This window comes from Physcomitrium patens, chromosome 3 (genome assembly GCF_059467195.1).
Source record: "Physcomitrium patens ecotype Gransden chromosome 3, ASM5946719v1, whole genome shotgun sequence".
NCBI classification, from domain to species: Eukaryota; Viridiplantae; Streptophyta; class Bryopsida; order Funariales; family Funariaceae; genus Physcomitrium; species Physcomitrium patens.
This window is the reverse complement of record NC_143412.1, coordinates 14,915,111-14,985,386: the sequence shown is the minus strand read 5'-3', so window position 1 is coordinate 14,985,386 and position 70,276 is coordinate 14,915,111. Positions and strand designations below refer to the sequence as shown.

The 70,276-nt window shown below is 38.7% G+C and overlaps 6 protein-coding genes across 12 annotated transcripts; 4 read left to right on the top strand and 2 right to left on the bottom strand.

Annotated features, from left to right (window-relative positions):
• Nucleotides 1-26,557: 26,557 nt before the first annotated feature.
• LOC112279324 (putative xyloglucan galactosyltransferase GT19) lies at nt 26,558-30,008 on the top strand. 2 transcript variants are annotated; one of them, XM_024513665.3, is made up of 2 exons: nt 26,558-26,990; nt 27,322-30,008. In XM_024513665.3, exon 2 carries the CDS (start codon nt 27,667-27,669, stop codon nt 29,350-29,352), a length of 1,686 nt encoding a protein of 561 aa, XP_024369433.1. In that variant the 5' UTR covers nt 26,558-26,990; nt 27,322-27,666; the 3' UTR covers nt 29,353-30,008. The 2 variants fall into 2 exon arrangements, with proteins under 2 accessions (XP_024369433.1, XP_024369432.1); XM_024513664.3 differs by having other exon boundaries at nt 27,292-30,008.
• Nucleotides 30,009-36,246: 6,238 nt separating this feature from the next.
• On the top strand, nt 36,247-37,862 carry LOC112279744 (peroxidase N1). Its single transcript, XM_024514417.3, has 3 exons — nt 36,247-36,666; nt 36,889-37,234; nt 37,335-37,862. The coding sequence occupies exons 1-3, from the start codon at nt 36,445-36,447 to the stop codon at nt 37,718-37,720; spliced, it is 954 nt and encodes a 317-aa protein (XP_024370185.1). The 5' UTR covers nt 36,247-36,444; the 3' UTR covers nt 37,721-37,862.
• A 2,318-nt stretch (nt 37,863-40,180) lies between these two features.
• LOC112280390 (large ribosomal subunit protein uL23) lies at nt 40,181-41,322 on the bottom strand. Its single transcript, XM_024515839.3, has 2 exons — nt 40,894-41,322; nt 40,181-40,521 (listed from the first exon to the last, which is right to left on the bottom strand). Exons 1-2 carry the CDS (start codon nt 41,265-41,267, stop codon nt 40,437-40,439), a joined length of 459 nt encoding a protein of 152 aa, XP_024371607.1. The 5' UTR covers nt 41,268-41,322; the 3' UTR covers nt 40,181-40,436.
• A 202-nt stretch (nt 41,323-41,524) lies between these two features.
• LOC112280387 (protein DETOXIFICATION 46, chloroplastic) lies at nt 41,525-49,983 on the top strand. Of its 2 annotated transcripts, none has more exons than XM_024515836.3 (16): nt 41,525-42,867; nt 43,261-43,480; nt 44,240-45,334; nt 45,530-45,624; nt 45,787-45,895; nt 46,141-46,196; nt 46,493-46,548; nt 46,809-46,947; nt 47,274-47,411; nt 47,651-47,719; nt 47,866-47,976; nt 48,224-48,352; nt 48,647-48,724; nt 48,970-49,041; nt 49,260-49,322; nt 49,622-49,983. In XM_024515836.3, the coding sequence occupies exons 3-16, from the start codon at nt 44,284-44,286 to the stop codon at nt 49,715-49,717; spliced, it is 2,262 nt and encodes a 753-aa protein (XP_024371604.1). In that variant the 5' UTR covers nt 41,525-42,867; nt 43,261-43,480; nt 44,240-44,283; the 3' UTR covers nt 49,718-49,983. The 2 variants fall into 2 exon arrangements, with proteins under 2 accessions (XP_024371604.1, XP_024371602.1); XM_024515834.3 differs by lacking the exon at nt 41,525-42,867 and adding an exon at nt 43,896-44,048 and having other exon boundaries at nt 42,955-43,480.
• A 569-nt stretch (nt 49,984-50,552) lies between these two features.
• Nucleotides 50,553-52,410, bottom strand: LOC112280389 (large ribosomal subunit protein eL13y). The gene is made up of 5 exons (XM_024515838.3): nt 52,367-52,410; nt 52,051-52,169; nt 51,531-51,664; nt 51,190-51,348; nt 50,553-50,881 (listed from the first exon to the last, which is right to left on the bottom strand). The coding sequence occupies exons 2-5, from the start codon at nt 52,157-52,159 to the stop codon at nt 50,660-50,662; spliced, it is 624 nt and encodes a 207-aa protein (XP_024371606.2). The 5' UTR covers nt 52,160-52,169; nt 52,367-52,410; the 3' UTR covers nt 50,553-50,659.
• Nucleotides 52,411-55,388: 2,978 nt separating this feature from the next.
• Nucleotides 55,389-67,613, top strand: LOC112280637 (exocyst complex component SEC8). Of its 5 annotated transcripts, none has more exons than XM_024516328.3 (29): nt 55,389-55,737; nt 56,142-56,185; nt 56,689-56,737; nt 57,266-57,478; nt 57,752-57,925; nt 58,317-58,421; nt 59,053-59,162; nt 59,632-59,799; nt 59,937-60,105; nt 60,257-60,363; nt 60,647-60,909; nt 61,181-61,326; nt 61,482-61,597; nt 61,749-61,781; nt 61,937-62,004; nt 62,357-62,505; nt 62,778-62,827; nt 62,980-63,080; nt 63,197-63,309; nt 63,706-63,813; nt 64,180-64,323; nt 64,581-64,666; nt 65,025-65,235; nt 65,470-65,547; nt 66,002-66,103; nt 66,385-66,459; nt 66,609-66,704; nt 66,889-66,938; nt 67,149-67,613. In XM_024516328.3, the coding sequence occupies exons 3-29, from the start codon at nt 56,702-56,704 to the stop codon at nt 67,240-67,242; spliced, it is 3,165 nt and encodes a 1,054-aa protein (XP_024372096.1). In that variant the 5' UTR covers nt 55,389-55,737; nt 56,142-56,185; nt 56,689-56,701; the 3' UTR covers nt 67,243-67,613. The 5 variants fall into 5 exon arrangements, with proteins under 5 accessions (XP_024372096.1, XP_024372093.1, XP_024372095.1 ...); XM_024516325.3 differs by having other exon boundaries at nt 64,117-64,323; XM_024516327.3 differs by having other exon boundaries at nt 55,443-55,737; nt 61,181-61,272; nt 64,117-64,323.
• The last annotated feature ends 2,663 nt before the right edge of the window (nt 67,614-70,276 follow it).

Below are 70,276 nucleotides of genomic sequence, written 5' to 3'. Positions count from 1 at the left end.
CAAATCTTTTGCAGTAGGATTATCAACTTTTGAAAAGTCAAAAGTATCAAATCATGGGTGATAATCATAATTGACAAAGAAAGGTGTTTGTTTTGTATAAAAATGTATTGTATTATTATAAGCAAACTCTGCCAATGGCAAAAGAGCTATCCAATCATCTCATTGGTAATTAATGGTACATCTTAAATACTGCTCCAAAACTTGATTAACACACTCCATTTGTCCATCAGTTTGAGGATGGAATGTCAAAGGTAGTTTTATATCCACTTTTAGAATCTTGAAAAGAGTCCGCCAAAAACTTGATACAAATTGAGTTTTCCTATCTGATATATTATCCTTGGATAATCCATGATAGTAATAGATATTGTCAAGAAAGAGATTAGCTGTTTCTTCACCTATAATAGGTTTTGTACATAGTACAAAATGTACCATCTTGGTAAAACGATCTACTATCACGAATATAGAGTCATAAGAACCTGAGATAAGAAGATCCATGATGAAATCCATGTAAACAGAAGACCATGGTTGTTGTAGAATGGGTAATGGCTGAAGAAGTTGGTAAGGTTGATGACGAGGAGTTTTTGATCTTGAGCAAATATCACAAGATTGTACAAAAACTTTGACTGCTTTCAACATTTGAGGCCACTAAAAGTCTCTGGATATTAATTCTAAAGTTTTATTGTACCCAAAATATCCTACTGCTGGAAAGTCATGACGAACTTGAAGAATACATAATCGAGCTTCACCTTCTAGAACATGTAGGCATCCCTCAAAATATAATAGATTCTTCTTGAATTCAAACTTAGAAGTATCATGAGACTTTGAAGGATTTTCCTTAATATCACAAATAAAAGGATCAGAAGACATACTTGACTGAACTTGCTTAATGAAAGTTGAATCAGCAGTTAGTATTTATTTCATTGCTCAAAGATGAAGATGCTTTGGCTTCAAGAGAATTATTCGTTGTTGATCAAAAGTAGCATCTCTTTCCTTTGGTGCAAGGTAAGTTCGTTTAGAGAGTGCATCTGAAAAACCTTGTTGTTTTCTTGGTCAATAAGTGATCTTGAATTTGAATCTTAACAAAGACATACTTCAACGGATTTGGCGACGATTCAAAATACGTGCTGACATAAAATATTCAAGGTTCTTATGATCCGTATATATTGTGACTGGGCTAGAAGCTCCTTCTAGATAATGGTACCATTCTTAAAACAAATCCATGATTGCAAGAAGTTCTTTGTCGTGGATCTTGTAGTTGATCTCGGATGCTAAAAATTTTCTGGAATAAGAAGCTATTGGATGAAGTTTATCATTTGTTTCTATTTGTGATAATACGACATCCAAAGCAAAGTTTGATGCGTCTGTTTCCATAAAAAATGGCTTAAAAAAATCAACACAATATAAGATTGGTGCACAAATAAAGATTGTCTTTAAAGCTTCAAATGCTACTTCTGCTTCTTGATTCTATTGGAGTTTGTCTTTACAAGTCAAACTTGTAAATAGAGTTGTAACTTGAGAAAAGTCTTTGATGAAGATCCGATAGTAGTTCGCAAATCTCAAAAAGCATTGGACATCTCTTACCGTTTTTGGGATCTTCCAATCTATAATAGTTTGAACTTTCTTAGGATCCATCATAAGTCCATCATTTGAAATGATGTATCCTAAGAAGTCGACTTGAGTAGTGTGAAATACACACTTTTCTATCTTGGCATAGAGTCCTACATCTTTTAGTTTTTGTAATACATGTTGAACATGAACTTCATGTTCTTCTGAGTTCTTAGCATAGATTAAGATGTTGTCTATATAACATACAACAAAATCATCTAAAAACTCCTAAAAGACATCATTCATTAGATGTTGGAATGTTGTTGGTGCATTTATAAGTCCAAAAGGCATGACGTTGTATTCAAAATGTCCATACCTTATTCAAAACGTAGTCTTTTATTCATCTCCTTCTTTGATGCATACTAGATTGTATGCTCTTCGTAGATCTATTTTTGTATAGATCTTAGCTTGATTCAACTGATCAAGGAGTCTAGATATCAAAGGTAGCGGATACTTGTTTTTGATAGTGATTTTGTTGAGTCTTCGATAATTGACACACACATGCAATGATTCCTCTTTTTTCTTCACAAATAAAATTAGAGCTCCTACTAGGAATTTAGAATGGCATATGAACTTCTTGGCCAAATTTTCTTCAATATACTCCTTGAGTTCAGCTAACTCATTTTAAGATAAATTGTAGATTGGTCCAAATGGTGATTATGTTCCTTCTTGAAGGTTAATTGAGGAGTTATAGGAACGATGTTCTGGAAGAGTATCCACATTCTTCTTCTCAAATACATCTTAAAAATCTTGATTTTGGCTTAGAATGCCACTTGAAGTCTTTCCACCAATAGAAACAGGTGTGGCATAAATGACACAAGATGATCCTTTTTTTGTAGCATGCAAGAAAGCACTTGCACCAACAAATATAAGTTTAATTATACTAGACTTATAACTTTCTACTTAATTAACTACGCTCTTAGTTATACTTTCAGAAAAGTCAAGACTACGAGAAGTTCAACCTATTTCAAGGTTACATTTTTCTAGCCATAATAAACCTAAAATAACTAGATTAGAGGGATATCTAATGATATTAAATATTACAAAGCTACTATGACCATTAGTTGTTATTTCTATAGGAAGGATTTTATGAGTAACATCTCTTCAGGACAACGGATGACCATCTATGACTTCTACATGAATAGGTTTAATTTTCTTTACTAAAAGTATGCTATGTCTTTTAGCAAATTCTTCATCTAAGAAACATGTTGAAGATCCTGAACCTAGCAAAGCAAAGGCTTTGTGATGTTTAGGTCCTAGAATAATATTTATCGTAAAATATAGAAAGGATTCTGAAGAGAGGATAGGACATTCATTAGGCATTGTACAAGGTTCTAGCCACACAATGTCATATTGTAACATGACTATATGGTAAAAATATAGATAAAAAGGATTTTATTAATATTTAGTCATCTTGGATGTTAGAAACATTGGCCAATTCTAGGGCCAATATTTAGGAGCCAGTTAATGTCACTCCATTGCAAGCTATTCCACCGTACATGACATCAGCAATATGCTCCGCCAGCATCATCGAATCAAGTACCCTCCGTACCAATGGGACAACCAGGATCATTTTCTAAGCCTACATGGAATAAGCCTAGTAGGTATATATCGGTGGAGACACCCAATATGCCTGATGGGGGTGCAAGAAGACCACTTCGTTGTTTTTGTTGTAGACAGATTGATCATTATGCTGGTGAATGTCCCAATCTCAGAGTTAGTGATAATTATGCTCTAGTATGTGGAAATAGTAAGCAGTCGGGGCATACTTATCAACAATTTAATGCTCCATTCAATTTCAATAATCAGCATCAGCAGATTGAAAGCCAAGGAAAAATTGAGGAAATAAATTGAGGTCTTCAAGATTCTCTGGTAAATTTGGTAGGATATTTGTTCTTACTAGGAGTCGACAAAAGGAGAAAGGACCAATTTAACATTCGGTTAAGCCTGATGTGAAGGGCCAATTTGATCCAATTATGGGGACATCCAATCCAGGTCTTATTACGGGCTTCTTATCCAGTATAAGACTTGACTTGGTTGGCCAACCCAACGAGGTCTTGAATACGGAGGCTTTGATTCCATTTCAAGTTGTTATGTTCTCTATGCCATTTTAGAAAAAATATCTTTTTCGTGGAAAGATTGTCTTATAGGTAGAAATTCCATGGAAGCACAGTCTGTTGTTCGAATTTCGAGTCTAGGGCAGAAGAATAGGAGACTTCATGGAGTTAAAGAAAAGGAAGAAAAAAGAAGAGTGCATTAGGAGATTTTTGTGGTCGGAGAGCTAGCTTCAAGCTCCTTCGAAAGGTGTAAGACTAAGTTTCATAGGATTTGGGAGGATTTTGCAATTATTGCTCAAAGTTAGTGTTTGTATTGGTGAATTGGATTTTTTTTTGTAATAAAGTTTAGGCTAGTACTCTTGACTATTTTGTGAAATTGAAGAAATATATGTGGTTGAAAATTTAGAGGTGTCTAGATGGTTGAGTATGCCAAGTGCTTGCAAAAATTTGTATTAATCTAATAGTATGGATAGAGGATATTTGATCATTAGTGAAAAGAGGTATCAGAAGTCGGCATATTGGGGTCGTTTAGGATTTCTATAATATCTGGAGATCTATTAGTTGGGATAAGGTGAATTTTGATGCGGTAAGTCGAGGACTTAAAAGCGGAGCTGCACACAAAGTTTGAATGAGAACTAACAATTAGAGAAGGAAAAATTATAAGTTACAGTTCGTCATCAATTTCTAGGCAGCGGTCAAGGGACATCAGTGTGGATTTAGGACATTTTCTTGTAATCTGTAAGTTGGATTGGATTGAACTTCTTGAACATTTAGAAGACTTGTAAAGATACTAGTGGTAGAAGTTTTATAAGAATCAGATAGTCAGATTGAAAATTATAACTTGTCGAAGCTTGTTGTCTAGGGTTAGGATTTAAAAAATAAATAAATAAATAAATAAATAAATAAATAAATAAAATAAAACTAACAAATAATAGAAAAAATTATGCTTATAATATCTCGAAGTTATTAAAAATAGTATTTCTAAGGACTTTATATTGGGAGTAAGCTTTTACATTGAAATCTGAAATAGTTTGTATTTAGATGGTTGAAACCCACTAGACTACTTGGATACTTGCAAAACATTATTTTATCTTCTACAGCCAGATGCTCAATGCGTTCTTAAGCTAGATAGCATGTAATATGATATAAGTGGTGAATCCGACGTGAAACGCTTGAGGTGGGAGGTATTGGAATTTATTTATTTTTATTTTTATTTTATGGAGAATGAAAATAAAAATTTTAAATGAGCTTTGGGGGGAGCTTCAAGTAGAGCTTCTGGTGGAGTTTCTTCTAAAGGACAAGGTATGTGCATGGATCCATCTGTTGCTAGTATGTTTCATGCCTTATCATTATCTATACAACAACAATAAAGCAATGATTGCAAAGAAGCTTTAGTAACCAAAGCTTTGCAAGCGGTGGTCAATAAAATTGATCAATTTGATGGAAGGAATATTTCAAAGTATTTAAGATGTTATGTTTGAGAAATGGAATTAAATCAGATTTTTGAGAAGAAGATGGTTGAATTATTTGGACTTGCTATGATACCAAAAATAAGAGAGTATATTACATCAATTATGGAGCATTATGGAAATTCATAGGAGATTTTTTCACATGCATTAAAAGACAAATATTTCTTGGAAGACAATGATCGTTGTACTAAGAAACTATTTCTAGAATGGATTGAGTGGCCTAATAAGAATTTGCAAGCAACAAAGCTACTAAAGAAATTTGAGAGGCAGTATTCTCAATTAAGGTAGAAAAATTGACATTAGAGCCGAATAAGGTCGAATTATTTCTTCAAGCTACTGATGGAGAATTCCAAGGGAAATTGGAGTTGCTTCTTGAAGACAAAGAAGAAGATGAAGGATTGACAACAAAGTAGAAAAATGTTGAAAATGCGGTAGGTCTGCTTGTAAAAAGAGAAAGGAGGAAGGATAGGAGTAATATTCCAAAAGTAGTACAAGCACCTAAAATTCTAGTACATACAACATGACCAACAATGCCTACTGTTTAACCTTCAACATCATCATGGAAGAAAGGAGATATGGATATTGAAGAAATTATACGTGGAATGCGAGATCTTCAAATAAAATAGGCAAGACTTGAAAAAAATATCAAATAAACTTTGTGGTAATTTATTGGTTGATTATTGATAAACTTGAGAATTAGACTGATGATTGGGCAGTTTAGTTGGTAACAATAGGTTGTTAGAGGAATAAATAGTTAAGAATTCAAAGAGTCATAACCTTTGGAATCTGTTGGCCGACAGTCCATCTTTTGGTAGGATAAAGAAGTTTAGGAAAGGGAGATCGAGGCCAAACTGTGATAGTCATAAGTCGGGGCAAGCTTGTTGCTACTTCTTTTTTGTTTCTTTATTGTTGACGAGTAATGGATAGTTTTTGAATACTGAGAAGTTAGTCTGGAGAGCCAAACTGTGAGAGTCGTAAGCCAAGATATTGAATTCTGTGTGATGAATTAAAAAATTGAATACAATAGGTAAGCTGGAGATCAGTAATTGAATATATATGAACCACAAAGTAAGTAAGTGGCACATGAACGGATAAGAATATGGAAGTATAGTTGAATTGATAGTTATAGAATGGATTATGGTTTGAATTAAGATGGAAGTAATAAGCCTTCGTGTTTTGTAGTTTGATAATTGATTTCAAATAGCTAGAGTACAGTCAATTGTGATACTAACAGACCCAATTCATATAACCAATCTTTTCTTGTGTTCAAAGCCACTTCTATTAGTTCAATTGCTTTGGTATATTGAAGCTTGAATACAACGAAAATAATAATACTTCTATAAATAATTTGAAGAATGTTTCAAAACAAGGGTATGTACAAAAATGTATTTAGTATGATGATGCTTCACATACTAGGAAGGATTGCAATGAATTTAATAATATGGTATAGTAAGGAGTTATTTGCTGGAAAGATGGAAAGATTGCATTAAAGGATACATAGGATCTACTTCAAACCAACTTTGGCAAAGAAAGTATGCGAGCATTGGTTCAAGATTACTTAACAGAACATGGAGTAGCATCACGAGAGAGTACAAGTTATAGTGCTAGAGTAGATGATGACTTTGGTGGAAATATAGAAACTAGTAAATTTTGAGCTTCGGCCATTTTTAAAATGTAAAAAAGAAAAATACCTTGAAAAGCGTTATAGAAGACTGCAGCTATTAGGAACAAAGTCTTTAGAACCTTCTAGAGACAAGTTTCTAGAACCTTCTAGAAGCAAGTCTCTGAAACCTTCTAGAAGCTTTCTAATTAATAGAAGTTGCTTGAGAAGCTTCCTAGTTGCTGGAAGTTGCTTGAGAAGCTTCTTAATTGGTGAAAGTTATTTAAGAAGCTTTCTAGTAGGTGGAAGTCACTTGAGAAGCTTCTTAGTTGGTAGAAGTTGTTTGAGAAGCTTCCTAAATAGGAGTATATATTGGAATCAAAGCTGAAGACTTCTTCAGTCTCGACAATACATCTCTTGGAGCTCTAGCTCACCTCTCTGGTGTTGTTCTTGTATTCATCTAATTAATCCAGTTCTTGTCAGTTCTTCTTGAACTTCTTGTTAGATCTCGAGCTTGTATTTCTATATCCGTGACAGTTTGTCGAAACTGCACTCACCTCAGATATCAGAGCTAGTTTCTTCCTCGTTAGAGTGTGGATTATCCCTCTGCTTGGAGGTGTACTAGCATTTTAGAGGTTGCGGATTACCCTCCTCTAAACTGATACTTCTTTTGTTACAATATTGGAGTCTTATTCTTCTTGGAGAGAGTAGATTATCCCTTTTCTTAAAGCTCTTAAGGCATTTTAGAGGTTGCAGAGTATCCTCCTCTAAACCAATATCGTCTTATTGTAGAGTCATTTCTGTCCTTCTCTTAGAATGGCTGGAGGCCAAGACATTAATATGATGAAAAGTTCGGAGTCCAAGTTGGATGCTATCATGAATGCCCTCGCTACGTTATTGCAAAGAACTGCAAAGATTGAAAGAGTCGTGGCAAGACTTCATAATGATGGAGCATCAAAGATGGCACAATCTAGGTTGCACCAGCCTCAAACTTCTACACTTGGAGAAGCAACTTTGTCTCAGGTTCGACAAGCACCACTGGTTCTACAACATAAGGAGCCTCGAGTTAGCATTCTAGACAAGTTTGATGGTACGCATTTCAAGTTTCGAGGATTCGTCAATCAAATTAGGTTGATAACAATTTTATAGCACGAACGCTATCCAATGGAAGAGTCACATATTGGGCTTGTTGGAACCTTACTTACAGGGCAAGCTCTATCATGGTTTGTTCCTTTGTTTGAGAAACGATCATCCATACTAAACAACTTTGAAACCTTTTTGGAGGCGTTTGTGGAAGCATTTGGTGAACACGACAAGGTTCGATGGGCTACAACAAAGATCTGCTCACTACGACAAAGAATGCGCTCTATATCAGTCTATGCATCAGATTTCAAGCAATTAGCATGCGACATCAATTGGGACGAAGAAGCATTGATGAGTCAATTCTATTGGAGTTTAAGGGATGATGTGAAGGATTTGTTGTTAACTCTTCTTGATCCACAAACACTCAACAAAGCTATTAGCCAAGCTATGAAGTGCAATAACTGCCTATTCCAACATTGCCAAGACCAACGCTCAAGACAACATACGATTTGCCACACCTCAACTATATTGGTTAGTAGTATGAATTCACATTCAGAGATAGAAGACATACAAATTGATGCGGTGTCATGTTGTAACACGAGTATATAGTGAAAATAAAAAGAAAGGGGAATTTTATTAATATTCAGTTACCTCGAATATTGGGAGCAATGACCAACTCCTGTACAAATACTGAGTGGCCAGGTTCAGTCACCCCGTTACAGTCAGTTGGGGCATACTGAAATGCTCCGTTCAATTCCAATAATAGGAGTCAGTAGGAAGAGAAGGACCAATTCACACGACGGGTTCGAAGAGCCAATTGGATCCAATTTCGAGAATCCAATCCGGATCCTCTTACCCAATATGAGACCTGAATTGGCCGGGCAACCCAATGCAGACCCAATTATGGGAACATCCAGGTTACTACTGGACTCTTATCCAATATAAGACCTGAATTGACGTGAGGACCAATTTGACCCAATTGTGCGAACATCCAGGTTACTACAGGCATCTTTCCCAATATGGGACCTGAATTGGTCGGGCGACTCAATGTGGACCCAAGTACGGAGTTTCAATTTTGTTTCAGGCTGTCCTGTTCTCTGTGCCGTTTTAGGGAACGTTGTATGCGATAAATAGATCTCTTAAAGGTAAGAACGGAGGAGAAGGCCTTGATGACGTGAGCCAATTTCAGATCTAAGCTCTGACGGCGAGAGTCAATTTTGGATCCAAGCAAAAGATTGAAGGAATTCAAGAGGATAAGGTTAGGGGGAGAATAAGTTTGAAGGAGAATCGGAAGAGCGGGAGAAAGCTTTTGCAAGGTTACTAGTTCGGTTTTCATTGGAGGTTTTTGAAGATCAAGGGGATTAGAGAGAGGAGCTTCATGCTTCGGGTTGGGGAAGGAAAGACATAGAATTTGGATTTTTCTTCTTTGTAGAGTTTTGGGAAGACTGAGGCAATCGCTGCTAAAGTCAGTATAGTAATGGTGAATCGAGATTTTTAATGAAGTGGATTTGAATACACTTGACTGTTTTGTAAAATCGAGTTACGTCTGTGATTGAAGGATTAAAAGGGTGTCTATAGGATTGAGTATGCGGAATGAATGAAATTTATTGGGTTAATCTAACAAGACAGTCAGTGGATACAAGATCGTAAGTACAAAGCGGTATTGAAGATTAACAGTTTGGGTTGTTCGGGGTTCTCTGTAACATCTAGAGACCTACCGACTGGGGCAAAAAGGACTTCGACAAGCAGTCGAAGAGCATCCATATAGATTTACAGTACATTGTTGCAGTCGTTTATATTCCAGTAGTCAAAACTGATAGACTGCTTGACTATCGGTGAATCTCCATACTACCTTCTACAGTCAGACGCCTGGCACGTTCTCGAGCAGGAAGGCACGTAATACGACAAAAAGTGGTGAATCCGACGTGAAAGCTTGAGGTGGAAGGTATTGGATTTTGGTTGATTTTATCTTTATTTTTATGGAAAATGAAAATAAAAATTTTGAAGGATTTTTGGGAGGAGTTTCTGGTGGGGAGTCTCCTAAAGGACAAGGTATGTACATGGATCCATCTATTGCTAGTTTGTTTCAAGCCTTTTCATTGTCAATGCAGCAACAGCAAAGCAATGATCGAAAGGAAGCTTTGGCAACCAAAGCATTGCAAGCAGTGGTCAATAAAATTAATCAATTTGATGGGAGGAATATTTCAAGGTATTTAAGATGTTATGTTCGTGAAATGGAATTAAATCGGGTTTTCGAGAAGAAAATGGTTGCACTATTTGGACTTGCTACAATACCGGAGATAAGGGACCACATTACATCGATTATGGATCGTTGTGGGAATTCATGGGAGGATTTTTCACATGCATTGAAAGACGAATATTTCTTGGAAGATGCTGATCGCGTTACTAAGAAGCTGTTTCTGGGATGGATTGAACGGCCCAATAAGAATTTGCAAGCAACAGAGCTACTAAGGGAATTTGAGAGGCAGTACTCTCAATTATCGAAGGTAGAAAAATTGACATTGGAGCCGAACAAAGTTGATCTATTTCTTCAAGCTGCTGATGGAGAATTGCAAGAGAAATTAGAACCCCTTCTTGAAGACAAAGAAGAAGATGAAGGATTGACAACGAAGTGGAAGAACATTGAAGATGCGGTGGGGTTGCTTACAAAAAAAGAAAGGGAGAAGGATAGGAGCAATATTCCGAAAACAGTACAAGCACCCAAAGCTCCAGTACGTACAACACCACCAACAATGCCTACAGTTCAACCTTCGACATCCTTGTCAAAGAAAGCAGATATGGGTATGGAAGAAATTATACGAGGAATGCGAGATCTTCAAATCAAATTGGCAAGACTTGAAGAGAATACTTCTATAAATAATTCGAAGAATGTTTCAAAACAAGGATATGTACAAAGATGCATTTGGTGTGATGATGCTTCACACACTAGAAAAGATTGTAATGAATTTAATAATATGATACGGCAGTGAATTATTTGCTGGAAAGATGGGAAGATAGCATTGAAAGATAGGGAGGATCTTCTTCAAACCAATTTTAGCAAGGGATGAATGAGAGCATTGGTTCAAGATTACTTAAAAGAGCATGAAACAGTAGCACGAGAAAGTGCAAGTTATGGTGCTAGAGTAGATGATGAAATTGGTGGACGTACGGAAACTAGTGAGTTTTAGGCTTCTGCCGTTTCTACAACGCAAGAAGGAAAATTACCTCGAGAAGCGTTATTGAGAACTGCAGCTATAATACGAGGTAGAACAGGTTGGGAGGATCCTGTTGAGTCTCTTTCAGTTCATGCATATATTGCTAAGAGCCAACATGAAGCTTTGATGGAAGAAAAAAGACGAGGAAATTTTGATGATACTAGAGAAGGAAATTCTTTTAAGAGGCAAACTCGAGGAGACAAGGCTTGGGAGGCAGCTTCACAAGAATTGCCTGTTAAGGATACCTCAGCATCATTGGGAGAAAAAACAACGGAGACAAAAGATAAGGGCAAATCAATTGCTTATAAGCTACTTTCTAACATTGAAGCGGCAACAAATTTGAAAGGGGTGTTGGAAGAACGTATATTAAACGCTAAGGTGGAATTCACATTGAAAGAAGTCTTGGAAATTGCAAAGAAGGAGTTTCATGATGTTATCATTGACAGCATTAAGCGAAAGAGGCAAATAATGGGCGAAACTGGAATGAGTCATGCTATTGATGCAAGAATATGTAGAGATGAAGAAGAGGTTGATATTGGTTACAAGCAACCAACAAATGAAAAGAATGGGTATAATCAGCGAGTACGTTTCGAAGATTCTAGTGACAAGGAAATGGAAACTTTGAGCCATTATACTCGAAAGCATTGGGCAAGGGCAACTACTGAGGTATTGGTGAAGGTAGGAGATATAGAAGAACCAATAGTTGCCTTGGTGGACCATGGTTCTCAAATAAATCTCATGTCTAAAGATCTTTATAAGAAGCAAAAATGGCCAATTGATATGGAACATGGATGGGCAATACGAGCAGCTAATAACACACGAGGCGAATTATATGGAGCTTGTCCAGATGTCAAAATTCGGATTGGGGATGTTGCTACGGAGCAACATTTCTTTGTTCAAGATACAACGTCTTATCCGTTGATTTTAGGACAACCTTATATCACGGCAACACGGATGGAAACAAAGGTACTTGACGATGGTTCTGCTTATGCAAGGGTACGGAGCGAAGATGGGAGGAAAGCTGTACAATTTCTAACAGTACCTCCTAACCATGAACGGAATCGAGATAGGTTGAGGGAGAAACCATTGCCAAAGATTGTTGAAGGATTTAAGGATTTTGGGGAGGTACCACTGTAAAGCGAGATTATGGAGGTACAAAAGAGGAGGTACTCTCGCGAGATGAAGGTGCCTTTGATGCGAGTTTTATTGGTATATTGGAGAATGGAAATATTATGTATAAGAAAGTTGATGATTTTAAAAGAAAAGAAAGAAAAATATTATATAATATTGAAGGACAATTACGCAAGATAGGTACATTGCAAGATGATGAGAGGATTTTGGGTGTTTATGAAGAAAATGGACTGGAAGATTCATTGGAATTGATTACATCTATTAGATTAGGGGATAATGATAAGATTGTTGAGATTCATTCGAGAGAGATTTATACCATGCTTGAATCTTTTCAAGCACCAGAAGTCACAGTAGAGACGAGATATAAAACGGCAGATAAGAAGGTAAAGCCTATTGCCGGACCATTACCAGAGGATTCTAAAGAACAAATGGGAGAAGCATCAAAAGAAGCAAGTTTAAGAGATCCAATGAGTATTGGACATCAATTTACTGAAGAGACTTTTGAAGAATTGAAGATTGGTTCTGATGGTTCTTAATTGCCGGAGGAAATTACTTGCTTCAAAAAGATGTTGGCTAAACAAGGTAGATCGTTTGCCTTCGAATCTCATGAAATTGGGTGTGTGGATCCAAATATTATAACACCTATGGTTATCTTCACTGTACCACATGTACCTTGGAATCTAAGACCGATTCCAGTACCGAGGGCACATTCACCTAAATTGGTGGAACTATTGAAAGAAAAGATAAAGATGAAAATATTGGAACCTTCAATTGTGCCGTATTCTAGTCAATGGTTTACGGTACCTAAGAAGAATGGGTCACTACGGTTTATTCAAGATATGCAGCCGGTGAATGCTGTAACTGTCAGGAATGCAGGAATTGGACCTATTGTGGATGAATTTGCTGAGGCGTTTGCTGGAAGGGCGATCTATTCAATGGGTGATTTGTATTCAGGTTATGATCAATTTCAACTTGCCGAAGGAAGTAGAGATATGACAACGATGAGGACACCGCTAGGATTGGTTAGAATGTGCACTCTTCCTCAAGGCGCGACCAACTCAGTTGCGCATATGATGAATGGAATGAATAAGGTATTGAGAGATTTTATTCCGGAAAAGACTATGCCTTTTCTGGATGATGTTCCTATAAAAGGGTGCAGATAAGGAGACAAGGATGAAAATTTAGATACGAGGGGGTGTCGCAGATATGTTGTTGATCATATACAAGATTGTGAAAAGATTTTAACTCGGCTTGGAGAAGTTCATCTTACATTATCGGGTATGAAGTCCGTATTTGGAGTACGAGAGGTTGTAATTTTTGGACATTTATGTGGATCCTACGGAAGAAAATCAGATCCGACTAAAGTTGATGCAATTGAAAGGATGAAAGAGGATTTTGATTCTTTAACAAAGGTTCGCAGGTTTTTGGGTGCATGTGTATTTTATCGAATCTGGATCCCTCATTTTGCTCACATAGCGGATCCATTATATGAACTGTTACGCAAGGGTTACCGATTTGAATGGAAAGAAAGGCATATGCAGGCAATGCAAAGATTGAAGAAATTATTAATGTCACCTCCAATATTGAGGAAGGTTGATTATAAGTGCAATAGACCAGTGATTCTTACTGTGGACGCTAGTCCAATTGCCATTGGATGGGCGGTGGGTCAAGATGATTCAAATGGGAGTAGATTTGCAGTTCAATTTGGGGCTAAAGTTTTAAGTATTCGTCAGCGTGCATATTCGCAAGTCAAAAGAGAACTTTGGGGAGTCGTTTCGGCTATGAAAGCTGAAAAGGACTATTTGATTGGGGCAGTAGTAGTAATTGAAACAGATTGCTTGCCATTGCTTGGATTGATTATTAACTGTTCAACGCCAGATATTGCAATGTTGAGATAGATTGCTTATATTAAGTCACTAAATCCAGAATTTAAGCATATCACTGGAAAGGACAATTTAGTAGCAGACATGCTATCTCGAGCAAGATACGAGAGGGAGGACAAAATGGTTGAAGACATTGATGATGTCGGATTAAAATTCTATTCAATATCAAATCTCAACAAAGAAGACAAGCTATTTCTTGAAGAATCTTATGAAGGAGAATTATTGGATATTGGTCATTATTTGAATACCTTGACTAAGCAGGGGAATTGGTCTACAGAAAAATTCAAACAAATAAGAATAAAAGCATATGGATTTTTACTTCGAGATGGATTCTTATGGAAGAGATCAAAGAAAAGAATTGGGATGCCACAACGAGTGATAGGCAAAAGGGAAGAAAAAGTAAAATTATTAAATGAGTTTCATGATAGTTTATGGGCAGGGCATAGAGGAATCTGGGCTACTTTTGCTAAACTCAAGGAACGATATTGGTGGAAAAATATGTATCGAGATGTGCTCTCATTTGTAGAGTCATGTGAAATCTGTCAATCGTATTCTAATATCCGACATCGAGATGGTCTTCATCCTACGTATCCTCTGGCTATTCATTTTAAATGGGTTGTTGATTTGGTTATTATGCCGGTTGGGTTATGGCAGATGAGATATTTGGTTTTAGCTCGTGAAGATTTATCAAATCAAGTAGAAGGAAGAGCATTGAGGACAAAATCTACAGAGGAGATTTGTAGGTTTTTGCTTGAAGATGTCATTTACCGTTACGGGTGCGTAGGAAAAATCACTGCAGATCGTGGAGAATTAAATGCACAAAAAGCTCGTAAGTTCTTTGAAAGATGTGGAGTTCAACTATCACTGACTACTGCTTATAATTCGGAAGGGAATGCAAAAAGCGAACGCGGTCACCCGCCGATTGTGAAAGCATTGGTTAAAGCTTGTAATGGAAAAGTTAAAGAGTGGCCATGGCTTTTGTCATTTGCATTATGGGCTGATCGAACAACACATAGCTCGGTGACAGGATATATGCCAGTAGAACTTATGACAGGTCAAAAACCAATTATGCCGATTGAAGAAAAGGTACTTACTTGGAGTATGCTACTATGGGAAGATGGATTGACAAGAGAAGAACTTCTGGCTATTAGGATTCGACAATTGGAGCAAAGAACGGAAGATGTCCAGATAGCATTGGAAAGGTTAAAAAGAGCAAGGTTACAAAATAAGGCGCGATTTGATAAGCAACATCGATTGAGACCAAAAGCAATCGAGGAAGGTGACTGGGTACTTGTTTATGACAATAGTCTAAATAATCAACATAGTACTTTGCGGAAATTTTCAAAACGTTGGTTTGGACCATATGTTGTAACAACTGTTCATGATAATGCGACTTACTCATTACGGGAGTTAGATGGTACAAAATTGAAAATACCAATTGCAGAGAAGCAAGTAAAAATATTTAAACGAAGACACGCAGAGATGAATATGGAAGACCTTAATGAAGGTATAGAGATTCCGCAGCAAGAAGATGAAAGTGATTTGGATAATGAAGGTGACGAAGACGAACTGAACAAAGACGTAGGGGATATATTCTGAATCAAATAGCAATTGGGTAAATTGGTGCATACCGGAGGATGCACAGGTTCAGAGGGGGTGGATGTCGTGTTGTAACACGAGTATACAGTGAAAATAAAAAAAAAGGGGAATTTTATTAATATTCAGTTACCTCGAATATTGGGAGCAACGATCAACTCCTATACAAATACTGAGTGGCCAGGTTCAGTCACCCCGTTACAGTCAGCCGGGGCATACTGAAATGCTCTATTCAATTCCAATAACAGGAGTCAGTAGGAAGAGAAGGACCAATTCACACGACGGGTTCGAAGAGCCAATTGGATCCAATTTCCAGAATCCAATCCGGATCCTCTTACCCAATATGAGACCTGAATTGGCCGGGCAACCCAATGCAGACCCAACTATGGGAACATCCAGGTTACTACTGGACTCTTATCCAATATGAGACCTGAATTGGCTGGTCAACCCAATGCAATCTAATTACGGGAAATCCAGGTCTTACTACGGGTCTTAGCCAATCTGACGTGAGGACCAATTTGACCCAATTATGCGAACATCCAGGTTACTACGGGCATCTTTCCCAATATGGGACCTGAATTGGTCGGGCAACTCAATGTGGACCCAAGTACGGGGTTTCGATTCTGTTTCAGGCTGTTCTGTTCTCTGTGCCGTTTCAGGGAACGTTGTTTGCGGTAAATGGATCTCTTAAAGGTAAGAACGGAGGAGAAGGCCTTGATGACGTGAGCCAATTTTGGATCTAAGCTCTGACGGCGAGAGTCAATTTTGGATCCAAGACGGAAGATTGAAGGAATTCAAGAGGATAAGGTTAGGGGGAGAATAAGTTTGAAGGAAAATCGGAGGAGCGGGAGAAAGCTTTTGCAAGGTTACTAGTTCGGTTTTCATTGGAGGTTTTTGAAGATCAAGGGGATTAGAGAGAGGAGCTTCATGCTTCGGGTTGGGGAAGGAAAGACATAGAATTTGGATTTTTCTTCTTCGTAGAGTTTTGGGAAGACTGAGGCAATCGCTGCTAAAGTCAGTATTGTAATGGTGAATCGAGATTTTTAATGAAGTGGATTTGAATACTCTTGACTATTTTGTAAAATTGAGTTACGTCTGTGATTGAAGGATTAAAAGGGTGTCTATAGGATTGAGTATGCGGAATGAATGAAATTTATTGGGTTAATCTAATAAGACAGTCAGTGGATACAAGATCGTAAGTACAAAGCGGTATTGAAGATTAACAGTTTGGGTTGTTCGGGGTTCTCTGTAACATCTAGAGACCTACCGACTGGGGCAAAAAGGACTTCGACAAGCAGTCGAAGAGCATCCGTATAGATTTACAGTACATTGTTGCAGTCGTTTATATTCCAGTAGTCAAAACTAATAGACTGCTTGACTATCGGCGAATCTCCATACTACCTTCTACAGTCAGATGCCCGACGCGTTCTCGAGCAGGAAAGCACGTAATACGACAGTGGTACGTGTCAAATCCCATACTCTAGAAGAAAAAAAATGGCATATGGAGGAAGGTCTATGCTTGTATTGCGGTGAAGAAGGCCACAAAGTTGGAAACTGCATCAAGAAGCAAAATCGATGCACTATCAAGATCAAGGGCGCGTTTGTTCAGGAAAATGAGGATGCCCAGCCACAATAGGAACCGTGTGGCTAGACAGTGAAATATTGCAACAACAACCAAGTTCCTTTCTTTCTTTTCAACTTGTCCTTTGATTTACAATCCCTTCGTTTGTTGGCCCTCAAAAACTGAGAAACTTAGTATTATTAGATTCAGGAGCATCTGCTTGTTTTTTAGATGAAGAATTTGTGAAGCATCATAAGATCTCTTTAGTACAAAAATCCAAACCTGTTCACATTGAGGTCATAGATGGGCGACCTTTATTATCTGGTAGTGTCACCCATGAATCAGAACCTATAGAAGTGACGTTTAAGGGCCATAGTAGTCATATTATTTTCAATATTATTAGAATCCCATCAAATCCTATTATTCTTGGTCTTTCTTAATTGAAAAAGCATAACCCATCCATAGATTGGAGGTTACAAAAGATAACCTTTCCTACAAAACCACCCAAAAGCAAGCCTAGTAGAAAACCTCGAATAGATAAATCCTTATTCATTGGAGCAAGAGCGTTTGTAAGATCGTCCAAGGAAGGCACACCGTTTTTCATTTATGTGGCTCCAACTACCAAAGAAAAAATCTTGACAGCAAGTATACCCGAGCAATATAAGGATTTTAAAAACGTGTTTCAAAAGAAGAATACCAACATGCTACTGGAATACCAACCATATGATTGTGCCATAGACTTACAGGAAGGAGCACAACCGCCTTTTGGCCTAATCTATAATCTATCACAAATAGAGTTGGCGGAGTTGCGGAAGTACATCGACGAGAATCTAGCCAAGAACTTCATCCGTCATTCAAAATCGTCAATTGGAGCACCCATCTTATTTGTGAAGAAGAAAGATGGCTCGTTGCGGATGTGCGTGGACTATCGAGGCCTCAATAAGATAACAAAGAAGAATCATTACTCGTTACCCTTGATTTTTGGTCTCTTAGAATAACTTGGACGTGCAAGGATCTTTACAAAAATTGATCTAAGGGGAGCTTACAACCTCGTACGAATCAAGGAAGGAGATGAGTAGAAGATAGCATTCCGTACAAGATATGGCCATTTTGAGTATAATGTCATGCCCTTTGGTCTTACCAATGCTCTAGCGGTCTTCCAACATATGATGAATGACATTTTTTGGGAGCATCTTGACGATTTTGTTGTCATCTACTTGGATGATATTCTGATATTCTCCAAAAATAAAGAAGAGCATGAAAAGCACGTTCGTTTGGTCTTAGAGAAACTACACGAGCGAGGACTATATGTCAAGTTAGAGAAGTGTTTATTTCACCAAATAGAGATGAAATTTTTGGATTTTGTTGTGACTACGGAGGGCTTGAAGATGGACCCTAAGAAGGTAGAAACAATCGTGTCCTGGGAGGTTCCAAAGACGGTTAAAGACGTACAATGCTTTCTTGGTTTTGCTAACTTCTATCAGATTTTCATCAAGAATTACTCTCAAGTTGCTGCTCTTCTCACTCAGTTGACCTGAACGATAAGCTAGAATGGAGATCTCTAGCAGAGAAGGCGTTTCAAGACCTGAAGACGACATTTACTACGGCTCTAATCTTAGTATATCCAGACTTTACAAAGGCCTTCTATTTAGAAACTGATACTTCGGATTTTGCTTTGGGAGCTGGACTTTCAGAAATGGGAGAAGACAAGAAGCTCCATCTGGTTGCATTCTATTCTCGAAAGTTCTCTATTGCAAAAATCAATTATGAGATCCACGATAAGGAACTTCTTGCTATAGTGGATTCTTTCCAAGAATGGCGTCACTTTCTTGAAGGAGCTGCACACCCATTGACCATATACATGGATGACAAGAATTTAGAATATTTCATGTCGGCTCGAGTTCTAAATGGACGTCAAGCTCGGTGGAATATGTCGCTATCTAGGTTCGATTTTGTTATCACTTATCGACCTAGAAAGCAGCAAGGACTATCCGATGCCTTATCAAAGAGATCATATCTTGTACCAAAGGTTGGAGAAGCAGCGTTTGATCAACAATATATGACATTGTTGAAGCCAATGCAATTTCTGCTATGCGCTACTATTAAACCATTTGATGCTGACTTCTTGAAGTAGATACGTGCCATGACCATTGAAGATTCAATAGCCATTGATATCAAGCAGCGTGCCAATGATGACAAATTCAAGGTGGAGGGAGATTTTTTATACTTTGAGGAGCAGTTGTATATTCCAAAAGGACTAGCACGACTCTAAGTTCTTCAATCTTGCCATGATTTTTCAGCTGCGAGATATTTTGGATTCAACAAGACCTTGGAGCTTATTTCTCGAGATTTTTGGTGCCCCAAATCTGGAAGGATGTGAAAGATTTTGTCTTCTCCTGTGACATCTATTCAAGATTGAAGAATCCTCGGCATCACCCTTATGGACTTCTACAGCCATTGCCGATTCCACGTTGACCTGGGTCTTTAGTTTCCATGGACTTCATCATGGATTTGCCATCATTGAACTCATTTGACAACATCTTTGTCGTGATAGATCGGCTTACAAAGATAGTACACTTTGTCCCTTGCAAGAAGACATCATCCAGTGAAGTCTTAGCAAGGCTCTTTCTTGATAATATATATCGATATCATGGACTACCAGATGATATCATATTAGATCGAGGAACCCAGTTTGTGTCAAAGTTTTGGAGATCTCTCTTTGAGATACTGAAGGTGGATATCAAACTTTCTTCGGCTTTTCATCTTCAAACTAACGGCCAAATAGAACGAGTGAACCATGTCTTGGAACAATACTTACGATGCAGCATCAACTATCAGCAAAATAATTGGACCGCATATCTGCCGCTAGCCGAGTTTACATATAACAACATCCTCCATGCGTCGACTCAATACACACCATTCTTTTCCAACTATAGATATCATCCGAAGCTTGATTTATTGAGTCCGTCAACAAATAACAATCCAGCAGCTGAAGGATTTGTAAAGCAACTATGAGAGCTTCAAACTACATTGAAGTTTCAATTACAATTTGCTCAAGAATCCTACAAGGTGTCTGCACATAGATTTTGGAATCAAGCACCTACTTTCAAAATTGGAGATAAAGCATGGCTTCTTTGACGGAATATTAAGACTAAGCGACCATGTGATAAGTTGGACTATCAAAGATTGGGACCATTTATCATCCAGAAGCAAATCAATCCAATGGCATACCGTCTGGAATTATCGGCTTCTATGAAGGTACATCCAGTCTTTCATGTTTCTTTGTTGGAGCCTTATCGAGAGTCGTCTTTTCCTGGAAGAGTGCAATATCCACCACCTACTATTGAGATCGAGAACTACGAAGAATACGAGGTTGAAAAGGTGCTGGATTCACAACGAACGTAGGATAAATTGGAGTATCTTCTTCATTGGTGCAACTACGATATTAATGAGCGAACATGGGAGCCTTCTAAAAATCTCGCCAATCCGTTGCAAAAGGTACAGGAGTTTCATCAATAACATTCTCATAAATCTAAGCCGGTTCGACGATAGCTTCTTTCTAAAGCTTGCTTACTCAAGAATATAAGAAAGGGGGAGAGCACCACCAAAATTCGTAGTTGATGTAGTTATTTTCTCCAAGTTAAAGTAGAATTTTTTCAGTAGCCATAGTTTGGTCTTCTGATATGAATAGCCAAGAGATAGATAGTAAGCCAATCAGATCATCTCAACCGACTAGCTCACGAAGGCGACCCCGAGCTAAAGAACCGCCTACACCACGATGACGACGGAGGATATCAAGTAACCGATCACTGGTGATTGTATTTGAATTCGAGCCTGCTTACAATGGTGAGCCGGAAGGCGTGTTTGCAAGAAAATTTTACAATGAGGACACGAAAGTCTATACTTAGTCAGAAGTCAAAGGCGTGGGCCACTACTGTTGGCTTCAAGGATCGATGAACCACTTGCCTCGTGAACAACAATTGGAGTTCATAGCAGACGTTATGCAATAGATCTTTCTTTTCTTGCGTTGGTACTGATTAACAATAACATTGCTTCTCAGAGACCTCAAAGCTAAAAGAGGAGGTGATGTTAGGGACATAGTCCTTAGAACCTTCTAGGTACAAGTTTCTAGAACCTTCTAGAAGCAAGTCTGTAGAACCTTCTAGAAGCTTCTTAGTTAATGGAAGTTGCTTGAGAAGCTTCCTAGTTGGTATAAGTTACTTGAGAAGCTTCCTAGTTGGTGGAAGTCGCTTGAAAAGCTTTTTAGTTGGTAGAAGTTGCTTGTGAAGCTTCTTAAATAGGAGTATATATTGGAATCGAGGCTGAAGAGTTCTTCAGTCTCGACAACACATCTCTTGGAGCTCTATTTCACCTCTCTGGTGTTGTTCTTGTATTCATCTCATTAATCTAGTTCTTGTCAATTCTTCTTGAACTTCTTGTTAGATCTTGAGCCTATATTTCTTTGTCCGTGACACCATGATAACATTTAGAAAAGAAAAGATGTCTAATATCACTTAAGAAAAATAGAAAAGAGGACTTGAGTACAAAGAAAATACTAAGGATAATATCACTTTAGAAGAGGATAATCTGCAACTTCTAATATACTTATGTCTTATCAAGAGAAAGGGATAATCCACTCTTAATCAAGATTAGACAAAGCTTTGATATTATAAACGCACTCTTGTCAATTTATCAAGGACAGGAATATGATAAAAAAAAATAAACAAGTGAAACTTCTCTCAAAGAAAGATGACAAAATAGAAATAACTTGATATGTATATAGAGAAAGAAACTAGAATGGCTATTGCCAAAAGCCAAGAAAACTAGAGAACCTTGAAACTAGACTAGAAGCAAGAAAGGAGTTGACAAGAGTGAAGAAGGCTTCACTCGTGTCTCTATATATACTATCTAACTAGGAGCTACGTGGCAATGTTCTACAAGACCTGCAATATGTGTTGACTTTGTAGGACACATGCCTTGACTTACAAGGTAAGTTTTTCTACGTGTAGGCTACATAGTTAGCTTGGTCTTCAAGCTAACAACATGTATGGCACATGGCCAACTTGTTGACCATGTTTCTAATCCAAAAAGTCAATTAAAGATACCTATAAAGTCAAAACAAGGTCTATGAAGCTTCTAAGAAGCTTCTATAGTAAATATTATAGAATTTACTTTTACCTATTTTTACTTATTTCTACATATTTATACATGTAATTACTGGCTTACATGCATATGTCCGTGACACATCTTCCTTCTCTAATCTGGATATTAATCATCCAATAGCAATTATTCTTTAATAAATCATTCAATTTCTTTTCACATTGGTAAAATTATAGAAATCTAAGTCTACTATACTCTTATAAATATATATATATATATATATATATATATATATGTAATGTAGTGGATTTTTCAATATTATATAAAATTAGATCCTAAAAATTAAAATATTCAAGACCCTAATCCAATCAAATTCCTAAATCCTTCAATTTAATTTTTTGATTGATTTTAAATTTATAAAATATATTTAAGATAAGAATATTAACAAATCCACAAAATTTCACTTGTATATATACTACAATATTCACAAATTTCTCAAATATATAAGCCACTTTTTATTTCTCAAAATCCAAAGTCATTGAAAACATCTCTCACTTTGAAAAGCTCTTAGAATCTTGATATCTTTCTAAATTATTTAAAATCAATGTCAAAACAACCTTCCATAGGTCTTCTCCCTAACATTGCTATCCAATTAGCAAAAACACTTCCAAAATGCCATAGGTACACAATTTTGTACCTTGCGGACTGTTTTTGACCTTAGTTAAAAATTGGTCTTCTTTGGGTATCATTTCTTGGTTTCTTAAGGTAATTTTTGTTACAAACTACTCTTAATTCCTTCCTAAAGATGCCTATATTATTTATTTTTTTATAATATATATTTTTTTATCTTATTTATGGCGGTACAAAGTAAGTAGAAGTCTTTTTTATAAAAAGATGGCATTAACACTAAAAGTTTTACTATTGTCATATCTTTCATCCCTATTTTTTTCTTTTGTTTTTCAATTAAGCTCTTCTATAATAGGACTCATATTTTTATCTTTTATCATATATCCTTTTATAACACAACACTTCTAGATAGACATTGTCTTTTTTACTACATGGACACTTCCTTACAATTTTTTTAAATAGCTCAAAATTATTTGTAAAAAAATAACTTTTTTTAGACTGATATTCATTTCTGCAAGTTGAGATCATAATTTTGTAGTTTAATTTCTTTATCATTGAACATATATCTAAATTTTAATTTGTGATATCAATCATTTAGTCACAAAAACAAGACATCAATATATTTATATTTCATAATATTTTTTATAATCTTTTTCATTAGTAACAATATAATCATAAAAAAATATACAAATAGAAATAATATTATTATGTGTATGGAAGGGGTGTCCATGTAGTAAAAGATAGATGTCTATCTAGTGGTTTTCTTAAAATAAAAATAAAAGTAAATCTGAATTTTAGAATGAAAATTCTTTTTAATATATTAGCATACAATGTAAAAAGTATTTCATATTTTTATTTTATGAAAAATATTTTACATTTTTATGAAATGATATTATTTCATCAATACTAATGAAAAAATATTATATAAGCAAAAAAAAAATCATTTTATTAACACGAATTAAGATGCTAACTAATATTTTCAGTATGCAAGATCATATTGAAAAGTGCCTAAAATCCTCAAAACCAAATACATTCAACCTTTAAAACTACAAATCTTACATAAACTTAGATTTTTTTTTTAATTTAAATAATCCTTTTAAAATAAGAGTGGACTATAAAGTCTCAATAATAAAGTGCCAATATCAGTTTTAAAAGTTTCATTTACCAAATTATGATCTTAAACCTGGATGCATGCCTAATCATTTTATTTAAGTATAATTAGTTACTATTATTATTCCTCAAATGTTTTAAAAATCTAAAGAACCTTTTAAGGCATTGACGGACTATATAAAACCTCTAAATTCAACATGTAATACTAAAAAGAAATTCAGATAAATAATTAAAATTACCCCAATTTAACTTCAAAACATGAACACATAAATAAATATAAAATATTTTTTCTTTTTTTCTTTTATTCTTTTTTCTTTTTTTTTACTGTAAAGCATTGCCAATTGCTGAAGAAGTCAAATCCAAAGCCAAATATCTTTGTTCCACTTGAGGAATGTTCTAAATCGTAGCCTCCTTTCCAGCTGATTTCACTAAAAAAAAATAAAAATAAAATAAAATAAAATAATTAAGGTCAACGTTGACCAAAACTCTGGTGGGGTGGAAATGACAAATCCATACCATTTATATATATATATATATATATATATGTGTGGGGGGGGGATTTTGAAGTCATCCTTGTAGACTTCTAATCCTTCCTCCCACTTGTGTGGTTTTTAGCATTTGAAAGGTTATTTTAATCTAATGCAAATTTGTGTCTATTTTGTTGAATAAGGAAAAGAATTATAATAATAATTTTAATATTTATAATTATTATTTATATAAAAATTATAAATCTATATAGTGTTGCTTCATAATTTATTACATATCTTTCTTTAATTGAATTTGATGGAATATGTAGTGTTGCTTCATAATTTATTACATATCTTTCTTTAATTGAATTTGATGGAATTGTTTTTGAGTTTGGCTAGAACATCATCTACTTTTGAGTTTGAAATTCTAGCCGGCATCCTTGAACAGACCAGTTCAAAAAAATTGTTGTTCAATAAAGCTTGTTGACTTCATGACTAGATGCATATGATAAAAAATTACCGGATGAACAAAAACATGCAAACACTCATGATCTATTTGTAAACAATTCAAGACCATTGCCTATTTTGAGGAATACTTTTTGGGGTACAAAGCCTCTTTATCATTCATCATTGCATGTTTTTTCAAATTAGTTCCATAATTGAATCCCAGACACATGCAATTAGATTTCTCAATAAAAAAAAATAAACCACAAGAAGAATCAAAACAAAAAATAAAAATAAAAAATAAAAATCATCGTGATACACAAATGAACAAGGTAGTCATTGAGTTTGATACAGTGCTGTAAACATGCCACAGTCAACCTCTCGTTTTTTTATAATCCGAAGACAATTATTGAAGGAGAATCCAATCAAAAGTAACGTAACTTGACTCAAACAAAAAGAAACAAAACAACACAAAATCATCAAAGGTCGAGAGCCAATGCAGAGCAGCCGTATTGTGTGTGTGTGTGTGTGTGTTTTATTTTTGCACAGGTATCAAATAAAAGAGCACATTCTTGGAGACTGGGAAAGCCAGGGGCATTGACTCGGCATTGACCTGGCGTTGACTACATAAGTCTTAATTTTCTTCCTTAACTGGGGTCTCATAATGTGGCTCTGGGACTGTGGAATAACCCCACGTGGAAATCACTCTCTACCGACAGTCACAACAGGCATGGCAAAGCTTGGGACCCACTTCGATGTGTTGGGCTTTTGCTAAGCCAGAGGTTGCATCGATGTGTGCTTGCGTCGCTAGGGAGACCTGTAAGCTCATGAACGCAGTTGCATTGACATGGCAAAAAAACCAAAGAAAAGATATGTGAAGAAAGTGAAGCATGAAGCAAGCGAGAGAGAGGGAGCAAGCGGGAACAGGGATAGTTTCTGTAGGGTGTTATTCTTTGCACCGTTGCAGGCATGGCACCCCTCCTTCCCACCCTCGGGAAGGAAGCCTGCCATCCACTGCTCACAAAATAGCTCCTCACGCATCTCATGCTCCAGGCTGTGAGACCTTCTGCATGTCCTCCACCTAACACCGTGACCAGACAATGGTCTTGGTGAATTCTCCCTTCTCTAACCACTCACTCACTTTCTTATCCATCGGGACGAAAATCATACAATAGTGATATTAGGGGCTCGAGTATCGAGCTAGCGGTGTGATGATTGTAAGGGAAGAATATGCGCCGGTGGAAGGGGAATGATTGAGCATCGCCTCCCCGCTCTAGCAGCAGGTCGCATGTTGGATTACATTCTGCAGATGTAAGTGGGCAGGAAAAGTCCACTGAATCAGCGGGAGAAAGTGGGTTAAAGTTCGTACTTTGTAGCAAAATTCGTACCTTTATGTGCCGAATTGGCTGCACAGTACAGTGTTTTGCAAAGTGTAAAGTTGGGCATTGTCGGGAAAGCGAGCATTGGAGATTCGATGAGCTGCTGCAACATAGGCCGCGACATGGCCCCGCGTGGTTGTCAGGTCCTGGTTAGTGCTGTTGCACCAGAGAAATATAGGCTGTTGAATTTGTCGTCCTCGCTACTACTGTTTCTTGGGGATATTGTAGGGGCGAGGAAGCATGACCGGTTGGCTTGGAGGCGTGCAAGTAGGCTGCCTCCTCCTGGCTGCACTGGGTCCCTCCGTCTAGGCTCTGCTGGGAACTGCTGGCAGATCATGGGGATTACAATCATCAATCATCAGGAGGAATTCCGCCCAGAGCAATGAAGAGACTCGTGAGAAACGGGTGTGGCATAGACAGCCACTACAAAGGGTGGACAAGCGGTGGAATCCAGTTATAGACGAGTTGTGTGCGAGTTGAGTTTCTGCCGCAGATGTAGTATATATTTCATCTTTGCCAATGCTTCCAAAAACTTCAACTGCCGAATCATCGTCTTGTTCTGGATCTCCATCCCTTCCCCTCATAAGAGACTTGCTGTACCATTAATACTCCCTGCAGATGCAACGTCTCAGAGCCTGTTAACCTGCGATCCCACACTTGCCGGTATTGCTCTTCTCATCATTCCCTTACGCCCTCCTTTCATATTCTGCCGCATGATGCACGACGCTAGGGTGTTTTGACTCTTCGCTTCGGTCAGTTCTCTCAAGCAGCATTTTTCTTCCCTTCTCATTTGCTGCCTGGGTCGTTCACGTCTCGTGCCTTCTCTATTCCCCCTCTCTTCTCGTGTTCCCCTCCCCCCCGCGTAAGGGAAGCTGCTTTCCTTTTCTTTCTATGTGGTGGATGCGTCTAAAGGCAGCAAATCCACGCAGCCTTGATTTTCTTCGATGTTCCTTTGTTCACTCAGGGATGTGCCGGATGGGTTGCTCAATCTCAGCTTGCCTTGACGGCCAATGAAGAAGGTTGGCCAGGTGCTAATATGCGGAGCCGCCCGAGAAGACTCTGTTTCTGAGTGCATGCTTTTCTGTCAAACGGTGCATATGTGTTCAGAAGACAAGTCAGTTTTATTATGCTGATGCTGCTTGAAGCGCAACAAGCGGGCACTCAGGGTTGCGATGTGATCCCGTACTTGAAGAGTGAAGTACACTAGCGGAATACACTACGATCGCCACTGAGCACACGAGCTGTGAACGGAGCGCCAATTCAGGAGACGATTGAGATCAGAACTTCGGGATTTGGCTGAATTTTTTCATTGCATGCATCTTCTTTGAGTTTTGGGCAAATGAAAATGTTTGCCCGCAAGTTTTCGAAACAGTATCACTTGAGAAAGCCAAGAGCAAAATATATCTACGTGTGCTGTTCCTTGAGTTTCCTCTTAATCCTGATTACGGGATGGTCTCGACCGCTGCCCACTACTCCTACTTCCGCTGCCTCGATGGCCGTCGAAGAATCTATCCAGCCGGAACCGAAATTCCTTTCTGTGTCAAAGGAAACCCTGCTAGCGGAATCCCAGCCTCTTCAATCCGAGCTAGCAGAAGCGGAAGGGGAACATCTTGAGGAACCGGGATCAGACGCTGTTCGATCTGAGAAACTGGAAGCGAAACAGGAACGAGAAGCTCGTCGATCTGAGCATATGCAAATGGAACGGGAGAGAGAAGCACAACAATCCAAGCACGTGGAAGTGTACCAGGAACAGAAAGTGGAACCAGAATCGCTAGTAAAAAACGTTAGGGCGCTTGAGAACCCATGCGATGGTCGCCGTGTTTACATGTACGATTTACCATCTACAATGAATACCGACATTCTCAAGAACTGTAGCGGGAATCTTGTGAAATGGTTAAACTTCTGCCCACATCACAAGAACCACGGATTCGGCGCGGTGGTGAACGCTACTGTTGAGGTATTTCGCCAGGATTGGTATGGGACAGATGCATACATGCTAGAAGTGATTTTTTATGAGCGAATGCAGACATACTCGTGCAGGACGTCGGATCCGGCAGAAGCAGATTTGTTCTTCATCCCCTACTTCGCTGGCCTGGACGCCCTGCCCTACCTCTACACTGACAGCAAGAGGGAGCTGCAGCAAGGCAGGGAGGTCGTGGAATGGCTGGAGGAAAATGCCCCGAAGACGTGGAGGCGGCACGGGGGCCACGACCATTTCTACATCGCTGGGCGGACCGCGTGGGATTTCTGTAGACCGTTGACGAAAGTGAACTGGTGGGGCACTTCCCTGTTCAACAACCCAGAGATGGAAAATACAACGGCGATGGTGCTTGAGCGGCGGCCGTGGAGGGACGATGAGGTGGCCATCCCATACCCAGTTGGCTTTCACCCGTCCACGAGCGCTACATTGCATTCGTGGATTGAAGTGGTGCGATCATCGCCTCGGAAGCATTTGTTCTCCTTTTCAGGTGCATTGCGACCGCATCTGACCATTAGTATTCGAGAGATCCTTTCGCGGCAATGCTCTGAGGCCGGCAATGCGTGCTCCCGACTGGATTGTGGTAAGATAAAGTGTAGTCACGAACCTGAGCCGATTTACACAAGTCTGTTGCAAGCTACATTCTGTTTGCAACCGCGCGGGGACACGTCCACTCGGCGATCTGTGATCGACTCCATCGTGTCTGGCTGCATCCCTGTGTTCTTCCACGAGGACACAGCCTACACGCAGTACCACTGGTTCTTGCCTAAAGACTATGAGAACTTCTCCGTCTTCATCGACGAGAAGGACATGAAAGACGGTAATGCCGACGTGAGCAAAATTCTGGGTGCATACACGGCGAAGCAGGTGGAACAAATTAGAGAGCGCTTGATCAAAATTATCCCCAATGTGCTGTACAGGCATCCAGAGAGCACGGATCTGGCGGAGTCCATGCGGGACGCGTTCGATTTGACACTGGAGGGAATGGCACGCAAAGTGGCACAATTCAAATTATCCACTGGACGCGGCATCGCCACGCTTTCATAAGATTGTTATGCATTCATTATCTCATTGCTGATGCCCCTCTCATCTCTAAGTGATACAAAAACTGTGATTGTTGTGTGTCGGCAATGGTCCGAGATGATCTTTATGAGGTGTCATCTTTTTGGGGAGGTAAGAGACCTGAGAGGATCAACGGCAAGCATACTTGAAAATATGAGAATTCCTTAAGCTGGGGCCCGATTCTGTGTTCTGCACGTTGAAGAGGAGTTAGATTACAACCTAGTACAACAGAAAAGTTCAAATAATTTGTGCATGGGTCAACATTGATCAGTATATATGCGGGAGTGTTTGAAGGGTAGTGATTTTCACGTTTACACAGAACCGATGGCTAATTTCGCCGTTCAGAAGAAGATTACGAGGTTTTCAAAGGTAGTTGGCATTCAACAAGCCCGTTCCACGTAGGCAATACAGCGTATCTAATTCCCGGAAAAGGATATCTGGCTGTGGAGAGGGTCGTTATGCTGCTTAGAGGCTTAAGAAGTTCGTTTTACCTGGAGTTTTGGTCGCAGTTAAGTAGCGTGTAAGCAGCCCGAGAGATACTGTACTAAGAGTTCTGTACATGGTTCTATGGCTGTACAAATCTTTGTAAGTACTGTAAGATCGAGAAGTTAACATCATTGTGAACTCTCCTTTTTAATGAATTTATTGCAGTGTTCAACACAAATTCAAGAGAAATGTGAACTGGGAACAGAAGCAGAATTAGCGAGTGAAACAGATGTACCCGTAAGTATTAGATTGTTCTCCACCAGAGACTTCATAAAAATTGTTTTAGCCAACAGCGGGAACAGATTCAGTCTCTCCTATGCTATTCTCTTCACTAGATCTGCTAGGGTTTTGACCCATATGCTACCCAGCATTGTAAATGCTTCTATGCTCATTACGTACACAATTGCGATGCAAGAAACACATGAACAGATTAAAATTACCAACTTCGTGCATTAACATCTGAAAGAAATCGCGAAGAAAGTGAGTTTCGCCACGAAATTGAGTTTCGCAACGAATTCTGATCAATGATGAGAAGCTCTACAAACTACCAAGTTATGCTGTGACGCCTTCTCATGCAGTAGAGATAGAGTTGTGCCTACATAGCCCTTGGATGGACAACAATGACCCGGCCAAAAAACCGTGACATATCCCGGTAAGGAAAACCCTGGAACGCCTCAGAATAGCGTTCAAAAACAACCGCGTAGAGTAGGAAAATGCATCATTTCTGAACACCAAAGTGGTGTGAAAGACCACAGATTGAGTTCGAACACTGGTAAATCTGTAGGATACGACGAGTCATTGACTTATGCTTTAACGTTGGGCCTCAACCTAACACACTACCTGCACAAATATGAGCAACAATTTATCTTTCCTCATCGTCATGTGAAGACATCGACGAACAGAAAATAAATAAATGAAATTTCTACCCTCCTCGTAGCCTCTAAGTACCCAAGGAACAGCAACAACAACATCCAATCTGTTGGGTGAATCTGGTGCAAACAGATCTCAACATTCCAAGAGCATGCTAGTTCACAAAAAAGTAAATTCAACTCCAACTTTTCATTCCTTACATCGCATAGGTACCCTGGTTGAAACACATTCACTAACTGACGAACTCTCAACATTCAGATCAAGTCGGCCCCTGTCTAGTGACGTTGGCATTCTGACAACAAAAACTTCACGTCTTGCACTCGAGCATTATATGCGACATGGGAATTAGCAATCCATGTCGCATGTGTCGTAGAGAGTGAAGCCGCTAAACACGACATCCAATTCGCCTCCTCAACCACATAATTTGAATCACACTCTGCTCAGACATTGCATCCTAAGAATTGAAGCAACTAGCAAATTTCAGCGACAGTAAAAGAATTTGAAGCAGTTGTAGTTTACTATTGCAAAAATTGCACACATTTTGCCTGAGAATCTCAAACCAATATGCAATAATAGAATTAGTCATTATATAAGGAATTAATTAACATTAAACCAAGTTCAATAACATCCGCTTTTACTTTCGTATTAATACATGAGCTGCAATTAGCAAGAATAGTTGTAATCATTATATAGTTAATATCTAAATTTTAAAACTTTTCAACTTTTAGTTCTATGTATTAATTGGGCACTTTGAAGAAAGAGGAGTACTTTTAAACTTCAACCAGCCAAAACATCCTTTACTTCAAGAATAATATGATAAAGCAAATTATTGGTGTGTAATATTATTTTTATATTAAAATTAATTTTTATTATTAAAATAAAATATTAAAATATACATTTGGATCTATGTTACCTACCAAAACAATGAATCCAATGGCATAAGGTTAGTAATGATAGGGAGTAGTTAAGAAAGTCATTCATAATGCTACTACTAAAAATGGAGACATAGCTTGACTTCAAGCAAGGAAGGTAAACTATTTAAAGTTCAAGTAGTCACCGCATTAGGCAATTGTGAACAAGTGTAAAGAGTATGATGGTAGTGGACACAACCAAACTCAAGATAGAATAGCACTAGGCCAAAGGACATGTATTTTCAAAGTGTGAAATAAACAAAGTTTATTACTGAAGTGGTGTGCATACTTCTAATTCTTGACATTTTATAGAATTTTGTCTTATGCTTGTTTATAACCTCAAAAGCTTAAGTAACCATCTCATGATAAGAATTTATCTTAAATAAATTAGTTGAATGCTTCTAAAGTTTAAAATTTAAAAATATTCACTCATTTTATTCTATCTTTATTCTATTTTTATTCTATTTTTGGTTTAAAAAGAATTACTTGTGTGTATTTTATTATTATTATTTTAATTATTCATATGTGATATTTAAAATATATGTATTTTTGTGAATTTTGACTATGTTATTTGTATCAAGATTAATTATTGTTGTCAATGACAATATAATTAAAAATAACAGCAATATGCATTAATTGGTGACACTAGCTATATAGTTTGTAATTATATATTGACTTCTAATAAGAAACTACCTTGCATGCATGCATGCATACACTTCTAAATTTAACATGTAAAATAATAAATAAATCATAACATCCAACAAATTTTAATTGAGATTGTTGCAAGGGACACTCTTTTTTAAATAAAATTCTAATTAGAAATAAAACTTGTAATGCAATATATGATAACATGATAATTTACTTTTCTCAACCTAGATGAGATGTGACAGCAACTTTATATGCAATCAACACATTTCATATATACAAATAAGCATATAAGTACATCTCAATTTAATAAAAATATTTAACTATATATATGCAATAGTAGACAAATAAACATTACATAAAATTATTATTATTTTGATCTATTATGCAACTCAAATTAGTAAAGCTATAATCCTAATATATATATATTCTTAAAATAATATGATTTGCTAAACAAAGTTTCATTGTATGATTGTTGACACAAATAATGTTAATCTTATTTGATATAAAATATTTATTGAATACTATTTCTATATTTTATAGGAGTATTATAAAATCAAATCATACTATCTTTATTTTTATTTATAACTAATACACAATCAATATAAAAATAGTAATTATTTTATATATAATAATATTATAAAAAATTAATATTAAATAAATAAATATAAATAATAAATTAATTTAATAAATTATTAAATATAAATAACATCTAGATTATTTTATCAATTATAAAATATAATAATTAAGTAGGAATTTACAAGGGCAATAGAAATAGTCAAAACACCTGAATATTGTGAGATATAAAACAAATAATTTTTCTCACATAATTTGTTGATAGAATAAAGTAAAAAATACTTTAAGAATATTGTAATTGTTGCTACAAAGTAGAATTATACAACTAATGCACATTCAAAAGTTGTATTACTTATTTTTTAAAACAAATTATAAAATTTAATAAATAAATGAAATAAAAACTATTAGATGAGCATTTATTTTTTATTAAGTGAATGTGTCTTCTTATGCAATACCTACAATACACTAATGCCACAAGTTTTTCAACAAGCTAGACTCCAATGAAGATAAAAGGCATGAAAATAAATAAATAAATATATTCATCAAAAAGCTAAACAAAAGCAAACAAATAAACAAAGGTGTATACATAACAGTTTTGCTAGATGGACATCTCCCTTTTATTATTTGTTTTGTTTGTTTTGGTTAACATATGTGTTGCTAATATTCTTATGATTAGATTGATTTATTATTATTATTATTTTATATATCTTTCAACTTTATTAATGTACAGCTTGTTAAAAAAACATGTAGAAATAACAGATTGTTGATGTGACACTAGAAGGTGTCCATGTATTAGAAGAGGGATGTCCACTTAACAACTCCTAAAAAAATAATAAAGCTGTGAAAGTTCCCAAAAAAAATAACTTAAAAATAATAATAATAATAATAATAGCTACAAAAATTTAACTAAAGGGTGTACGTTTTTGTATTGAGTTTGTGTCAGTAGTTCACAGAAAACAAAGATCTTACTTTGAAACACGACGAAAATTTGAAAAATTTACCTAAATTAGAACATAAACAGTATTCAAAAAATATTTTCTAATGTTTGCATTTAAATATTATTCCAAATCTTGAGATTCAGAAGGAGGCAATGCACAGACACCAAGGTAGGCGCGACACTCCAGCGCAATGTAAATTTAAACCAGTCAAGTATGAACAACAACCATGTTAAATATATGCATGTGTATATTTACATATGCTCACACATGCAAAACTATCCAGGGGGTGCAACAATCCCAGGTCGTTACCGTGAAACCCGAACTTGTTAAACCATTAAAAATTAAATAGTGCAGCGTTGACCTCACACAGACCCCCAATCATGACTATGAATTGCCAAGTCAGACCTATGTGAGACACTGCATCAACTACGATAATAGACAACACTTAATCCAGTAACTAAATTTGTTTTTACTAGCTCGTTACGGTTCGAATCCCTCCAGCGACACACTCTGCGGAAGGGAGTAGGTGGCCATGTGCACTGGAATCCCTTACAGAACGTTACCGCGTTGCTGCAACAGTTCTGGTATCGAACTCGGCGCGATGAAAGTGAGGGTGATTGCTTCAGCGGAACCAGAAGTTGATGCCGTGCACACAACAGTGCGATCAAGCCTCTGCTCAGAGTTGGCCATCGCTAGCAGGTGCAGATGGAGATCTGAAGAATTTCTAGACGGACCCCACAAAGGGTGGATCGTGCACCCCATATGCGACATGGCAATCACTGTCTGGGAAACTCGGCAGTGTGATGGTGAGAGCGCATTTGGGGGTTCAGGGGGTGTTTGTGGGGAGACATTGGGGGCCAAAACTTTTCACCTGGGACGAGCTTGTATCTGAATAAGTTCCGATGCTGCACTGTTTGGAATAAATATGCCTGGTTGGTGGCACATTAGGTGATATGGAGTCGAACTGTTACACAGGTGAGAGAAGTATGACTGGTATCGAACTCGGCGCGATGAAAGTGAGGGTGATTGCTTCAGCGGAACCAGAAGTTGATGCCGTGCACACAACAGTGCGATCAAGCCTCTGCTCAGAGTTGGCCATCGCTAGCAGGTGCAGATGGAGATCTGAAGAATTTCTAGACGGACCCCACAAAGGGTGGATCGTGCACCCCATATGCGACATGGCAATCACTGTCTGGGAAACTCGGCAGTGTGATGGTGAGAGCGCATTTGGGGGTTCAGGGGGTGTTTGTGGGGAGACATTGGGGGCCAAAACTTTTCACCTGGGACGAGCTTGTATCTGAATAAGTTCCGATGCTGCACTGTTTGGAATAAATATGCCTGGTTGGTGGCACATTAGGTGATATGGAGTCGAACTGTTACACAGGTGAGAGAAGTATGAAAAATCTACAACTGCGGCACGCCACTGTGTCGACCTGGACAAGAAGCGCAGTGAAATATAGCCTCATGTCATTTCAGAAGCAACCTGTGATTTCAGTTTTTTTCTTTTGGTAGGTAAAAATTTGTCCTTCGACAACTTCGGTGGGCCTCTGACTGAGAACCCTTTCTCACATGGGTGGATTAGTAGTAATTCTGCCAACCTTGTGGTATATTCATGTATCGCATTTGCTCGAGCGCATGAAGTCTATGACAGCAATAAACACGTATTTTATTTAGTTATTTTTAGCCAGCATGTGACATGGTTCCAGTAGAGCAAAAGTCCCTCCACGTGTTGCTCTCCAAACTTTTATTAAGAGAAAAGATCGCTGGAAACTTGTGGGGACTTGTACGCCTGTGAAAATCTATTTGAAATAACTTTGAAGATGGATGCTGGAATGAAACTATCCACCTAAAATAATTTGATTGCTTAGTGCAAACTCATACCGTTCATGTATTTATATTTCACGGACATACTATTGTTATTTTCAAAATAGTCTGAAGCATCTGCATATCATAAACTTGCACATTGCACTTCAGGTACCAGCCTTTATAACCATACTCAAAGCAATTATCACGATAATTTGTTTTGAAGGATGTTGTATTCAACAAACAACTATCAGCGTAGCTCATCCAGCTACCGTAAGTCTGCGGTCTTCTCAAATATATTGAAATGCTAGCAAGCGAACTAGATCTTGTAAGGGCTTCCACATGCATCGATAAAGAAGCCACATGAACTGCATCAATCAAAACCATGTCAGGAGGATTTCTCTGGATAGGTCTTAAGAGTATCGCTTGACAGAGATATCGAATAAGGGTCGATCACAACCTCGCAGTAACTCCGACATGCAAGTTCGGTGAAAATAGAGTTTGGCAAGAAGGGGAAAAGTACTTCGTCGAAGCGTGTCCAGGGGGTTCGGCTTCGTGGCCTCCAGAGTCACAGGAAGCAACGGCTGTCAAATAGTATGAAGAGTACCGTAGTCGTCAAGTCAGTAGCTATTGTCACGGTCGTTCTCGTCCCTCCCATCCAACCACCTGCTGTTTGAGAGTGTCCGGGTCGCTTGGACTCGCGGGGCTCGATCAGTAGAGTGGAGGATCCCTTGGCACTTGTGTCTTGCTTTCACCTGACCTAAACCGAGGGGATTTGTTTCAGTTTTATTTATTTTTTATTTTTTATATCTTTCGTCAGTCGCTGGTTTGTCAGCACTCCTGTAAAAATGGATCACCCTCACAGAGCTTCATTGTTGGCTTTGTTGATAGTGGTGGTGTTAGCCGTGAGCGTTAGCTCAGCCGAAGGACAGTTGGTATATAGGTATTACAAGCAGTCATGCCCGAACGTGGAGAAGATCATTCACAAGGAGGTCCTGAAACAATTCAAGAAGGACCCAACAATCGCTCCAGGAATCCTGCGTTTGATTTTCCACGATTGTTTCGTTCGAGTAAGTAATCACATATTCTCAGCCACTATAGTCACCATGCTCTCCAAGCAGGGGTTCAACTCTCCCATTTTGAATACAAGGGTGCTACTTGCTTTCCGGTGGCATTCACGTTCGATGGTTGGAAATATCACTCATCTGCAATCGTATCCACACGTAGATTTCTACTGGAATATTGTCATGAATGGCAATGTCATGATCCCTGGGATTATCTTTTAATTGCAGGGTTGCGATGCATCCGTGCTCTTGGCTGGAAAGGACACTGAAAGAACCTCCTTAACCAACGCTAATTTGCATGGATTTGAAGCCATCGACGCTATCAAGGCTGCAGTGGAGAAGGCTTGCCCCAACACCGTCTCTTGTGCAGATATTCTGGCTTACGCTTCTCGCGACACGGTGAGAATCACCGGGGGATCAAGCTGGAAAGTATACGGTGGACGGAGGGACGGGTTGATCTCTAACGCTGTCGAGGTCGCGCAAAACTTGCCTCCCTCCACGGCCAAGGTTCCCGAGCTCGTTGCCACATTCGCACAGAAGGGGCTCACTCCGCAACAGATGGTCGACTTATCTGGTACCTACTAGAACTCATTCTCCAGCGTTCAATTCTCCCAAACATATCGATCTATACTGAGATCCGCTTCGAACACATTTCTGAATCCGGAAAAATGCAGGTTCCCACACGCTCGGGGTCACACACTGCGTCCACCTCCGAGACAGGATCTTTACACCCATCGATCCAACCATGCCCAAGTCACTCTTGAAGCAGCTGCAACGGGTGTGTCCGAAGATCACCAGCCCAACTCCTCTTGTCATCGATCGTCTAACCCCACACAAGTTCGACACTCAGTATTATCAGAACATTGCGAGTGGCCAGGGTCTGATGACTTCGGACCAAGATCTGTTCAACGACGACAGTACCCGTCGCTTTGTGGTGAAGAACTTGAAGCACGGCAACTTCATCCACAGGTTCGGAAAGGCGATGATTGCCATGACCAACATCGAGCCCACCATCGCTCCTGATGGTGAAATCCGGAGGAGATGTCAGTTCCTGAACTAGAAAACTGATCATACACCGAAACATTCTTTCCTACAAATCGATTCTATTCTTCGTGCCAGTTAGTGTGTAAGGTGTCCTGGTACACTTCCATTTTCTTCGTTGATCTTGTGACCCATCTTTAATGCTACATACTTTCTCATTCTTTCTGTAGTTTGGATTTCCTGGATCCGATAATTTGCCCACTAAAGGTGGCATCAGAAGCTTTGGAATTTCATTAAGGTCATACACAATCTCTTTCTCTTACTAAAGGTCTGGTCTTCAAAACATGTGCTGTAACTACACAGATTTTGATCATTTGCAGCTCAAGTTTATATAAACTATATGTCCATGGGTTGTGTATTAGTGCACAATTGATAGAATGTCGACAGGACACGCCCCTTTCGTGTATCCTGCTTTGTATGTAAGTAATATTAATATGCACACCCTAGATATTATAATGTAGTGCAAATATGTCTCGTTCTTGTCTGATTCTAGAATGAAACAATTCGATGAATAACTATCGTCCAATACATGAATTTTGTACTGAAAAGTAAATATACTAAAGAAAATGTAGATTGTAATTTCATATATTTATCTAAGAATAACAATGAATTTTAAAATAAATGCATTCATGTTCCAAAATTTGATAGCTTTTGTTTTAGAATCTAAGAATATAGACTTATTTTAATTATTACCAAAATTTTAGTATAAAATATCAATATATGTCTTGTATTTTGTTATTATAAGTTTCTCATGATATATTTGAATTTGATTAAATTAATTAAACTAATTAAATTTAATGGTATTCATATTTTATATATAATTTAAATTTAAAATCAAAAGAAATATACATAAAGAACTTTAAAAGATATTCAGAACAATAGTTTTAAACAACTAACAAATTTAAATAAAAGGCTAATTTTTATTTTCACAAAAAAAATCTTTAAAGTTTTTTAAAATTTATCAATTTTTATACAAGACAAAAAGAAATAAAAATAAAAATAAAGAATTCAAAAAGAAATACGAAAGAAAATTTATATTTAGATCTTAACAGTAATAATATATCTGTACTATGTATATAATTAATTAGAATTAGAATAGAAAATATGTGAACATATATAATTTTCACTTTATTTATTTTAAGTATGTTTAAAATTGATTCTAATGTCCATAATTGTCGAACAAAGATCTATTAAGTTTTACATATTAAACAACATTCATTCAAGTACTTTTAACAAGTTTAACTTAACCTAAAGAACATAAAGATAAACAATAAATAACGTCAACAAAAATTCACTTTTATACATTAATACAAATTGAAGCAAATTTAAGTATTGCCAAAACATCAACAATAAATGTTACTATATGATAGACAAATCTAAATTCAATGTCAAATATAAACTGAACAATAAATTTAAACAACAAAATATAACAGAAATGGCGAACAAGTGCAACAATTAAAACTTGCAATATGAATAACATTATTAAAAAAACAATGAACATCACAAGCAATAATTACACACATATATGTACTAAAATGTACAAACATAGAAATATGTAGCAAAACTTTAACTTTTATAAAAAGTAATATTAGAAGATTTCATAATAGATTTGGATTGGTTCCAAAAAGTTTTCATATGTGCTTGAGATTATAATTTGTTGGATATTTGTACCACATTCTACCACTAATTATGCATCAATGCTTGTGAATTAAGTAATTTCTATATGTTTCATTTCATGTAAGTGACCAGCTTTCAAACTATGCTCAAAAGTGAATTAAGCACGTTTTCATAAGGAATGATTTCTTAAGTACCTACCTTACATTAGTCATATTGAGTAATGCATGTGCAGGCATCTGAGGAAGAGGTCATACGATTTAATTGAAGCTTCATTGGGTGAAGAAATGAGAGAGAGCATCCAAGAGTCATGTGAAGTGTAGCACAGTGATCACTAGCACTGCTAACCTGATCTGTTACAACTTACATTTTGGGATAGTTTCGACAGGGAAATGATTCCGTGTTAGTGATGTGAGCTGGCGTAAATCTGAATACGAACCAATTAGTTTTTTTAAATTCTTCGCTAAAGAATAGAGTACGTGACAGGGAAACACATTTCATCGTAAGTGACAAGTTCTGGAGCAAGAAACGCATCGACTGGAATTCCTTTCAATACACACTAGTCAATATCATCATTACATTGTTATCTCTCCAGCAAAAAATACGAACACGTGTGTTCAATCATAAACGTACTTAGTAAAGAATGAACATGCCTCATTTAGGGATACAACATGCAGCTTTACGCAACTGATTCCATTCGAGACGACACATACCTAACCAGTAATTCTCGGTAGATAAACATTTTTAATCACACTTGAACAAGGATATATGTAATCAACATACCAGATTTTTAGAATTGCTCCTAGTGACAGTTAACCCAGGAGCTCTCATCCAGTCCATCATACAAGAATTAAGGGACAATCCATTCTTGAAGATTCCACAAACTTTCTTTAGAGCTTAAAGCATTCAAACAGGCTTTTAAGATAAAACATAATAAGTTCAACCCAGTTCCTGAATAACGTAAACTTAGTTTTCGCAAACTCTACGAATAAAGCAAGCTCCAGAGACATCTGTGGGCAGGTAAAAAATGCAAATTTGGCGCAGAAGGACGAAACTGCACTGGGCAGGTAAACCAAAGCCACGTCTTTCAATTCAGATGTTTACCAAATTGAACAGAAAATTTAGATGATACCAATCTTGTTGGCCACATCAAGCGCATCGTAATCAGCTGTCAATCTCACATACGCCTTCTTAGCTCCATCAGGCCTAGAAAAACATGTTGAGACACATAGGAAATCAGGGATGGAGTTTCACCTCCGGAACAAGTAAATTGGACTCTGATTAACTCAATCATTGCCGTGATTTCGATTAAGGACCGTATCTCTCGAATGACCTAAAAATTCTCAAAAAGTTAGAAACATAATTGCAAAGGTATCGCGTAAACTCATCGCCACGGCAAGAAACGCCGCGAAAAAAAAAGTCGCAAACTTAGCTGACCAACAATTATCATTTGGAGAACATATGGAAAGTAGGAGACTCCGGGACTGAAACAGGCACCCGACGTAATTACAAGGAGACAACAGTTCGAAAACCCTAAGGCACTTCGAAGGAAATCCCAACAGAGAGGAGGACAATCACCTGATCAATGTGTTGACCTTCTTGGTCTGGATGTCGTACATTTTCTTCACAGCCTGCTTGATCTTCTTCTTGTCCGCACGCACGTCCACGATGAACACCAAGGTGTTGTTGTCCTCAATCTTCTTCATGGCGGACTCGGTGGTGAGCGGGTACTTGAGTACCTCATAGTGGTCAAGCTTGTTGCGGTTGGGAGCGCTGAGGCGAGGGTACTTGGGGGCCCTAGCGCGCTTGAGGGTCTTGGGGCGATGGAATGTCACCGAAGTGCGCACCTTCCTCCACAATTTCTTGACCGGCTTGGTGGTGGTTTTGAGAGCTTTGGCAGCCTTCGTTGCCTTGGCCGCCGGCGGGTTCGCAACCTTGGATGAGGGAGCCATTGCGAGCTACGAAGAGGTCGACGATGCGAGGAGGAGCTCAACGAGGCGGGGTCTCGAAGCTAAAGAGGCAGAGCACTAGCAGGGTTAGGGCTTTACACCCTCACAATTCCTCCTCCTCCGTTTCTCATCCCACTCTTCATTCATCCATGTATCTTCATGCATCCGATTCCTCCTCCTCCCTAACCCTAAAACCTTGCCTGAGTGCCGGTTCTATTTGCACACTGGGGTGAGTTTATCATGGATACCAAAAAAAGGATTCAATCCGCAGGCACGAACACTGAAAGAAAACATCTGAATGAAAATAAAATGTAGAGTGAAATAGTAGCTGTGTTGTTAAAAATCTACTAACACTTTCTGGTGTTGCTTGTGAAAGTGAGATTTTGTTGTATGAAGTGGTAGCTAATGTAGATAACTGTGGTTATTTTATAATATCGTAAAATTTTGGTATGGACAGTGATCATGTAATTCTGCGACGATGGCGAAACACAATTGTTGTGTGTGCGTTCACGATGTGTCGATTCCTGGGGCATGGACCGACGAACTGATGAACTGGTGATGGAGGGCATGAGTGTTGTGAAGAAGCTAGATACTTCCGTCGCAATTGTGGAAACCGCTGATTTACTTGCACGGGATTTCGTTTATAAAGTGAGTTGAGTCTATGCTGCTGTGTAAACGTCTGGATTTTAGAAGCCTAGACGTCGCGGAATCTGGTTAGGTCTGGATACCAAGAAATCTACGGATCTGTGCTCGCTTCACATTGTCAACTGTGCAACAATGTAGCGGCTAAGAAGGACTTGCTGCATTCCATGATCTTCCTCCACGCCTGGGTAGAGCCGAACGCGGGCAATTTCCGTATAATGCAAGAGTGACCTGGGATAGAGTTCTTATTTCGACACACACAACATCGCTGGTCTCGAAACAGAGAGCTGTGATGACCGTCATTCTTGTAGCAATGCGTAATATCGTGCCTTTCAGTTTACAGATCCTGGAGAGGTGATACGTACTCGATGACGGCATTGCAAACTCGGAAACTCCACCTCAACGATGCCTCGGGAAATCTGACCAGCCGCGTGGTGTATTTATTCAATACAGTAATTTTTCTTGTTACCCTGATTGATGGTGAGAACAGAGGGTGAGTTCAACGGGGGAAAAGCTCACTACGTCGAACTCGAGGTAGGAGATCGACTTTCGCTGGATCTAGGTACTGCACCTGTTTGACGATAGCGTCGTCGGAGAATGGGGGCGAGGACGAGAACGTCTTGAACTTGGTCATGCTGATGGAAATCCACGCCGACAATACTGCACGCGGGTGCCATTCTGATGGAGCTTAAATTCTGTTCTTGGGATGTTAAGACGGTGGCGCTCCTGGAACCAGAGATAATCTTCATGGAAGTAAACTCAGAATTGCCAATCCTGCATGAAGCTGCAGTGAAGGCAGCGGGGACCGTCACCGAGGAAGTGGCAACAACGTCGGCCATTGAGCGAGAGTGATCTGTGAAGATGTTTGGCGCTACGTTGCGAAGGGATGCCAATTGGCTTCAGATCCACTTAGAAATTACTTCTTAAACCTGTGGAGGAATTCGTAACGCATACCAGCTTGGTGGGTGGACTTGTCGGAAAGATTATGGCCTCGAATTTTGTACCATATCATCTTGGCCATGGCCGTCTGTCTGCCATGGCCATCGATTTTGTTATCTTCAAAAATATCTTTATCTTGTCATTGGACTATTTTCCACTTTATCCACTTTCTTAAGTCATCAGCCAAGTGGACTTTCTTCTCACTGGCAATTGCTTCGCCCAATGCTTATCATGTGGCGAAACGGAAAACGACGATTGCTCTAAAGAAATCTTGAACATGCCTGATATCGCACCTCGGTGATTATTGTGTCTGAATCTGGATTTTGAACACGGAAATGTATGAATTACGCCATTAGATTAAGTCAAACAGGGCAACTTTCAACTAGTACACTGATGCTGCCTTTTTTTCAAACAGAAGCATGGAATTGAGTTACGACGGCGAGCATCATTGTGGCAAGGGAGAGTTTTCTCGCAGTAGAGACTTTTCTTTGTCTCCGAAGCCCACCACGAGCATTGATTGCACACGTGCATTCGTGAGCTTGGGGCTGGTGGGAGACATTAGCTATCCTCTCTGTTCATAAATTTGGCGCTTTCCTCCGGGTTATTTGCACACAATCCGCTCAAAGGGAGTGCAGGTTGCTATTCTCACCCCAATCCAATTTGATTAATGCTCTATTTTCAGTTCCGAAATTGTTGTATTTTGTAATGAACTCTTATTCACGGTATTAATTCCACTTGCAAGGTCGCACATTAAGGCAAGCGAATTAACTAGGGATCCGGTTCAGCAGCGTTCGTGTGCATTCGGTAGATCCAATTAGGTCTTCTGGATATTGTGATAGTTAATACACACAATTCTGATGCGTGTTCCCATCTATTAGCAATCTGTTTGTATTATTGTTGAGCCTCTACAAACCCTAGAGGAGAATGGAAAATTACGGTTTTTGGTTTGTTATACACACTGCGTGCTCCTCACAGTTGTTTGAAGACTCATTGCAAATAAAGTGGTCAAGTCTGAAAGATTCTGCGAAACTTTATTTCTTTGTGACACAGCATAGACTCCATTCCTCGAATATTGGACTGAGGAGTAGATTATGTTCATCGAAGCGCCTCAGAAGCCTAAAAGTCACTTCAGTTGCGATTGCGACAATCTTATGACACATTTGAAAGTCTTACTATCTAGAGGCTTGTTGCATTCAGCTGAAGGTTTTATTTTCTTTATTTGGAATTGCAGCAGCATATAAAATAATCAGAGGTGCCACTTGCACAATTGTAGCTCAAATTAACCATTGTTTCTTTTTCTTCTTTTTCTTCTTCCTATTGATTTAAATTTTTATGCTTATTGTTTTTTCCTTCGGGACATTGATGTAGTTTACATTTCTTATTGGTCATGCTAGGGTCCATTTGTGAAGAATTTAAATTTTCACTGTTAGGAGCAGCAATGGAGCACCTTCGAGCATTAGGATTTGCTCATGGAGGAAGTCAAGTTTTAGCCAGTTCGCTGCATAGCAGTTTATTGGCCAAGGGAATCTGCAGATCATTGCAGCTGGGCTACTGTCTCCGGAGTTATTCTCTAGATCCTTCTACTAGACTTCCTTCATTAATTTCCAGAAAGGAATCAAGCCTTGGAAAGAATCGACAGTCAGGTTTTAAGCACGGCCGATGGCGGAAGGGTCAAGTGGAATGTTCAGAATCGAGTATCACAGAGACTTCCACTCAAGCTGAAATTGAAGTTGTGAATTCCTTGAAAGAAGCCGAGAATCAGTCCTCAAGAGCGGTTTCTGGCGACAATGTTCGTTCGGAAGGTGATTCTGAAGTGGTAATCAATGAGGTGGACGATCACGTTCAAGCAGCATTGGAGGAAATTTTGTCAGAGGATACTGTACTAGAAAGTCCTGAGAATACTCTCTTGCGTTCCTTTGAGCATGATGATGTAATGGAAGCAGCTACCAAAGTTGCTGAGGCGTTGGTCGAAACTGATGACGAACCCTTTGTCTCCTTCCCCCTCTTAGAGCCCCTCTCCCCCATGGGAGCTGCTGCAGTCACAATATGGCCTGTAGAAGTGGAAACTACGGAGGAGCTTGCTCAAGAAGAAGTCCAATCTGAAGAGGTTGGATTCATGGTCCAAACTGAGGAGCCAGAGCACTTTGACGCACCCCTCGAGGCGGCTATTTTGGAAGATACTGTGGCAGAGGAAGCGGTAGAGGAAGAGCACTTGCTGGAGCCTGGTGCTGTTGCAACAGCTCTAATGGTTCAGGAGGTAGCAGATGCATTGAAAGTCACTGAGGAGGATGCTGTATCGCATATGATTGAGAAGGAGACGGAGGTTGAAAGGCTTCAAGGAGCTGAGGAAAAGTCCTTGATAGAACAGTTGAAAGATATCTTTGTGTTTGCAGGTCCTGCTTTGGGAATCTGGCTCTCAGGGCCAATTATGGGGATCATTGACACGGCTGTGATTGGGCAGAGCAGTTCTCTAGAGCTTGCTGCTCTTGGTAAGTAACTCGTTTAGTTTCATGTTATGCACTGTTTTCACGATTGAAACTCGATTCTACTCCAGCTCAAGTGATGCTACACACGCACGGAGAATGTTAGATAAACTTTCTTGAAGAATGTAGTACATCTCACAGTTGTCTTCACATATCAAGGCACAAAATGACTAAGTCAAATGTTCCTTGGTTGATTTGCAGGTCCGGGAACCGTTTTATGTGATCAAGTGTGTTATGTGTTTATGTTTCTCTCCGTTGCAACTTCAAATCTTGTCGCTACCTCACTTGCGCACAAGGTTAGTGCTTTCGAAGTGTCCCTCGATGTGTTTTTTCTGCTGTTAAGCTCCTTAAGCACAGATAGATGTTTTAGATTTGCTTATAATTTTTATATTTTACTCACTGGTGTTACTATGTATGAGGATGTAGAGGTTGTTCCTGAAGTAATAGTTGTATTGCAGAATAAGGAAGAGGCAGCACACCATCTTTCTCGAATGTTATTTCTAGCCGTGGCCTGTGGATTTGGTTTGCTGGTTGTGACAGAAGTCTGGGTCAACGAGCTCCTTCAAGGTATATAATTCTTCGAAAGTTGCGGTCTAGCTCATGAGAATTGGAATATTAGTCGAATTTAAGCATTTGTTAAAAATGAAGTATGAATATTTAGTGTTATCTGATTAAATGCTGAGTATGTTTACACGGTCTACAAGAGGAATATGCCACCACTAACATCTCTATTCCAACTTAACCTACGTTGCAATACTGACTCTTGTGGACGCGGTCATGTCTGATGGCCATATTTTTATGGGTATCCTCAGCGTTTGTTGGACCTCAGAATTATGATCTTATACCAGCGGCAAGAATATATGTACAGGTACATATATTAACGGACTGAACTACCCAGATACAATTGCTTCATAAAGCTAAGTAGAGACAAAAACATCTTGATTACGAATCTCAGACATTAGTCGAGTTAGCTGTCGTTGCTTTAACCATTGCAATCGCTCTTCATTCGTTCTGCCATTACAATGAATCAACTTGTTCTTTTATATCTTCCACATCTTTAATTGCATTTTGTTTGTCGTAATCCCGGTTAGAACAGTAGAGATGTTAACAACTATTAGATTTAGAGACTATTTGAACTGAGAGGTTTTGGTATCTGCGTAACAGATCCGAGCTTTGGCATGGCCAGCAGTTCTTGTTAGTCTGGTGTCACAAAGTGCCAGGTGAACACTTTGAACAGACAAGCTACTACTTCTGGTGTTCGAACTGTAACATCGCTATGTTCATATTTATTCTGTGAATGTAGCTCACCGCCGAAGACTATGTAATCCATGTGTTAACACGGGTTGCGAAACAGGATTAACATGTTCCTGGATTGGCCCTGGCAAAGTTCTTTTGTGACTTTTTAGGTATTGGTTTATGCAGGTCTAAATCGAGCACGAAATTTGCTAACCAAACATAAAATTCTGTTATGTCATCACAGTTTAGCAATGATGGATTCCAAAAATCCCTTGAAGGTGTTAGTTATTGGAAGCCTGTTCAATTTGGTTGGGGACGTCGTTCTATGTTCGTTTCTCGGTTATGGCATTGCAGGGGCAGCATGGGCAACTATCGTCGCACAGGTAACTTATCAAAAAAATTCATGTGCAGATGTCAGGCTTTCGTAATCCTTCAGGTTGTGCTCCGAATCCTTGTAATGGTTTGATGTAAATGCCTGATTTGAATTCCAAGGAAGAGAATAAATTGTTTAGTGTGACGAAGGAACGAACAAATTTTTATGCTATAAGTATGGTGCAATGTGTGCCCCTCGTCAGCACTTGGAACTTTTCTTTTTTAAGAGATATTACAGTGCCGCACTTATTGGATTCTTCGTTTTGGATTGTTGTAGTTTTTCAATTCCATATTTGTGGCAATTTTATATCTTAAAAAGCAAATTCCTCTTTTGCAGTATGTGGCTGGAATATTAATGGCATTATCACTAAGTGATAAAGGCTATAGTGCCCTTAATATACAAGTACCATCTTTTAAGGACCTTGTATATATTACAAGAATAAGTGGTCCGCTTCTATTGACTATGATATCCAAGGTACGCACTTCTGAAAAAAAAAAAAACTCAGGATAGTCTTAAACAGTATTTTAAGTGTTCAAATAGATCTACCCTTAGTTGTCTTCTCGCAATCGATCCTTGTGTTTTGTAAATTTGTAACCTTTGCCTAAACTATCTGCTGTCAAGAATCACAATTTGTTCCAGAAACAGGCTATTCTACTTTCCATTGAACTCCAATAGCTAGTGTCGTTACAACTTGATGTTATATCTTATCACAGGTCTCATTTTACACTTTGATGACATATTTGGCGACATCTCTAGGAGCTATTACTGTAGCAGCACATCAGGTTCATCTTCCTATGCTCTTGTGTCTTGAATATGTTATGTTCCAAGCTGTATCATCTCCATGATACAATCTCTTCACCAATATAAGTTTGATGTTTTTGGGTGGTACTGTGTCGATTGAAGACTGAAAAAGGATCATGTCAAACAGGTGATGGTTGGAATATATGGCCTGTGCTGTGTCTGGGGTGAGCCTTTAGCTCAAACGGCGCAATCTTTCATGCCTCCTCTTTTGTATGGCTCTCACAAAAATTTGGAGCAGGTAAGCTCCGAATTCATGTCAGCGTTCTACAAGATCCCTTTTCAGTTTCTCTAATGGAGGACAGTCAATGTGACTGTACGATTAAGGACATATTCTATTCCACATAGTTCAATCACAGGGAGGTTGAAGCTGAGGATTTTAGAATTATTACATGTTTTGTGAGCAGTCTCATCTTTCTGTGGGTTCTTTCACCCCATCAACTTGCTGCTTTTGCTATAAAATCTAATTGCTCTCTCTCATCTCCTAGGCACGGAGGCTGCTCAAGCAACTCCTTATCATAGGAGTGGTGGTGGGAACAGCTGTGGGTGGCCTCGCAATTGCTATACCCTGGGTTTGCCCTCGCATCTTTACCACTGACACTGCCATTATTTCTCAGGTTTTCACCATCTTATTGGTCATCCAAATCAATTATTTTTATTATACTATTTTCAGTAGCTTAGCTTTCTCATCCATTTCAATTCATGACTGTTTTGCTTCTTAAAGGTCGTGTGTCCAAACCTTAGCCTTAGCTTGCTCTCTGGCCAAAAGCTCAGGTTACGCATGTCTTTAGGCAAACATGTGGATATAGTTCTGCAGAATTAGCCTTTGTAAAGTCATCATGACTCGACTTACTGTAAAAGTGGTAAGGAAATTAGCAGCTCAACATAAGTCAGTATGTGTACATGTGTAGATGCGAGATGTGACGCTTCCATTCCTGGTCGGCATGATTTCATGTCCGCCTTCGCTTTCTTTGGAGGGGACTCTCTTGGTGAGTAATGAAGTTTTTATACCAATCACTTCAGTATGCTTTTGGTTCCAGATGTTGTGTTAATTTGGTTTCATCTGACCAGTACTATGCTGGAATGATCAGACGTTAGTTTCTTGTCGATACAATATTTTGCTCGATACATCTAGCATATGAATGAAGGTTTACGCAGCGGAGTAATCTGAGGAAACACTGTCTTTGAGATGAACCTTTCGGGTGTAACAATATTATAAGTGATTTTTTTGCAGGCTGGAAGGGACTTTGGTTATCTAAGCTTCAGTATGACAACATGCTTCATTGGTGGAACGGCTCTACTCTTGGTATAAACAGCTGTGATTACCTTTCCGATTCTTTCATGCATCTGATTCCGCATTTTAGACATTATGGAAATTGCAGCTCTCAACAGCTATTGATTAATTAAGACTTTAAGAGACATTGACAACAATTCTTATGGAATTTTCCAAGTAGGCCGAGCAGAATCTTGTGGCGAGGAACTATTAACTGTGACATTCCTTGTAATCCCCGAAAATTTGTGCAGGCTTGCAAGGTGCTTGGCTGGGGGCTGGCTGGTACTTGGTGGACGCTTGCTGCGTTTCAATGGGTAAGTGAACTTCCTCAATTTGTTTTCCAGCTTAAATTATGTAGCCCAATCGGAGATCTCATTGCATGACCCAGAATTTTGTTGTAATGTGTTACTCTTGCATCGTTTTCAGTCTAAGTGTTCATTATCGAGTGCGAACAAAGGATGCTGTAGTGTACCGACACGTTCTAAAGATTAATTCTTGGAATAAGGAATTCACAACACTACAATTCCAATGACCAACTTAGCCACATCGGCCATATCCCTGGTAGGGCAATATCTACGTTAGCTGACGTTGAGGTTATTGTTATATTCTGCAGGCCCGTTTTTTCATGACTTTTGCACGCCTATATTCTCCTAGTAGTGTTTTGGCGGAAACTGGTTCTGACACAGCTTTGAAACCTAAGACAACCTGATATGGCTACCAGCGGATCAAAGACACAGGTCAGGAGCTCAACTGTTTAGATTGTTATTGAGTTAAGACCTTCGACGTATCACAGTACTTTTATGTTATCTATGTATACTATGACGTTTTACCTCGTGCACAATTGCACAAACCTTTTCCGTAGTCAATGTTGAATGTACGTGTAGCTATGTTATCTGCTACACCCTTGTTCATAACAGTATGATTTGTAGAGCCCATTGTTTATTTATCTACGATACATGAGTTGTATATTCACTAGATTTGTGTCAGAATTTCGTTAGCGCTTTGCACACGTATTAAGTTGTCTACGTTGAGATGTGTATTTCCTCAAAACATATATGTTGGGTTGTCATAAATTAGTTCTGGAGCAAGCTAACTTATAAAACAAGGAATCGAGGTTAAAGGTTTTTAGCTTTTTAGTGCTATATGGAAGAAAAGTGTCAAGCTATATGCAGGTTCTTTCACGTTCGATGACACAAATGCCAACATCAGTTAACCAGGCAACAGGTCCATTATATGCACACTTTCTGTCGAAATTACGGCCGGAGTTCATGAGTACAGAAGCCCTTCGAGACATATCCTTACATACCGAAATTAGATAGCGGTCAATTGAGAAAGGAAAACTACAAACCCCTCTAGGCGATAGTAATTTCTTCACTGCAAACAAATGGAATACATTCTCACTCGACATTGAAGAAAATCATGGAACTGAAGTAATGCAGGTGTGGTTGACATCACCCTTTGATGAGCAACCAGACACCCAAGGCTACCTTGCTATGTGTTAGTACAGGTTACAAAGTGACACAAATGAGACACGACAAACGTGATTTCGAGTACATGATTCATAAATTGAAGAGGATATACCCATGATATTCACTCAACCGCAGGAATTGCAGTGCAGAGAGCGTAAAGTTCTATCCTTAATGCTCAGAATTTACTTCTTCTCATCCTTCTCGGCCTGCTCAGCCTTTTTCTTCCGAACACCAACCAACCTCTCATTCATCCTCTCCTGACGGAGCTTGTAGTATCCCCTCTGGGACTTCATCTCATCAGTGATGGACACAATCTCGGCTGATGGCCTTGGTTTCACAATTGGCAAAAATTCACCAGTGGCTTGGGTGACGCTAGACAATTCCTCCGCAGATGCATCTCCAGCCTGAGCACAAATGAACAAAAAAAGAGAAATATCACACACAGGTAGGCGACAGGAATACACGGACAAGGCTCAACATGTTCAAAAGAACTGCAGTATGAAAACTGAAAATTGAGACTAACCAACAGGTCATATTAGCAGGCAATGGGATCGCCCGGCTCTTGTACCCAGAAAATTAATTAATTAATTAAATAGATTGTCTTCAACTTGTACGTAACAGTTTAACGCATCAAGTAGGTTCAAATTTAGTGATGATAAGAGAATGTCCGACAAGAGGACGAGACTGTCTGTAATATCGTAAAGAGACATACCTTCGTCTTCTTTGATAGTCTAGGGAAAACCACCAGCTTCGCTCTGTAGGTGTTCAGCCGGTTAACGTTTTCTTGAAGACTCTCCAAGCATCGGTTCTTGCGTCTATGGTCGACAGCAATACCGATGGTAGGTGCAAGCTTCTTGGGAACTCCTGCAGCCTACAGCCGAAATGAAAAAGTAATAATGCTCACCAAGAGTATATCACACATCTACCTCAATGAACGACTCAACTGGGAACCGATCACCTCCTCAAATGCGGTTCCATTCTAGTTCATCATTTAACGCGTAGCGGGACTCGATACAAGCAAGATGAAAAATCCCATGTAAACGTGTTAAGTACCTTCAACTCCTCTAGAGTGAAGCCGCGTCCAGCACGGATCTTAGCATTGTACTTCAATGTCTGAGAGTGGACGACGGGGCGGAGGGGTCCAGCGGTAGGTCGAGGGAAAACAGCGACAGATTTCTTCTGGCGCGCTGCGTATACATACCACCGAATCCGGTACATTATTTTCGTGACCTTTACTTTCTTTTAACTGAATCCGGCAAGATGGGCCTCACAACTGCAAATTGTGATTAGTGTTCACCAACACATTACAACAATTGTAGGCGCACTGGGGACCTTGTAACTCAGTCAATATTCTATAAGCGTGTCATCATGCACTTCAATGATCAACCTAACCCACGTGTACCATTTTCCAACGACTCTTCCCGAACATCTGAATCTACGTACAAAGTAGGGCTTAGGTACTCAACGGGGATCGCCTTAAACACGCAGACACCCTAGGTCAAAAATAAAAAAACAAATGAAACTCACGCACTAGTTCCATTACAGCAAGCTTCAAAGGAGTGTAAGGCCGTACCTGTTCTTCTTCTTTTCTTGCGAGCGGGCTGGTTGAACCACGTCCTCACATAGTTTTGCCAGTCCTTCTTGAAATGTCCGTTAGGGATGACATTGTTATGCTTCACCATGGTTTCGTCCCTGAGTGGTGATGACCAAAAACTTAGTATACATCAACAACCATGCACACCCCTCAGGAGAACTAGATCGCCTCCCGTTTAGGGGGAAGAACTTTGGACAGACCATCTCCCACAAGGAATTGCACAAGCAACCACAAACTCCTTCCCAACTGGAAGCCTATGAAGCTGTACAATGTTAAGATGAGCGGCGAGGCACACCTTCGAGACGCTCCAGAGACAAGACACACCGAATGGAGCAAGGGAGGTTGAAAGGGCATAAGCCTGCGAACAGGCCCAGGTCTTGCAGCTCCAAACCCTAAAATGAACGGCTCCGGTTTCGTCTGATCGCGCGGTTCATATCTCTTGGTACTTTGTACTCTGCTTGATAGTGTGAGGGCTCCATTTACTAGTGCATGAGAATCAGTTTTAGGGTTTCCTTACAACTTGTTTCTTGAACGAAGAACTTCCAATCACATATTGAGAAATGTAGAAATTTCACCTAGTTGAGAGTTCTGAATATTTTCCAAGCATTTGCAATTTAATTGAAAAACAAAAAGTTGGCTAGAATGAGGAAAGACTTGGAAGTAAACAAATATAAATAGATTTACTATTTTGCAATTTGAAGCATTTTTTTTCTTTTTTCTTTTGTTTTCACCAGCTTTGAATGAGTTGCTATGATTAAAAAAGTAAAAAAAATACAATTCAAAGTGAATTTTATTTTCACTAAAAACTAAATTCTAATTTTATTTGATATAATATTACCATGATTTACAAAACTATGAATGAACTATATTTTATTCTTGTAAGACAAACTACAATGTGTATTGTAGTTTTGAATTATAGTTTGTTTCAAGAGACATAAAACAAGAAACGAATAAAATTATAAAATTTAAATAATTTGAAAATAAAAACACAACTGTGTTTTAAAATGAACAATTTGATTACAAACGATTTGTATAATTTTTTTGAAACATACTTTGTAAAGTTGTAATTGATACAAAAAAAATTAATTAGATTAATTTCTTTATATATTTGTCTCACAATTATTTATGTTATATTACTGTGTGTCTGTGTGGTTTTGTTTTTACAAAATTCGCAATAAAAAAAGGTATACTGTTGTTAATATATTGTGTTAATGGGATTTATTTTGATGACTTTTAGCAATCATGCAAACTTAAAAACAGTTGTAAAAGTTTAGCAGCGAATTTTGTGTTGGAAAACACAAAAATATTAATATTAATCTGCACTTTTAAAACAAACTGCCAATATATATATATATGAATATTTGTGCTACACAAATAGGTACTTAGACTAATAAAACCAACAAAGATATACCTACTAAATACATCAATTTTAAGACTTTATTTTAAAAATAAGATATAAGTATATTTTTAAATTATTGATTGTATGATCGTGCAAACAAAGCACAAGAAAATACAAACTCCATTTAGAGTAACCTACAACTTGTATTAAAAATTGAAATATATATATATATATATATATATATATATATATATAATCAACATTTTAATTTAAAATATAAAGTTACCAGTTGAAATAAATTACTAAATCTTAAATTAATTGATAAATAATAACAAACAAATAAATGAAAAAACAAAACTGTGTGTTGATTATAGGAGACTAAACAAGACTGCAAAAGAATTCACTCTAAAATAATATTAGTATCTAATGTTATCGAATATAAGGCTGTTGGAGCAACATTGGGGAAACAAAGAACTTCACAAAAGTAAACTCAAGAGGTGTTTTTTTACTTTGTTTAAATAATAAAAAGTTACTAACAAAAGACGAATTTCAAATGTGACACAGGAAAAATTGAGCATGTTATGATGTTGTTTGGACTTTTACATGCACTTGCAATTTTTTTAACGTACAACGCATATTAATTTATACAATATCTAACCAACTTTGTAGTCATCTGTTTAGATTTTAACTACAGTTTGAAATAAAATCATCTATACAGTAAGAGTATCCTTACAAATCATTATTATTTTTTTTGTATACCCTATGGTTTAGGGTGATTATTTTGTATACCCTATGGTTGGAATATTACTTATTAACAGTGTGTTTTAATCTAGATAATTTAAATTTTAAACTATAATAATATATTATGCAGTATGAATAATAATTAGTCTTCTTTTTGTAATTTTCTTACAAGGAAAAAATAAAATAAACTATTTTATCCCGTTGTTATAATTATTTCGAGTAGTTCTGATTTGATCTAGTTGTGAGGTTACAATAAAAAAAACATATGTAAAAAATTTGACTTGTGTCGGAGCGTAATGCATAAACTTCCACACACATTCTTCTAAAAGGGATGGAAAGAAAAGTAATCAATATTTAAGTAAAGCTGTACTATTTACTAAGGTAAAATTAAGTTCTTGAATGGAATGAATTTGATGTCAAGCATGACAATAGCAGTACTCAATGTCGCACCATGATATAAAACTTGTTTTTTTGTACTGAACGCGAAGATTGTGCATAAAAAAATCATTTTGGTGATAATATTTTGTACAGTATGATGTATTTCTTATCCTCTCTCTATATACATTCAACATGAGTTTAACAACATTCAAAATTAGGAAAAATACCATGAATTTTTTCTCAAGTAAATATGTTATTTTAAAATTTATTGACATATTATTTTAAGATACGTAAATAAAAATAAAAATATACCAAAAAAAAGAATTCTATGCTTTAAGATTTTATCAATTTGGCATGCCACACAAAAATTTAAAAGATTACTTGAATTTGAAATCTTAAGATTAGCAGAAATTTTTATTTATTTTTTCTGAAAAAATAATAAATAAGAAAGAAATGAATTAAAACGAGAAATACGAAGGAAAGAAGGTAGCAAGCCCGAGATTGTAATCTAATCACGGATTTCAAGTAATACCAAAGTAATTTCAAGTACACACGTTCCCAACTTTGGGAACGTAATTACGACCCAACACGAATGGCGTCGTTGTCAGCAGTTGTGACACTGGATCATACATGTGACTCGGGATCCTGTTTCAGGACCCGGTTCTCTAGGTAGAGTGTGGATATATATGACCTCCACAAATATCTATATATATTCGTAGAAGATCCACAGAGTCTTCGATCTGAGACTTCCACAGAATTTTGGTAGACTTCTCACATCTATGATCCAGCTCTTGGCCTCGTCCAGCCTTGAGCCTTCAGGCTTTTGAGCTATGGGGTGGTCAGTCTTGTGTGTGGGTGGACTTTGGTGCTGTGAGAAGAATCGCCTGTGCTAGTCTGATGATGAGCAGACCTTACGTTGTTGAGTAGTCACTGGGCATGCATGTAGGTTTTCATCTCGCGCCATAGCAGTGTGCCCTTTTCTTTTTTCGCTACAAGTGGAGTAGCATCTTGCGAAGAGCTGGGAGGCTGGGGAAGGCGACCTTGAAAAACAGCTCTCACGGGCACGGGAGCGAGGATTTGCTTGTTGTGTGGTGTCAGTGAACATACGGAGTGCAGTATTTTGGATTTTATGCTCGATGCACGTTTCTGAATATCTGCGTGGCAGGAGGAAATGGTCGCTGCCTGACAATGTCTTGGCTGAGAAGGAAGTGAGTGCAGTCAGCTCAGTTTTACACTTATGATTCCAAAGGAGGGTGCATTATTGCAGAGATCAATCGTAATCTCTTTTTAGGAAAATTTAGATTGTTCCTCTATGCTCTTCTTTTCTTTTGGTTTTCTTCAAGGAGGTAGTGTGCGAATCGCTGCAGTTTTCTCTAGTGTACAATTTGTTTTTGCTCGAATTGTGAAACGTTGTAAAGTAAAGCAGTTAGCGGAGGCAGTCATGAGTACTGACGGTGCTCATGATATAAGACTTAGAGAAAGCTGTAATGCTGGTCACGAGCTCCTGGTTCATGCAGGTTTTCCCAGGCTTTATTGGAGTCTCGCGTAAGGAAGAGAAAATCATTTGAAAAGGACTAAAACTTGCTCTCTTCTTTGATTGTGTCTCTGCTAGGTCATCTCACGAGGAAAAATCGTCCTGGAGTGAAGATACACAGTGTAGGTGCATGCATTTTGATGGAATAATAATTTTTGGGATTCTGATTAGTGCCTTCCTTCCATGGTTCTCAATCTATTCTGGTCGAAGCTAGATGTGAACTTGTCCGACGCTGCTTTAGCATTGCGCTGTAGCGAGAGGAGGATTCTGCCTCTCTCTACCTTAGTATCCCCAGCTTTAAAGGGATCATAGACAATTGACGAGTGCGGGAAGGATGATTTTATAAGTGTCAAAGTTAGCCGTCCTTCCCTTTCCTTTCTTTCTTTGCTGGTGTTTGTTGTGTTTTTGGTGTACGTTCTACTCGGCGTTAGGGGGTGCACTTCTCCAATGAATCGCTTGGAAAGTGAGAGAAAGCCTTTGGTCTTGCAAGGATAAACAAAGCGCTATCACCTAGAAACAATGGATCACAGGTCGATATGCATGCCATGAGACAGTATACACCGTAACCATCTGGACTCGTATAGTGAACGTACGATGGATTAGGAAATAATCTCTTTGTCTACAGGAACAGTTCAATTATGGCCGCAAATCCAGCAGGAGCGCTTGACTGGGATGTAAGAACTTTTGTACATTGCGCCCTCTTGATGATTTCTTCCATTGTTTCTGTCTCCCAGCACTGTGTTCTACAATGCAATCAATTTAGTGCTCTGGTGCGCGTCGATGATTATTGAAACCTCACCTATTCATTATAACCATGAAGATCCAAGCGCATCGAAGAGTTTCAAGAATAGATTTTCACTCATGATTGGCTCTTTTATTATTAATTCTTGAGGACAGCGGCGCATATTGGGGACTTAGACGTTGAAAAATCCCTTAAAAGCACAAATCAATTCAAGGAATTTCAACTTAGTTTGGTTCCATTGATCAAAGAGAAATTGCTATGGTCTATAATAAAGTTGCACTGCTGTACATGTCAATACTACACTGATTGAAGTCCTCTGGTTTAAGGTTTCAATTTCCAGAAAAAAATCTATTTTGCACTTTCTAACACACATCAACCATAATTATAGTCAGCCCTGAGTACGCTGCACTTCTAAGTTGCACAGAGCTCTCGTAGGAAGTGTTAATATTCTTGTGTGCAGTTGGTGAAGGTTCAACTCGATAGCATAGATGATGCCTGGAAGCAGCCTCGATTCGATTCGCTACCCTATGTTGTGGAGGTTATCACATCCCCAAATATTGAGGCCTCAGTGGAGCGATTAAGAGAGACGCGGGATGCTATTGAGGAAATTGTTGATGGAGTTGTCAGACATTATCACAATGGTTTCAACAAGGCTATACATAATTATTCTCAGGTATATGCTGTCATTCGCGTAGCTAGTTACTTGATTCTATAGCCTTATTCTGTTGACGAGCAGTTTCTAACTATATGTCATGGAAGAGATGTGTAACTCTTCCTACTGTCGAAACGACAACAATGCAGTGCGTGCAAGAAGTTCAGTTCTTACGTTGCGTTTAATCATCCTGAGTTAAATCACATTCTTCTTTTATTTTAGACTGATTCTTTTGCTTTTGCGTGCTTTTTACTGAGCCGCCCTACCTTTGTGATGACTGCGCTTTGGTGTTAGATATTACGGGTGTTCAGCGAGTCCGCTGGAAGCTTAGATAGTCTAAAAGAGGATTTGGCAGAAGCACGAAAGTTGCTAGGAGCTCGCCACAAGCAACTCCAGCAGCAATGGTCCCGCTCAGTGACACTGCGTCATGTCATCTCGTTGCTTGATGAGATCGACAAAGTTTCTCAGGTTTTTCATTCTCCAAACCACCAACAACCATAATTCAGTTACATTTCGAATATTTGGTAGGTCCTCATGTGTGTTATGCCAATTGATCAAACGTTCAATAGCTATTCTAAATGTCTTCAATGGTGTAAGAAGAGGTAGTAATATTGGATGCGTCCACCTTGAATGCGGAACAGTGAAAAGAAATTGGAGCTTGATATAAGTTGCAGCATATTCTAGTAAACATGTTCTAGAAGTGGAGTAACTTCAAACAAGAGATTTGAGAATAGCTTCACTCGAGATGGACTCAAGTGATACTTTGGTTTTTGTTTGCTTGGAAAAAATGGTAGTAACAATTTGACGCACTAAACTGTGATTGGGTATGATCTAAGCTTGCGCTGTTGAAGTGGAGCAGGTGCCAGCACGGATTGAAAGATTGGCAGCAGAGAAACGTTACTACGCAGCTGTACAACTTCACCTTCAGTCCATAAGTATGCTTGATCGTGAAGGCATTCAAACGGTAGGCGCTGTAAACGAATGACTGCTCGCCGGCATTGTGGTTTACTAGTTTAATTTTCCTGGAAATACTTGTGGATCTGTTCTTTGAGTAAAAGATGACATCAATATCGAGATTTCGTTAGAGCGTTTTTATGAGATGCGGTAACTGCTAAAACCTGAAAAATTAGCAACTTCCTTTCCTACCATTTGGTCGAGGTTTGGGTTCAAATAAAAATGTATATTCAGGTTACGCAGGGAATTCCTTGTGTCTAGTTCTATTTCTGGAGGTGTCGAGGGCACTAAGAAGTTAACATATCTATTCTAAATTTGGCAGAGGATAAAAACAGTGAATTATGTACTTAACTCTTTCAGCTCTAGATCAAAAACCTTGTATGTGTGATAGTTTGCCTCTCACATGCAATGTTATCTGCTGCACATAAGTCTTCAACTATCTTCAAATTTATCTATATCGCCATCAGTGAGCAGGTAGAGCCTTTGTGCGTCTCAACCACGCTAGAGAATAGACTTTTTCCACGGTCGAATTACTGTAGAAATCTTTTAGTTCTGGGTTAATATGGCATGTAGTTTATTGTTCCTTCTTCTAAAGGAGAAGCGCGCAGCACTAGATTGATTTCTTGTCCTTAGTGTTTCAGGTAGGAGCACTTCAGGATGTCCGTGCGGAACTAACAAAACTTCGTGGAGTACTTTTTAGCAAAGTTGTTGAGGACTTGCACCTTCATCTGTACAACAGAGGCGATTACAGGTGAAACTCTTTGGTTAAAATGTCGATTCCTTGTTTCCGAAAGGCTGGAATTGGTGAGACTTAATTCTTTCTGCTTCACCTCAAAATCCCTGCAGGATTGTTGATCATGTCATGAGATGTGCAGTGCTAATGTGAAGGCCACATGATGATTTTTATGAACTACCAGATCATTGCCTGATAGTAAAGGAGTTCTAAATCATGTCTCTAATACATTGAAATTTCCCCTCATGAGCTTATATCAAAACACAACTAATGCTAAGCGTTCCATCAAGTTCTAAACCCTGAGTTGTTGAACTACCCACACTTTTATTTCCAGTGTACAACTTCCAAATTAAATTGAATTAACTGGTTCCTTGGACTTCTTTTCTCGATGACTTGGATTTTTGGGCTCAGCCCACGGTTGTCAGAAACAATGGTTGTTTTTATGAGTTCTCTCGATAGAGTTTGATTTTTTTTGGTATGAAAACAGCATGAACTTGGCCACAACCCATGAGCAAGATGATGATATCACCAGTATCGTCCCGGCTGCTGTTCCTGCTGTCGGCAATTTGCAGCCTGTGTCCCGGCGTACTCGAACCCTGACTCGTAACCCATCCTCAATTTCCAGTGTGGAGCGGCGTCGTACTAGTTCAGACAGGTAAGTCTTTTTGAACGGAACTGTAATTTCTCTTTCTTTTCTTTTGCATTGAAGTGAGGCTTCTACGGAGTTTTTGTGGTCCTCCTATTCCGTAGTTCTAACGTTCGAGCTGCTGCTGAACTTGGAGTTGCTTATAGCCAGTCAGTGGAGAACGAGTTTGCAACGGCATGCGATAATGCCGATGGTTCCACTGATGATATACGAGTATCCAGTAACGCTAGTGATGATTCCGCAGCCAAGGAGGCTGACGAAAAAGCTCGATCCCATCCTCCATGGTTGTCTGAGTCAATACCAAATGACTTTACGGTAAGTCAACAACATTAGCGGCGCTATTACTAGTCTGCTAAGTTTCGCTTTCTTGTTTGGTTCTCTAGCATTACAGAACATTAATATTTGAGAGTGGTCCTTTCGCACGAGTTCAGAAAAGGAGAGGTTCTTAATTCTAACTTCTGTGCAGGAGGCTCTTTTGAAAAGCGATGCACCTTCAGGTGTGAAATACTTGCAAACGATGGTAGAATGCCTTTCATTGCTGAGAAAAATTCCAGAAGGAGGTTCCATAATCAGGTATGTTCCTGATGATTACCAAACTTCTGAATATCTGTTTACAAACTAATGCTACAAATGAAAATTTAAATAAAAAAATGTAAGCTTTCTCTGAATATGGCTTGAGCGAATGCCTCCGTCGTTTGTTCCCTCAGTTAAATTCTTGTATTCACTTCAAGCGTCTTCACATATAAAACATCAAATCTTTTTTTTTTTTTCTTTTTTTCTTTTTTTCTTTTCCTGTTAGTGTCAGATCTATTGTACCCATTTGCACAGCTGACTAGTTGCACCTGCTTTTTGACAGCCAGAGGCTTAGACCGACGCTGCATGAGCTAATTACTTCAGAAATTAAAGCACGGGCTAAAGCGATTGAAGCCTGCAGGCCCCGCGTTGATGAGGCCCAGAAGCTCTTAGAATCCAGCATTATGGGCAAGTATTCCACGTCCGGGCAGAAGAAGGTGAAGAAAGAAATCTCTTCAACTGCAGATGCTGGGCCAATGTCCAAACTACAAACTGCTGCTCAAGAGCTTCTACAGTCGGTTCTGACTCTTGTGTTGCAAATACTGGGTACCCACCATTTCTTTAAACAGTAGTTTGGGTTCTTACTTGATGTTAATCAATGTAACGGCAGCTTGTAGTGTGATATTCTGTTGTTCTGATTAGATCCATGAGGTGACGACTGAAAAATATTTCTAGTTCTGCCATTTTATCGTCAAAACGAAAAGAATCCAATCCAAAATTCTGCACTTTCTGACCAACAGAAGTACTTTTAGATTATTGCATTTATTTATAGCGTAGTGAGGCTTAATCGATTGATATAGAATGCTTTTGGGTGTAGAGAATCATGTTGTAGTGGGGCAATTGATGGAGGCGAAAGAGCACTCCTTTCTGACGTCTAATGGTCATGCCTCTTGGAGCAATGATGTGGAGGTGAGTCAAACCGAAGGAAACCACAGCCTTGGAGGTGTTCTTACAGTCATTCAGGTATGAGAGAGCTACTTAACGCACTGTTAGCAGTTATTCCCTATTGAAATAAAAGTTCTGTTACCATGAAGTCTTTTATGCTCTGAAGAGTTTTTTCAAATACTCAAACAATCAACCACGGACTTTTATTTCTCGAAAATCTTACTGGCGTGCAGAGTGAAGTCCAGCAGCTAATATGTGATATCTTGCGTGCTACACCGGATGCCACATCAGCTGAGTCTGCAGCACAAACAGCTCGTCTTGCTAGCAAGACACCTATTACCAATTTCAAGTATGATCTACTAACACAGCCTGCAAATCCTACTGTTACCTCTACTCTTATGAGACATTACTTCATAAATGATCTAACTTTCGGTGTCGTACCTAGAAACTTCCTCCTCGCACTCTGGACAAATATATTTATTTTTTGTTGTGGATTCCAGGAATCCTTTCGGGGTCAAAAACAAGGAGGAAAGGTATGCTGCATTTATCATACACCATTCTGAATGGGGTGATCGATTTTTGTTTTCTTAGAATACAGATAATTTGGCCTTATTCTGGTTAGAAAGAGCCCTTTAAGGATCACTTGGCACATTATTCAGAGTTAAATTTCTCATGTTAGCGGATGCAGCAATGGAGGGTCTGAGGAGGGGCTGTCGTTTGCCTTTCGCTTCACTGATACTATTCTGACACCACCTGGTAGGTATTTCCCGTGTATAGTTACAACAAGTATTACCTCCACATCATTGCTCTTATTAAGGATCAAGAAAGAATTCTTCATACACCTTTTATTTTTCAAGTTCCGATAGATTTGTAGTCTACCCAAGCTGACCATAATATTTTCGAATCTCCTGCTCATTTTGTTAGTCCTCATTGATTGATGATATCAAAGGGCTATATAGACAATGAAATCAAAGGGCAGTGTAGACAATAAAATCCATTTTGATCGTACTGCTGTCCTCCAAGTCAATTTCTCATCATTCAAGTTCAGTCTGCACTGGTTCGCTATGCAACAAAAATCAGCTGTTAACAAACATATGATTGTGTTCAGGCCAAACCGAACTAAAAAGTAGTGGCAGCCTTCGACGTGGGCACAACCGCAAGCGTTTACCTGCTTCTCAAGATGGCTATGGTACAGGTGCTGTACTCTCGGAGCGTGGGATCTACCTAACTTCTGCTATATATCGACCTATTCTCCAGGTATGAAGTATTGCTCTAATCCTCTAAGAGATATTCCATTATTCTCTATTGGGTGGTAAAAACTTATTTCTGATTCTTGGATTCATGTCGATATCTAGTATATCAATGTAAGACGAATAACTCGTAGTAACTCTGAGATTGAAATTTTTGTGAGTTATATGTTATGCCTTTGATGGTTAGATGATTGACTAACATTTTTCTCATCATGCATTATCCCTTTCGCGTTCCCCTATGCCAACTCCTGAACCAATTTGCTGCTGTGTTTTGTGCAGTTTATTGACAAAATGGCTTCGTTACTGCCTCCAAAGTACTCGTCATTGACGTGAGTGGGTAAAACCGTCACAATATTTGTTGAAGTTCTCTCTTTTAGAAATCTTTGTATACGTAGCACTATATTGTCTTCAATATGGAATCCAGGAGTTGATGTCGCTTGAGATAGACTATATATGCTGACGTTTGGTGTTATACGAACAGGAATGATGGGCTACAGAACTTCATCGAAAAGTTCGTGAAGAATCAGTTTCTACCCATTGTGCATGTTGACTATAGAACTCGAGTTGCAGACGCTCTTGCCAGTAAGTCTACAGACCTGGCATCTGCGGAAATTCAACGCACTTCACATTTCCTCCTGGAGGAAAACTGCTATTCTACCAGTTTTTACTTATGTTTTAACCATGCTAATTTTGCTCAGGCCCTTCTGCATTTCGACTAAAAGCGCATCCAGGTGCACTCTACGAAGATAGTGTTGAGAAGGGCAGGCCTGTACTCCAAGGGCCAATAGCTGCAAACCATCTTGTCACCGAGGTATTCGAGTTCTACTCGCACTTCAATCCTCGGCAATTTGAGTGATAGAACTAGTGTGATGTTTAGATAAATAATTACACATAAGAATAGGATGTTTTATTGGAAAATATTTAATTGAGACTTCCCTGCATTTCCCTCACATCTGGTTAGCAATGAGACATTCTTACCAAGTGTACCCCTTCGCATCCACTCTCATCTACAGGATCTTTTTATATTCCTAGCAGTTTATGGGAACAAGTTTGAGATTTGTTCAACACTCGTTTCTGAAAGAGAGGAGAGGAGAAGATGGTTGCGCATTGGAGCTAAAGCATTGGGAACATTTTTTTCTTCAATTGTATTGTAAACTGACCGTGAAGCATGAAACGATTGTGTGTTTTTATTTTGGTATCATTGCAGGTGCTTGGATGGGCTCAGGCAATGCCCAAGTATGCAAGTGAGATATTAGAACTTGTCCAGACTCTTCTTGACCGGACTCTTGAACGTTGCCGTGCTGTGTATACTGAAGTAAGAACAAAACACCAATTCTATGATTTGTATTGAGAATACGAACTGAATTCTTCAGTGGATTGAGAATGTTTTTTTTTTTCGACCGTGGTTTTGCTCTTAGAGCAGCCTTATCACAAGTTCAGTAGTCGCTGTTTTTTGAATGAAATACATTTCTTGGATGATCCAATTTCCTTTTATCATCGCAGTAGGAATACTCTATTATTACAAATGTGCCTTGTTCTACACAAGTTTCCTATGTATCCACATTTTGATACGTTTGGTTGTTTCTGACATGCATACTAAGATGTACAACTTCTGCAGGCAGTCTTAGGAAGCTTAAGTTCCACCGTGATTGGTCGTCCTGACATATGTAATTTAATGAAGCAAGAACCTGCAAACCAACTTCTGGAGGCCACCTATCTCAATCAGCTTGGATTTAAGGATGGTCCTTCAGTGGATATTGAAGGAGCTTTAGAAGTGGAGATGGAGCTGAATAACCTTCTTCTTAGTCTGCGACCTATCCGCAAGGTTAGTGACACACTCTTGCTGCCATCTCCTGAGCTCGATATGCGATTGATCTGAATTCATTGTTTGTGGAAAGATTCAAATTGATTTGAAATGGAATTTTTTTATTAATTCAGCTCGATTTTAGGGGTAATTTTCCATCATTTTTTATTCTCTCCAGTTTCATCTTTGCTTAGCAACTGTCTAGTCATCTCCGCAACCATGGAATACTTTTCCGTCTGACTTAGTCTTCCTCTTTTCTTTTCTTTTTATGTAAATAGGAGCAACTTATTAGTGACCACCACAAACTGGTACTGCTGGCTGGACTTAGCGACTCGCTGGATTTTGTGTCGGAATCTGTACAGCAGTAAAATTCCTACACCTCCACTTCACCCCCTTAGACATCCCATGAAATTTTGTAACGTGCAACTTGCTTCATTCCTGCTGTTATGCATTACGATGGGTTCAGTTTCTCTGGAGAGACCATAATTCCGGGAGTGGTGATTTAAAATAATGATATTACGAACATACGTCATGTGTTCCTTTCCAAAGAGAGGGAGTTGAGAAAACACGCCAGACGTCAATGTAGCCTTTTCTCTCAACGCCCTCTTTTTGGAACTTTCAAGAAAAACTGTTCTGGCGTTACACCCAGTTATAGAAAATTGGATTTAAGATGAAGAGAACGATAAACAAATGCCAATTTTCTGGCTCTTGGCCTGGTGCAGGTTGGGACAACATAACAATGCAGCCCCATCTCCAGCTCCTTCAATGTCAAGGAGAAACTTAACCCAGTCTCCCCAGATCCGCCATCGGAGGACAAACAGCGCTCTGACCACGGGCCTAGGTATCCTGGCTGAAAAGTATCGGATGCTTTCCTGTGAATGCCTGCAAACTTTGAGGGTCGAAATGCAGCTCGCTACGATCCATCATCTTCAGGTATGCACTTAATGGATATTATGGCTTCTACTGGAAAAAATCTAAAACTGGTTTCATCGTCAATTTATCCTGTTGATCACAAACTGAGAAGGGTTTTGCATGGAAGATGTCCTTGATTGATTCGGTTGATTCCATAACCTGCAAAAGTGGGCTCTCAGTTGAAGGACTCAGATGGCTAATATCATTGCATGCTCAGTTCTTCACTCACTCGACTGTAATGTACCTGTGTGGCAGAGTATGGCAGGGCGGCATTATGTCAGAGATCAGGATGCGGAGGAACCAGAGGACTTTATTGTAGCCCTTACATCCCAGGTGCTTCAATTTCTACTCGTCACGTGCTGAACTAAGTCCGCCATGTTTACCCTGTCCTTTATGGACATCTCTGATTTTGTTCATCCTACTCTTTTTCAACTATATTTGGGAACAGTCACTTACTCTTTGAGGGCAGGCTGAACCAAGCCGTCTATACCTTTAAACAATCTTTCTTATGACGAAAAGCTTCAAGTTCTTGCACAATAGCTTTGCGTAAGAGTCATTTAATTTGGAAATTACAAAACGAAATCACGTAAAGTGAAGGTGATAAACAACACTGTTGAATTGCACCAAACCTATGAAGGTTTTAACTACTCATCACCAGTCACAACTTATGAGGAGCTGGAATTTCACAACTTTGATTTCCGTCCTTTTATGTCTTGATTGATTCACATTTTCCATTGTCATTTACGTCTGATGATTTGCGTTGCTAATGAGATGGTGTTGGATGTAGATCCAAAGAGTAGCTGAAGAGATGGCTGCATACATGCCACCTTCGAAGAGGAGCTATATATTTGGAGGCATATGTAGTGTGTCTGCCGCAGCCTTTATCAAGGTTTGTCTTACTATTGTCCGAGTCCTGGAGCACCTCAGATAGTAAAAGTATATGTGATGTACTTGGATTTGAGATATTAGTCGCGCTCCGTTTTTCGACATCCCATCAAGAAGAAATCCATCAATATAAGATGAATCAATGTCCTAGTAATTTGCTAGCCCGGCCTTCAAGAATTTTGTTTTATGCATGACACCAATTAAAAAAACTAAAGATGCTATTGCAATCGTTGTTTAAGGATAGAAATTTCATGTTGATATTGAATTTTGGTGTTGTTTGTGCAGGCTGTGACCAACATGGATGCCATTAATATGCTAGGTGTACGACAAGTCAATCGAAACTGCATTGCTCTTCAGCAGGTTCACTTGAATCCCAAGCTCTATTAGCCTATCATCATTCTGACGTGCATCTGTGTTTTGCATGTTAGCAACGTGTGGACAATTGGATATGGATGTGGCTGATCTCCAATACACTTGACGTTGTCATTGTGGCTTTGATGAAAACCCAGGCATTGGCATCACTGGTGGCGAGCAGTGGAGAGTTTCTCGAAGAGCGACTGGACCGTGTCCGAACCTATTACGATCTGCTGACGATTCCCTTTGAGGTGAGTGGTGTCGATCGTCTTCTGTTTTGGCGCATACCCATGATTTGCACGTGATTTACCTTATTTATCTATTTTTCGGTGTGTAATGATAACCTCACGCACAGGACCCCCAGTAGAGATGTTCTTGAATTCCTGAGTTCCTTCAAATTAGATAGTATCTAAACCTGAGGTTTTGTTGTTGCAGGCGTTAATAGCTCTCGTGCCAGAGAATGATGCCATATTCAGCTTAACGGAGTGAGGATCTATGCTCCTTTAACGATTTTTACATGTTTCTGATAATGTATTTTTAAGAAACCAGGAGGGTTGTTCAAGGTCATTTGTAAAACTCAGGAAGATTGTAAATTTGTCTACCCAATTTGTAGTCGGCTGACTTATTTCTTTAGACATGACTTGCGTCAAGCACTTGGCAACTACATCTAACACTGAATTTGAAACATGATGCAGGTACTCTGCCTTGTTGAAGGTTAATGTTCCAGGCAGGGAAATACCAGCCAACGCTGTGCAACGCGTTGCCAAAATTCTTGCGCCCACGCGTTAACAGCTCAGGAAATATCCTTTCGCTAATACGGGAAGTTGAAGCTATCCAAGGCGAACGCAGCGCATCATTTTTTATTCCTTTTTCCCCAATAGCTTCACACAGGAGAACACCATCAGTCATGAGTTGGTGATTTGCGATTGTTATCCTCGAGCAATGATTTTTCCTGGTCAGTGCTCTTTTGTAATAAGTTGATAGATGAGTAATCTATCATTGGGTTGGGAGTTTCTTGTTACCGTAAGTTTCACAACTGGGCAACTTATGCTGCAAAACCATGCACAACCGCACAGGAACTTAACTTGGATGTTGAATTTCAAGCGTCGCTTGAAGAGTTATCCATCGTTACTGAATTCAGTAGCATAACCTTGCTTTGTTTCCCAGAGTGGTTGGCGTTGGTGAGCAATAGTCACCTTCAACGTTCAACGTGCAGTGGCAAAAAAAAATCTCGTTTCAACTACACTATTTTGATCCTTCGATTGGTTTACCTTCGTGATGACAACTCAAAGCTCCCACGACACCACAAGGTTACAGACTTGCAAAGCATCATACAGCCCCAAATCTGAACGTAAGAAACAAATATGTGAATACAACCTTTCGAGGTAATAAGTTCTTGTTGGAACTCAAATACATGTAGACTCTGCGAAGTCAATCTATCCGCCGCTATTTCTTTGCAGCTCAAGGACGGACACCCTGCAATCATGTCCGACACAAATGACCTCAACATCAATTGCTGCTGCAGTCCTGTTATTTTAAAACCCTAAATTCTATTCCACACGCAAACCCGAACCCACGAATATCGAAATCACATTCGAGCAAAGCAAGACAAGGAAAGGATTGATTGTTGCCGAAAGAGGTGAAGAGAGAGTGTTGGGTGTGTGGGTAGAGGCTTGATGAACACGAACAGCCCAGCGTGGCGAAGAACAATGCAGAAGCGAACCCCGCACCAACGCAAAAACGGGAACATTCTGGGGCGATGGACAACGCCTCTCACACCATCGAAGCAAAACCAGGCTCAGTCAGGCAGTCAGTCAGTCAGAGTAAAATAAGTCAGTCGCACTCTCAGCCGCATTCCCATTTCTAGAGCTTCCATATCGGCCGGTCGACCAAGGGCAAGGCAACGCCGCGAGCGTTGGTCCAGTCCTTGCAATTCCCCAGCAGCTGCATTGCATGATGGGCGTTGCAGGCGCAGGATCAGCAATGACAGAGACGTGCAGGAACGAATTAAGGAGTGCATTACGAGCCCAACAATCACATTCATATCTCAGCAGAGAAACCAGCAAGAGATCAAAAAGAAAAAGAAAAGAAAGTAATAAAACACACACACAGACACACACAGAGAGAAGGTCCTGACTCCCTTTCCTTTTTCCTTTTTCCTTCCTTCCTCTTCCTCCTCTTCCACAGCAATGGCGTAATGGCGATAGTACCACAGCAACGCAGCAAAGAATGAATTGTAGAATGGTACAGTGAGGGCGACGGCATCATCAAACAGGGTCCTGAATTTGCTTCTCAGCTCATCAACCCAACCCAGTAAGTAAGTACATCCATGACTCATGCAGGCAGCAGGGGAGCCACGTTTACCCCCCGGGATGGATGGGACCACGCCCCACGCCCCCTCCCCCTCATTCACTAACTCACTTCCTGTGTCACTAATCAAACTCACTAATGCAACCCACTAATCTCCCCTGCCGCCAGGTCGGGCCGGGTGGGTTAAAACGCAACCCCACCCACTGGGTAACTCTGCCTGCCAGAGGAGGTGGGGGGGGGCTATCATCAAGGGGGGTCGTCGTGGATGTAAAAAGCAGCCCTTTGGATGAATAAATGTCACGAATTCATCCTTGTTTTCACCACTCCGTTTGGTTGCAAGGGCCTGCAACTTGACGAGGCTAGTCAGCTTTGAATTTTTCGATATATATATATATATATATATATATATATACTCATAAACATAAACATATTTTTGTTGATTTGGATTCTTAAATCATGAAAAATTTGTGATCATATAATATAAAAAGTATGGACTCAAAAGAATTTGAATAAATGAATGGTAGTGAAAACTTTTGAGGTTTGTTTCATGGCATTGGAAACATTGCCTCCAAAAATGAGGTATAATATTTTGTGTGTATTATTATTTTTTATTCTTAAAATAATAAAATTTGAAATGTATATATATATATATATATATATAGAGAGAGAGAGAGAGAGAGAGAGAGATGTTAAAATGACCCACCCATTTACAAAATTGACCCATCCTATTCTAGGGAAGAAGGGGGAACATGTAGGGTTGAGATGAGAGCTAGAAATGGGGGGAGGGAAACAAAAGGGATTGGGAACAAAAGGAGCACGGGCTAGGACCAATGGGGGTTGGGAAGTGGACCATGATTGTAACAATGGTTTTTAGAGATGATCCATTTTTTTAATAATAATTATGATAAGGTGGATTGATTTAGTAAATGGATGGATCATTTTAACATTTTAGATACATATACAAATTAAGAAATTATGTTTACAAATTTCATATTGTCATCTATTTTGTAGATTTTTTATATAAATTTCATCAAATAAGTATTCTAATAATGTCTTAGTAACAAAAATTTATTTATATTTAATTAAGTATTATCAAAACTCACATGCAAATAGATAAGCTAAGTTGCAATTTTTGGTGTATGTTTAATTACTTGATTGATTGATGAATCCACATATTCATGATTTGGCACCTTCTTGCTTCCTTTACAAAAAGCTTCATGACTGATGCCAGAATTTAGTTTAGGCAGCTTCATCATCAATTGTATGTAATCAAATTGATTGGTCATTATTTTAATGATGTTATCATATGCAACAGCAACAAAAGTATTATATATATATACTTATTTATTTATATATGTTACCTTAATGTATTGAAATACTATGCAATTCAACACAAGAGACTAGGCAAATCATCTAACCATAAATTAAGAAAAACGTGTTTATATATATAGGAACAAAAAATAACTGGTTATATCTTTGTTGTGGACATGGCAAACCGACTTGCAACCAAATT

What these genes read in the sequence shown, in the direction of transcription:
- LOC112279324 (XM_024513665.3), top strand. Translation starts at nt 27,667, where the DNA reads ATGAAAATGTTTGCCCGCAAGTTTTCGAAACAGTATCACTTGAGAAAG.
- LOC112279744 (XM_024514417.3), top strand. Translation starts at nt 36,445, where the DNA reads ATGGATCACCCTCACAGAGCTTCATTGTTGGCTTTGTTGATAGTGGTG. An exon ending in TCCACGATTGTTTCGTTCGA is followed by an intron (nt 36,667 to 36,888) that starts GTAAGTAATCAC and finishes TTTTAATTGCAG; the next exon opens with GGTTGCGATGCATCCGTGCT. An exon ending in ACAGATGGTCGACTTATCTG is followed by an intron (nt 37,235 to 37,334) that starts GTACCTACTAGA and finishes GGAAAAATGCAG; the next exon opens with GTTCCCACACGCTCGGGGTC.
- LOC112280390 (XM_024515839.3), bottom strand. Translation starts at nt 41,267, where the DNA reads ATGGCTCCCTCATCCAAGGTTGCGAACCCGCCGGCGGCCAAGGCAACG. An exon ending in AAGGTCAACACATTGATCAG is followed by an intron (nt 40,522 to 40,893) that starts GTGATTGTCCTC and finishes ATGTTTTTCTAG; the next exon opens with GCCTGATGGAGCTAAGAAGG.
- LOC112280387 (XM_024515834.3), top strand. Translation starts at nt 43,937, where the DNA reads ATGTTCATCGAAGCGCCTCAGAAGCCTAAAAGTCACTTCAGTTGCGAT. An exon ending in CTACCTCACTTGCGCACAAG is followed by an intron (nt 45,625 to 45,786) that starts GTTAGTGCTTTC and finishes GTTGTATTGCAG; the next exon opens with AATAAGGAAGAGGCAGCACA. An exon ending in GTGGAACGGCTCTACTCTTG is followed by an intron (nt 49,042 to 49,259) that starts GTATAAACAGCT and finishes AAATTTGTGCAG; the next exon opens with GCTTGCAAGGTGCTTGGCTG.
- LOC112280389 (XM_024515838.3), bottom strand. Translation starts at nt 52,159, where the DNA reads ATGGTGAAGCATAACAATGTCATCCCTAACGGACATTTCAAGAAGGAC. An exon ending in TCACTCTAGAGGAGTTGAAG is followed by an intron (nt 51,349 to 51,530) that starts GTACTTAACACG and finishes TTTCGGCTGTAG; the next exon opens with GCTGCAGGAGTTCCCAAGAA. An exon ending in GACTATCAAAGAAGACGAAG is followed by an intron (nt 50,882 to 51,189) that starts GTATGTCTCTTT and finishes ATTTGTGCTCAG; the next exon opens with GCTGGAGATGCATCTGCGGA.
- LOC112280637 (XM_024516325.3), top strand. Translation starts at nt 56,702, where the DNA reads ATGGCCGCAAATCCAGCAGGAGCGCTTGACTGGGAT. An exon ending in TACAACAGAGGCGATTACAG is followed by an intron (nt 59,163 to 59,631) that starts GTGAAACTCTTT and finishes GTATGAAAACAG; the next exon opens with CATGAACTTGGCCACAACCC. An exon ending in ACTGCATTGCTCTTCAGCAG is followed by an intron (nt 66,460 to 66,608) that starts GTTCACTTGAAT and finishes ATGAAAACCCAG; the next exon opens with GCATTGGCATCACTGGTGGC.